Below are 67,444 nucleotides of genomic sequence, written 5' to 3'. Positions count from 1 at the left end.
TTTAAGGTTCAGATCAAGTGCACTGCAGTCCAGATAGCTTTTCTAAATTCTTGGCTAGAGAGATCACTCCCTTCTTGTAACTCCTGAAGCACTTTATCTGTACCTCTCATGTGTCACTCAAATTTGAGTAAAGCAGCTGGATATCTTACACAATGGCAGAGCCTTGAGGAAGGGCTTGGAGAACAGCTTTCCCGTAACACAGCCCAGCCAAGGACTGCTGGGAGACAACTGCTGACAGGCCCACCCCACGGGAGCAGCCGCAGCGAGGCCCCTCAGCACTCCAGCTGGCTAGGCCGCATCGGCGCCGTGAAAGGGTCTTTTGTTCTGAGGATTACTGGACTCCCATCAGCCCTTTCAGCCAGTCACGTACAGAGAGCGCTCCTGTCAGCAGTCTCATTTCTTTACAGGAAAGGAAGTGAAAAATCATTGTGTTGTGAGGTGGGGCTTGGCATCATGGATCCTGGGTTGTAAGAAGCTGCGTTTCTGAAAGCTTCTCTACTGACAAGTAGACATTGCTCAGTGGCTGGACTGCTGCTGACTTGGGCAGGAAGCTGAGCCAGCTTGTGGGTCAGCCTCTGAGGAGGAGGTTGTGAGGGAGATTCATACACTAGGGTCCAGGGAGAGATGGAAGAGACCAGAAGATGAGGCCACTGCATGAAGTAGACTCAACCACAGGGGAGGTGAGATTAGCTGAGGAAGGGCACTTGTCAGGCCAAAGGTGTGGTTTCTGCTGCCTATGGTGAGCCCAGCCAGGGGTAAGCAAATGTGCTTACCGGAAAAGGTCCATGTTTGGAGTGGAACAGGCCAGCCCCAGGCAGAAGCCCTGCCTTTGTCTTTGTTAATCGTAATATTTAAAAACCCAGGAGTGACTGGGAATAGATATTTCTCCCTGTAAGGAATATATGCAGTAGTGTTAACATTTATCAAACTGATCGAATCATGAAAATTATCTGGTAAGGTTTTAAAAAAATACAATTTTCCAGACTCCATCTCAGACCAATCAGAATCATTAAAGAAAAGGCTGGTCTGGAATTCAGAATTTTTTTCCAAGCTTCTCAGGGGATTCTTACTATCAGGCCAGTTTAGGATGCCCTGTTGTGCCTGGAAGGCCCATAAGGGGAATCAGAGCTCTGAATTTGGATCTGGGCTTTAATGCTCACCCATGGAGAGGTCTTGTGTGAGCAGTAACATAACTTCCATGAACCTCAGTTTCCTCAAATGAAAAAGGGGCCTCCCTTTCCTCCCTATCTCACTGGCTTTTGTGAGGCTCCAGTGCCTTTATATGTCTGACGTGGAGTTCAACCTGTTTCCCTCAAACTGTCAATAAAATAAATCACACATATATTACAAACATTTCCCATTGATTTGTAGCACATTTCGGAAGAAAATTACAGGATGACAGAGGAAGCTTTGTCTCATTCCTCCTGTTCAGCATACGTTGGGCAAGGGACTTATGTTTCTTCGAGGGCAGTTCGGGTTATCATCGCTGCTTTCACTGCTTCCTTGGGGGTTATGAAACATGCCAGATCAGCCCCAGACTCCAAGGACACTAGTTGTGTGTGTTTCCCTCTGAGTTTGGTTAGTGAGCAGACTAAGGGATGCAGAAAGAAGTGGGACCATGTGGTAGTCAGTTACGTTTCTTCTGGAAGGAAGAAGGGAAGATACTGATCAGGAAATTCGAGCATGTTTATTAAACCTTTTTTCTTATTATGTTCACTATTAATAAATCAGTGTACAAGAGGAAAGCAGATTATCTGTAATCCTGTTGCCCAGAGCTAAATACTTTTTATATTTGGTATACATGTTTCCATAGATACCACTCACAGACATACATATTTATATAAACATATACACATATTCACATATAAACAGACACATAACTGTATACAAGTATTAAAAGTATAAAAAAGTAAAATTGGGATAAAAAACCCTATTTGTTTTTCAGCTAATATACATGATAGCTTTCCAAATGAATACAGACTCATAACATTATTTTTAATGGCAGACTGCTAACACTTAACTGTCATAATTTACTTAACCAATCCATATTAGTGAGCACCTGGAATGTTTTCCAAATACTTGCTAACGTAAGTACTGCCTTGTACATGTATCTTTGCTTACTTATCCAAATATTTCCTTAGGAAAAATCCCTAGAAATTGAATTGCTGAGTCAAAGATTATGCACATTTAAAAAAGACTTCTGATATAAATTCAAGCGATTTTTCAGAAAACTTGTATCAATTGATGTTCACAGCTTCTATGTGCCAGTCCCTACCCTCAAGGAAACCACAGTCTAACTCTTTATACTTCAGGATATTAACCCTCTATCTCGTATATTTGGAAATGTATATATATATATATATATATATATAATATAAATATATATATATTTCTGGTTTCGAGTGCTCTTGTTCTCTGATTGGATTGGGTAAATTCTGGATGTTTACTTAAATTTCGTAGTGTACCTCATGGTCTGAAAGGAGATTAAAAACTGTCCTCTCACTTTTGATCAAACATAAGTAGGAGGCTATGGCTACTGTTACTACTTACAGATATGGTCACGTAATTTCATATATTCAAGTTTAATTTGTATTGGTTGGCTGGACCATTCATTCATTTATTCATTTTATCAAACACTTATTGAGTGTCCTAGAATTTTCTAGGTGTTAGATATGTACTTTAAAGTCAGACATGACTCCATCTCTGAGGAAGCTGATAATCTAGTTGAGAAGACAGGTAAATCCACAATTATAGTGCAATAGTGTGGTCAGTGCTACGGTATCAGGATACATAGACTGCTCGGAGAACACAGAATAAGGAAATACCTGAGATGGGGAGGCACTTGGGCCATTTTGAAACTTTAGTAGGTGTTTGGTGAATATAGGCATGATAAGGGCATTCTGTGCAAAAGGAACAGAGGCACAATACCCCTTGACACATTTAGGAAATAATGCAGTGTTTTTCTTTGGATCAAAGAGTATTGGAGAGTAACTGGAGGGAAGCTAGAGATTAAGTTGGGGCCAGGATAAAATGGGCCTTTTGTGGGCTAAGATGATCATGTTGAATTTTACCTTGAAAGTTTTGGGAGGAAAGAGGAAGAAGAGTAGAATTGCAGAGGGAAGGGGGTTTTACTTGCAGTGCTTTTTTTTTTTTTTCCTGGAGAGAGAATTTTAGATTTAGAGTTGCAAAAATACAAGTTCCCACATGCCCTTTAGCCAGCTTTTGTTTCTGTTAAGCTTACCTAACCATAAAACATTTATCTGAACTAGGACATTAACTTCGGTACAAATACTGTTGATTAAATAACAGAGCTTTAAATGCTGTTTCACCAATTTTTCTACTCATGTTCCTCGTCTGCTCCAGAATCCAATCTGGGATCCTGAGTTGTCTTCAGTTGTTACATTGTCTTAGTCTGTGTTAGTTCCTCAGTCTTTTCCTTGTCTCTCATTGTTACAGAACCAAACTCGGGTAAGCTTGTCTTCGTGCAGTAAAGCCAATCCACCAACACCAGGCTGTGGTGAAGGGAACTGCGGCTTTTATTGCAGGTACCCAGCAAGGAGTCCAGGGCAGCTAGTACTCAAAACACCTGTATTCTCTGATGGGGTTCAGCAAAGCATTTCTAAAGGCAAGGTGGGGGGGGGGTGTCCCAGGTTTTGTAATCAGCTCGTGCACAATTCTCTGGCTGGTTAATGGTGATGTAACAGGGTGGTGTCACAGAAATTAACATTATCTGTGCTTAGATATCAGTAGGTCTTAGGGGGCTGTGTGCTCATGATCATCAAGTTGTTAATTTCTTCCATTTGGTGGTGGTTTTAGCAGCTGTAAAACTCAGGAAATGTGCATCAGATACTATTATCTAGGTGCTTCAGAGAGGAGCTAAAGCAGAGAATACGGGGGAGAGGTCTGACCCAGGTCCCATAGGGTCCTGCTTGGTTACATCATGACCTTGATGCTTTGGAGGAATACTAGTCAATTATTTTGTAATGTGTTCCTCAGTTTGGATTTGTCTGTTGTTTTCTCATGATTAGACTGAGATTATACATTACTGGGAAGGATAACTCAGAAATGACATGCCCTTCTCAGTGTGTCCTATCAGGGTGAAGAGTGATTTTTTTATTGATATCTGATAATATTAACCTTGACCACTTGGCTAAGGCAGTGCCTGCCAGGAGTCTCCACCATAAAATGAATAATTTTGCCTTTGTAATTACAAAATATCTTTGGAGTGTCAACCAAAAATCTGGAAGAACATGTTTTTGGTGACTTGGATACATCTGAGAAATAATATCATTATTATAATTATAGTAATAATTATATATTACTATTCTTAAGGGACTGCTTTCTGAGCTGCTCATTAAAGCCCTAAGCATTCTTGACAAGCAAATCAGTAATAATTCAGACGTTATTGCTCAATGAAGAGACTAACCTAACCTCATCCTGTGACAGATATTGTGACATTGCCCATGTGCACTTACCCTACCCAGCCAAGTTGCTTAGATCTTTAAGCCCTACCCTCCCTTCCCCTCTTTCTGAAATGTCTCTTTCCTTTCAGCACACGTTTTCTCAAGTCTCTTCCACATTAAAAAAAAAATATATATATATAAAATACACATATATATATATATCTAAATAAAATCCCTCAAAACTCTCCTTTGACCTCGATACTGTCTCCTTAACCACCACCCTTTCCATGTATTTCCTTCACAGTCAAGCTTCCAGAATATGTGATTTATACTCTATGTCCACTTTCTGTAATTAGCCCAGCCCGTGGATTCTGGCTTTTCTCCATCAAACAATTAACATTAGTCTTACTTGAGTCAACACAACCCTTCATTTGGCGCTTTTCAGTAATTACCTTAATTTACTTCCTGCAGCATTTAACAGTGTTGAACATGGACTCATTCCTGAAATGCTCTCGTCTTTCTTGGCTACATGAGCAACACTCTCTCTTGGTTTTCTTTCTATCTCTCTGGTTGCTTCTCCTTTATTTTTCAAGTTTGTTTTAAATCTGCCTGTGTCTGAATGATGCAAGAGTCATACTTGCAATGACTAGAGGGAGAGACAGTACATATACAGGGGAGAACCTGCAAACACTGCCTTAGGCTTGAGGTTAACATCCCTAGAGATGTCGTGTGGTAGCAGGTACCCCTGGTATGCTGTGATGACAAGGGGGCTTTCCCTGTGGTATTCTTTCAAAAAAAACCCGTAACTCAGGTCAAGAGGGGTTGACCAAGACGGTGGGCTAAGTCCTGAGCACCCCTCCTCCCACATGCACACCAAATGTTCAGCTACATGTGGAGCAGTTCCCTCTGAAAGGGATCCAGAGGCTGGCTGAATGATTTCTGCACGTCAGAGAAATGAGAAAATACCCACATCAAGGTAGGCAGGAAAGGCTGAGACACACTCCTACCAGAAACCCACTCCTGACACAGCACCATACAATCGGGAGGGAAACCTCAACTCCTAGCGTTTCCTTAAGGAGAAAAGGGTTTGGGCCTCACATCTACCACCCCCAAATTTGAGACTCCCACTGAAGGGACAGGCTCTCAAAACACCTAGCTCTGAAAGCCAGTGGCGCTTGTTTTCACAAGACCCACAAGACTGTACCAAAACAAGAAGCAATTCTTAAAGAGAGGGTGAGCATTCACAAAGGCTGTCCCCGCAGGGCTCAGTACAGAGGGAGCAGGCAAGATAGCCTTTCTGCCAGTCTTCCCCTGAAAGAGGCCTGTCTGCATGCTTTAAAAGCTGCTGCCTGAGGGCCCGCCTTCTAATTTAGTAGGTGCTTGGGCTGGCTGTGATCCTCCCTAGAGAGCAGGGAAGCTGGAGGACCCCTCTCCCACCTTCTCCTTCCAACCTGCTCCTGGTCACCAGTTTCTCCATGGAAGGAACTCGTGCACATGTCTGTGCCCCAGCTTTTATGGTTGCTGCAGAAAGGATGGGCTGGATCACCTGCCTCTGATCGCCACAGGGGCTTCCATTCCCAGGTTGGAAATAAATGAAAGGTGATAAATGTAATTGCTAGGAAAGTCTTCAGGATGTCTGGGGTAAGGTTTAACTGGTAGGTGACAGTATGCTGCATGAATGCGTTGGACAGGCTTAACAGGTCAGAAGTAAATGATGGGTTTTAGCTTATAAAGCATATTTTGCATGTATGGTCAGTTCTTTAATTAATCCTTGCAGTGACTCTGTGAGATACTATTATGTAATATTTATATTTTCCATATGAGCAGGCCGAGGTGCAACAGCTTATGCAGGCTCACACCGAGGACCAGAATTTGCTCAAAATGTTGCTATTTTCAGCTGTGCCGATTACTGAAAAAAATTGGGGAGTGTTGTTTGTTCATTTTGCTAAAAATGAACCCTCTCTGACTTGTATAGAGGAAATTTATCATTCCGCTCTTTGGAGTGTTGTGACTTCTCTTCATTTTTAAAGTTTATTTGTTTAACCTTGTAGGTTTGGCTAAACCAAGATGTGTGACAAGAAATGCTGGTGGATCCCAGATCTTAATTTGTGTTTTGACAATGCAGTTCTGAGTAGGACTTGATTGAGCTGATCAAATTTCCTAAGTGTTCTAAAAGAGCTGCATGGAAACAGAGATGTGAGAGTCCATTTTGGTTGAGCCCCATGCTGTTTGATGATATATTTACTTTACTCATCTTCCTTAGGACATTCTGGTTCTTTTTTCCTTTGGTTAAATCTCTCAGAGTAACAACTCCTATATAAGAAGTGTTTGGCACTTTAAGAGGCAAATATGACAAATCTTAGACTTGTGGTGTCTCTTGAAAATTTCCGGTAGTCCAAATGACCAAGTTTCTTTATATGATTTGGATGAGAACTATCAGCTTCTCCAGGTAATATTTATTTTTTATAAACAAAGTGCTAGTTAGAGGATTAGAGCTTTTGCATTTATTAAATCCATTACACATCTTTATGATAAAATTTTTAGTTTTTAAATTATTTAGTTACTTCATATAGTAGAATTTAATAATCTAAATTCTACAGTGTAAACTCATGCAAAAATTTCCCCTTTCCTGGATTTAGGAAATATTATTTGGATGACTTTTATCACAGCAAGTATTTTTGGTCTCTTGTGTGTAGCAGTTAAGCGCACCATGATGATGGTCCCTGTACCCAGGCCAACATGAGAGGCAAAATGTGTAGAAAAATAATACAAAACAGTATAGGTTACGTGTCTGATGAGAGGTACTGATAGCAAGAACTACTGAAATTTAGAGAAGAGAGAGCTTAGGATGCATCAAGAGCAGTCAGGAGAAATGCAGCAGGAAACAAAACAAAACAAAACAAAACGAGACTTAAAGATTGAAGGGTCTTAAAAACAGCCTAATGGAGGATTAAGTAAGTGAACTGGAGGAAAGAATAACTAACTCCATGCTGATGGAGAGTATGAACATCTCGTGAATTTATGGCCCATCTTCCAGGAGGGGGCATTTTTGAAAAAATTACTCTTGTGAGGAGAGTGAGAGAAGAGGGAGCATAGATGTGGAAGTGTAGGGGAGCGTACATGTAGACTGCCTGTGGGCAGCCCTGTCGCATCTCTGTGGTCCTTCCCCTGTCATCCCCTGGATGGATAGATGTGCTTCGTATCTGTCCTTCGTGATCTCTTACCTCATCTTGAGGAATTTGCTCTTTAGGCCCAGTTGAGGAAAGCCTCTTTGGATTGTGTGAGACCCAGACAGACAGACAGACATACAGACAACCAGGGAAGATGTTCTTTTTATTATGCAGTGAGGTCTTGCACTTGTAACAATGACTTATACAGGTATAGTATAAATTGTTCTCTGAACCAGTAAACTAAGGGAGGATTATAGCAGGATGAATCCCTCATTTGTTATGTGTTCATTGTTGAAGGGTTACATTGCTTTACAAAAATGGAATGATTCTCAGAGGATATAAAATTATCTGAACTCACAGGGATTAAGAGGTATTTGATTTGTGGCCGAGCTCTGAATGAAAGTTTATCTTTTACATGGTACAATGTAAACGAAAACTGATTCTTCAAACAATTATTGCTTGGAGTGTAATTTCTATTCCAATTATCCAGAAATTCAAAGTCCCTTTTGAAATTAATAGCATTGTGGTGTTTGATGTTATTTTGTCTTGAAAAATTCAAAGGCTTTTTTCACAGTTTTATTTTGCTAAATATAATTACTCTAATACTCCTATATTCATATTTACTTGATAATATGCATTAGAATTTTATATAATGTGCATTTAAAATATCTGAACTATTTAAATAATGATCTTAAAAGGTAAAATTGACTTCGTATCATTGAGTGAGGTCAATAGATACGCTGTTATACTTTCACTTCGTATTAAGTCAGCCTGGATTTTATGATGTTAGATCGGTCAGATAGGAGAATTCCAAGGATACAAGCGACAATAAGATAATAAGAATAAACATATCATTAATAATCAAGAAATTTTTGGAAGTAGTTTCTCAAGTAAGCTGCTTAACCTGTTATGGAGATGAATTAAATTGGATGCATGTAGTGATAGGCTGCAAATCTCACAGCATATCTCAGAACATATTCATATATTATTTTAACAAATATTCCAGTTAATTACCTGTTTTTCTAAGCCAAAGGAAATTCTATAAATTGAAGTACATTAATGAAAGAACGATTAAGAACACCTAGCCGTCAAATAAGTGTAACATTAAAATATGAGTTGGTGTAGTTTTCCAAGATTTAAAAATGATTTTAATGAAATTTTAATAAGTGCCCAAGTGAAGAGAAGAAAACACTTCTGGTTTTTGATTTATCTGAGATTCAGCAGGAATGAAAATTATTTAAAGTTTAATTCAATCAAACCTTAGCAAAGTTCTTTGCCTGGATAAAATGAGAACTAGTAATAAACATAAAATTAAAGAACAGTTACTTAAACTACCCTTGAGTGAGCCATGGTTATTTTATTTAATAGGAAACGTTTTATCTTTTCCCTTTTATCTCTTTCTTGAAGGAATGCCAGAAACCATTCAGGAATGTTCACTGAAATAAAATGAGAAATCAGCAAAAAGGGATAAGGAAACAGAGCAATAAGAAAAAATGCCTGATCTTCAATGTGCAAATCTATGGGAAAAATAATATTTTTTATTTTGCCAGGCATTTGTTGAGGTTCAAATATGTAGCAGAATAAAGGTCTTTCCTTGAGAAAGAGGTCACTCACATCTTATGACGTATCATAATAAACTTTTCATTCATAGTGCATTTTTCTTTATTAAATTAAAAAATTTATTTTTTAAAATAAAAATTGTACATATTTAAGGTATAATACAATGTTATATATGCATCGTGAAGTAATTATTATCCTTAAGCTAGTTAACATATCCATCTTCTCACATAGTTACCTTTTTTTTTTTGTGGTGAGAGCACCTGAGTTCTACTCTCAGCAGATTTCCAAGTATAATATGGTATTATTAACTATAGTCACCATGCTGTACTTTACATCTCTAGAATTTACCCATTCTGTATACCTGCGACTTCGTACTCTTTGACGAACATCTCTCCATTTCTCTCATCTCCCTGAGACTGGTAACAACCATTTTACTCTCTGCTTCTATGAATTTGACTTCTTTTAGATTCTGCATATAGGTGAGGTCATGCAGTATTTTTCTTTCCGTGTCTGCCTTCTTCACTTAGCATAATATACTCAAGGTTCATCCATATTGTTACAAATGGAAGGATTTCCATCTTTATTGCGGCTGAATAATATTCCATTTTATGTGTATATCTCATTTTCTTTATCCATTCACCCATTGATGGGCACCTAGGTTGTTTCTGTATCTTGGCTATTATGCATAATGCTGCAGTAAACATGGGAGTGCAGGTATCTCCTCGAGGTACTGATTTCCTTTGTAGTGTTTGGCACAACTGTTATTAAACATTTATTTGTGTATGTGTTTTGCTGAGATCTAAGCTCCGTGAGAGAAAAAACTGAATCTCTGGTGCTTTACTTAGTTTCTGTGACTCAGCATAGTGGCTGATACAGCAAATAGTCATTGCATGAATGAATGATGCAAATAAAATGAAAAACTGAACCCATAGGGAAAGTTTCAAGAGGAAGTTCGATTATTTTAGTTATTAATAAAAAGCTAATTAAGTCATTTTTGTGGAGATAAACAAAGACCACCCATGTGAGAATAAACAGAAGCTCTTCACTCAGAACTCACAATAGATCGAGGATGTCAGCCACCATCACTGGCGTTTCGCAGACTCAGAGGAGGTAAGGGAATAGGAAAGCTTTACAGTGGGAAAAAAGGAAGGCTTCAGGCTATTACAAGGTATTGAATATAGTTCCCTGTCTATATAGTGGGACCTTGCTGTTTTATATATAGTAGTTAGTATCTGAAAATCCTGAACTCCTAATTTATCCCTCCACCCCTCCTTTGGCATGTTCCACTTGTATATTCAATCTCTCAATTTAGTGTTCCTCAAATATGTGACAGTTTGAGAGCGTCATTAGATTTTTTCCCTCTAAGTTTTATCTCCGGTACCAGATATATGGTGGGTGCTTAGTAAGTATTTGTGGGATGGTGAGGAATGGGAAGAGAAGACAGCTGAAGTCATTTCTCTGCTGCATACCAAGGCTTCAATATGCAGTGCAATAGCCTCTAGACACATGTAGCTGGTGAGCACCTGAAATGTAGCAAGTCTGAATTGAGATGTGCTTTAAATGTAAAATACACAGTGAATGTCCAAGCCTTCATATGAATGAAAGAGTGCAAAGTATCTCATTAACAATTTTTAAAATATTTATTAAATGTTCAAATGATAATATTTAGGTACATTAGTTCAAAAATATATCATTTAAATTAATTTTGCAGTTTCTTTTTATCTTTTTAAAGTATGGCCGCTATGAAAATCTAAGAGTGCATATGTGGCTTGGATTATATTTCTACTGGACAGCGCTGACCAAGGTAACCGTTTTGGCACAGAAGTTTCCTCTTCATTAAAATAGGGCAAATAATTTCCATAGCATGTCCCTTTTATGTTGCCTCGATATAAAAGTATTTGAAAAGGCTGGAAACAAATTTGCATTCATTTATTCGTTCATCAAAATATGTGATGGGTTTACTATGTCCCAGACATTAAACTAGACAGTCCTAAATAATTCCCAGTCCTTGCCTTTGCCAAGTTGTGGAGAGAAAGACTTAAAGGACAGTTTGTTTGGTAGGCATACAAAACTACTTAAACCCAAGAAAATTTCATGGAAAAATGCTCTTGCAGCCTATTTCTCATAGTTATGTATCTATAAGGTTGCAATTCACTTCTCTAGAAAAAGAAAAACCAGCACCAAAAATACCTGAAAATTCACCTTAGAAAGATCTTTGCTTAACATTTTCATGAACCAAGACCTATTTCAGTTCTGATTTTTTTCCCACTTAGAAGCTGAATGACCTTGATAAGCCCCTGAACCCTGTGGGAGTCACAGTCTCCTCCTCCCATAAACTGGATTTATCTCCTGAGATTACTCTGAGACTCAAACAAGATAATATGTGTGAAAAACTAATATAAATATGAAGGATAACTATAGTTATTATTAGAAACAGTTATGACCATTAGGTTAGAATGAGGGTGCTGGGGAAAGAGCAATCTGGGGGCCCACAAAACAAGTTTTAGCTTATATGGATTCTAATAGAACTAGAGGGAGCCAAACGAAAAAGCATAAACGTGCAAAACATAACACAAGATATTGAGACCTAAGCCTTCACACGCTTCTAAATCATTTCCAAAAGTTGCCTTCAAGATTAAAATGAACCAGTGGATAACAGAAAGCTCTCAGGAGGAAACTGCTTTAGGGCTGCATTTTTGATTAAAGGTGTGGCCGAAGGCCTTATTTTTTTTGAGAATCTAAATGAAAAAAAAATTAGTGCTCCCTGTTAATTCTGGGAGTCTTTTGATAAATTTTGGTTCTGTCTCTTCATCTAGACATATAAAGATAATAACATCCTTGGCTATAACACTAGATTACAGAAGGATAGATGTAAGTGACTAATCCAGGGCTGTGTAAAGGGAATAGCTTCCTTCTCGATCTCCATAGTCCAGTATGGTAGCTAAGTGTAGCCACTGAACGCTTGACATGTGGCTGGTCTGAATTGCAACATGTAGTAAGTATAAAATACATAGCAGATTTTGAAGATTTAGTATGAAAAAGAAGAATGCAAAATACTTCATTAGTAATTTTTATACTGTCTGCATGTTGAAATAATATTTTTGGATATATTAAGTAAAATCTAGTATCAAAATGAATTCTGCTTTTATTGTGGCTTCTGGAAAGTTTAAAATTACACACGTACCTGACATTTGTGGCTCACAGTATATTTCTGTTGGATAGCATTTCCCAAGACCCTTCCCAGAGCATTTCTAAAAGCTCAAGTTCTTGTCTGGATGGATTTTGGAATCCTTTTCCTCTCCCCACATCCATCCTTCCCTCTCCTTTCTGCTAGCAGGCACGAACCAGGCAGAGATCTAGGTTAGTCACCTGAAAAATGAGGCCCTAAAAGTTTCTTTCCTTTTGTTCTTGTAGGTTTTCTTCATTCTTTTCTTTTCCTAGTTGACGAGGAGAACAAATTTGGCCAGAAATGACTTAGGCAGAGTTCCTGTAAAAATTTCTTCAGTTAACAAAGGGTTGGAAGCCATGAGATGATTTCCCTTTGCCAGTCAGCGGATTTCAGCTTGGTTGGAGGTGGTCTGTCTCTGCTCGCATGTGCGGGGAACACAATTTGTTAGTACTTTCCCTGGGCGAATTTTCTATTCTACCAGACATTCCACTGAAGTACCTCATCTAACTAGATCTGCACCAAGAGGGGAGTCTTATGACAGAATTAGATTTAAACACGTTTTGTCCGAAACTCCTTTACTAGGAAAAAGCAATGAAAGTAAAAGAGGAGCAGAGATTTATGGTGTCATGTTTAAAAGTCAACAGAAGGAAGAAAGACAGTCAACATTATTTAGAATTCCTGCAAATGACATTCTCAGTTTACAGGGTTTTGTGCACACACTGTGCCAGGAATGGTGGTAGGCACTGATCATACAGACAAAAATTCCTTCCCTCATTCAGCTTATATTCTAAGGTGAGGAGACAAGCAATAAACAAAGTGTTAAAGTGTAATTGTTAAGAGGGTCATATGATGACTCTCCTGCAGTTATAAAATGGACACGTGTCAAAAACTGTATTCACCTCATTCATTAACAATGGGACAAATAAGATGTTAAAACAACTTTAAAGATCGTTGTAGAAGTTAGGTATCTATAGCCAATGTAAGGACAAGTTTGCTGGCTTAGATACAAAACTGGTTAATGACCAACAGGGACGTACATCATAAACTTTGGTTTTATCTGTCCCACTAGACTAGAAGTTATTTGCATCTTTACTAGTCAAAAATCTACAAGTTAGCCTCTGCTAACAGATTTTGCTTCTTTGCAAGTTTTGGATAATTTCCTGACACAAGTAACTAAGAAAAATAATATAGTCGTTTGGATGGTGGTAATTGCTTTAGGGAAAAATAAAGCAGATAAACAGATGAGGGGGCAAATATGTGTCTGTGCTCATCTTTAAATCAGGAGACCAGAGAAGACCTCTCTGAGAAATTGACTTTTGAATAAAGATCTGAAGGAAATGAGAAAGTAATTAAGTATATCTGGTGGAAAAAAAGATACCAAGGTAGATGGAATAGTGAGTATAACATTCCTGAGATGGGAATGTGATTGATATGATCTTCAGGCATCAAGGAGGCCAATGTGGATGGAGTGGAGTGAGTGTCTGGGGAAGACATAGGAGTTAATATCAGAGAATTTATGGTAGATGGTGGGCCATATCCCACAGAGCCTTGTAAACCACTGTAGTGACTTTGAGTTTCTCTTTGAGGGAGATGGGGAAACAGAGTCGTTGAGCAGAGGGGTGATGTGATGCGACTTCAATGTTAATAAAATTACTCTGGCTGCCATATTGAGAATAGACCAAGAGAAGTTAAGAGTGAAAGCAGGACAGCCAGTGTGAAATGATGGTGTCTTGAACCATGGTGGTGGTGTGGCACTGTGAGAAGTGAGATTGAATTTTAGATGTATTTTGAAGGAAGAGCCAAAAAATTTTGCTGGTGGATCGTATATGAAGTGCAAGTGAAATTGAGGCATCAGAGATGATGTCAAGGTTCTTAGTCTGAGCACATGAAGGATTGCCACTAACTGTCAAATTGTCATGGGAAGCAGTGTCCTTAGCTGAGATCCATATAAGGATTCTGAGAAGAAAAACTAACCGGTGATCTTTCTTTCTTTCTTTCTTCCTTCCTTCCTTCCTTCCTTCCTTCCTTCCTTCCTTCCTTCCTTCCTTCCTTCCTTCCTTTCTTTCTTTCCTTTCTTTCTTTCTTTCTTTCTTTCTTTCCTTTCTTTCTTTTCTTTTCTTTCCTTATTCTGTCTGAGGAACATAGATGTAGATTAACAAATTCTGTTAAGCCAGAGTCTTGAAGAGAACTTGTTTTCATTTTTGTTTGTTCTTCATTTTTGTGTTTTTTTGTCTTGCCTAGCCATCTTTCAAAAGCCCAAATGAACAAAGGTCAAATATCAAAGAGCTGGTATCCTCTTAGGCTCAGAGGAGGAGTATGGGAAGGAAGAATTCAAAAGTACATGGTTCTTTATGTACATCACTACATAAGGGACTTATATTAAAAAATAGTATATATTCATTATAAGTAAGGAAAGTAATGCAGAGTTGGATTTCTGGAAAAAAAAGAATCTTCCTCACTCCCACTCTATTGAGTAAACTGTTATCTACTGCATATTCTTCTATACCTTTCTCCATGCTTATATAAATGCTTGTGTAAAATTTTCAAACATCTGTACATTATAAATGAAATAGTATTCCAGATTTTAAGCAGAATAACTTTTTTTTTTTTAGTTTTCACTTAATATATCATGGACATCCTTCCCAGGCCACAAGGCTGGACAGAGTCAATACACGCCCATGGCCAGTGGAGAGCTGGAGCCATCTCCTACTCGCTCCTGAGACCTGTCAGTGTGTCTTCCCAGCTCTGCACTCAGTGGCATCACACTGGCAGACTGAATTGACCATGGTGGGAATATTTTCACCTTTTAAATTGTCTAACGTTACAAATCAGACCCCCTCTTCCATGAGTCAGTTGTTAAACACATCCTATTACACCTGACCAAGGTGGCCTTAATGTTCCTCTCAGCTGATGAACTGTTAGAGAAAATTTTAGATGAACTTCCTGACTATAGGTCCCTGACCTCCTTTTTTTTTCTCAGAACATTTACTTTAGAGAATTTTCAATTATAAATTCTTTTTCTGTGTCTTTGAGATGTTCTCCCAGCCTCTTGCTAGTTGCACAACCCAGGTCTATCTTTCTCAGAGACCTGGGATCCATCCCTTTGAATTGTAATCATCAAGGAAGACAGAGCCTACCCCAATCTCTGAGGGAGGGCAGGAGCTTAACTTGTGTTACCACCAATTAGCAAACACAGCCTAATCACACTGGCCACTCTCCCCTCATTTCTGTAGGAATCTCAGTCCTGTACCCCTTCTTGGGCCTTCACTTTGATCCACCCTGAGGCCATTAAAACCCAAGATGATGTCTTCACAGAAGCTGTGACTTCAGTGCCTGTTTTTAACTTTGGTCTAGAGTCTCATTCCTGTAAAGTAGGACTCTTAAAAAAGAAAGATTTTTAGGAGAAAGAAAACTTTATCATCTTACTGTACTAGAGAATGAGAGAAAAAAACTGAAGAGTCAACTTGGACCTTCTCATTTGTCCTTTTAGATCCCGTCGGTTCTTTAGAACCCATCTCTAGTCCTCTCCCCACCCCCTAGTGTTTTTCTGGGCTACCCCACTCCCGGCACATCTGCTCTCCTCTGACTCTTACAGCACTTGGTTCTTTGATTTCCTCAGGAGTAGGGACTACAGTGGCTCCTCACTGTTCCTGAGCTCTATGTTTGCAAATTTACCTACTCTCCAAAATCAATACTTGCAGCAATTTTGCAGCCATCGTGGACACGAGCACAGTGGTGACAGTTTGAAAAATTTGAGTCTCTCGTCATGCATGCTTATAGCTGAGACCGAACAAGGAGACACTTGCCCTCCCTATTTCATCTCATGGTCTGTTTTGCGCCATGCTCTTTTTTTGCTTTTTGTTGGTGATTACATTGTTTAAAGTGACCCTCAAGTGCAATGCTAAAGTGCTATCTAGTGTTCTTAAGCTCAAGAAAGCTGTGATATGATTTATGGGAAAATATATGTGTTAGACAAACTTTGTTTAGGTATGAGTTATAGTGTTGTTGGCTACAAGTTGTGTTAATGAATCAACAGTATATATCAAGTAAGACATCTTTTAGCAGAAACACATAAAACAAGGTTAGGTATCAGTCGGTTGAAAATGTGATCAAAGGCTTGCAGAAACCTAACCCTTTATTTCTCCTAGCAGCAGTGATCCAGTATTTGCTAATTCAGTGTTAGCAGTGACTTTATTAAACATAGCTACTGTGAATAACAGTAACTAACTATATGTTTTTATATCTTCAGGGCCTGAAGAATGTAAATCTCAGTGTATGTTTATTTAGGGGAATAGTCAGTAGCTACTAGATATTTGTCAAGTCAATGAAACCTAAGGATGTGGGACAAGGTGCAGAACAGGGAAGGGACCTGTTAGGCCACAGCTTGGGGATCTGTCTGTTGGCCGGGGCAATCCCTGTATATTGGGGAGGCCCTGTGCAACCAATCAGGTGGATCCTCCCTAGTGAGGCAAGAATCCAACCCTGAGCCCAGCACGGGCCCTAGGTGGTCAGGTGGAAATGAGTCTGGATTGAAGGCACTGAGCTCCTGGCTGGGCTCTGCCACTACTGAAGTGTGTAACTTGGGGACAATAATTCGACCTCACTCTACCTCAGTTTTCTTACAAGCAAAATGAGGCAGTTGGGCTAGGTTACTGTTTAAGACCCAGTGAACGTGGAATGTGAATAGAGGGAGCTGACACTTCCTGGGATGCAATAAAAGCTTAAATCCCACATCATACTCTTTCCATGATGCCCAAATTCAGAAATACAAATAAGCACAGATGTTTCCGTGTGTGAATAATTCTGCCTTCACCTGAACGCCGCCTTGTTCCGACAATCTTGTTGACAAGTTCTGCAGAACGTGTGTTCTGATCATACCTTTTGACACAAGAGAGAACCGCTTCTGCAGACCTCTTGGCAAGGTGTGCGTGGTGCTTTCAGTCGTATTCAGCTTGAAGTTTGTAGTTCAGGTCAAATGAAATATTTTCAAAGCTCAGTATGTAGTCCCAAAACAGCAATAAATCACTCAGAAAGTTATGTGCTCATTTGCACATGGCTTCAAATTACTGAGTTAGCCAGCTGAGGGCACATATTATGTTTTTTCAGCATATGATTTTTTTATTTCTGGTGTTCTGATCATCCAGTAATTAGTGGATACAGATGAAATTACAAGCTGCTGCCATGGCCTCAGATGGTCAGGTTTTCAGGATGCCAACTCCCAGCTCCTCTGGAGTTGACATAAATATTATGGAAGCAAAAAATTATAGTCATTTGCAGGGAAATCATGTGTTTAATTGCCAAGCGAAGCAGAGGAAAAATAGCAGAAGCACACATCATGTATCAGTTAATGTGAGCGCATTATTGCATGTTGCGAAGGGGTCTAAAAGGACTTTTCAATAGCAAAATGAAAACAAAACTATTCTAAAAAATGCCATCTGTGAAGCCTCCAGATATGTCTGACTGGCTCATTTCCTTTCCAAAATAGTCCCTGTGTTCCAAAAGCTGCTAATAATGAATAGAAATAACCGTGGAGTAAAAATGGACCATAGCTGATGGAGGGAGACTTAATGTTAAGGATTTAGTTGCTATTGAAATCAACGTGGAAAGGAATGTTCTGCAGATACAGTTTGTGTAGATATTTCAATGTTCGCTGCAGATGGCACTTTAACACAACATAAGACTCCTCAGATTCTACATCCAGGCAGATTATTTTGATAATTAATTTCAAATTCAGAATTTACTTGTAAAATTTATGTGTAAAAATATTATTTATATAAAATTTTACTGATTTTTTTTCCTATTTCCTCTTTTTGTTATTTGGTATAGACTTGTCATCATGGGAAAGATAATTGATATCTATGTAAGATTTTATAGGGGGCCCAAAATTTATCTACTTGGAAATAATGTTATTATATTTCTCTTTTGGGTCGACAACCCAAACCTATGAATATGTCACATGTTTTTATTCCTCTTTAAATTACATATAAAATTGGAGACTTCATCTATTATTCTAAAAGCAAAGATAAAAATCTCTTATAGGTTCTACCACTGCCAAGTGATCAGCACAGTACAGTGGTCAAGGTCACCAATCCTGGAGTCAGATGCTCTGGTTTTAATTTCTGTTCTGCCACTAACCAACATGTGACCTTGGGCAAGTTTTACATTTATATATATCTCATCCATAAAATAGAGATAATACTGGTATCTTCATCCATAAAATATCTTCATCCATAAAATAAAGATGATACTGGTACCCACCTCATCGGTGTTGAGAATTACATGAGACCATATGTGTGAAGCAGTTAGTCTGATCTCTGGAATACGTGAAGTGCTGAAGAAGTGCAAGTTCTCCCTATTGTTTAAGTAGCAGCTGGAAATACATCCACTCAGAAGCTAGATGGTGACATTCTCAGTTATGTAACAATTTTTAGGCAAGATGATAAAAAGAGTTATAATGTTATAAGGGTCTATTATTGCCATGAACCCATTATTTTATCTTATTTAATCTCCACAATAAATCTAGGATGTAGATTTCATCAGTTTTTGTAGATGAGGAAACTGAGATTAATTGAGGCTAACAATCATGCCTTTCGAAACAAGATAATAACTAGTGCTTAATGAATGATGGCTATGTGCCAGGCACTGATCAATCACTTTAAATTGTAGTCTCTCACTTCTCATAGCATTCTAGGAGGTAAGTATTCTTAATATCAGTATTTGCATAGGAAGGAACATAGGCCCAGGGGAATTAAGTAACTTGTACAAAAACACATAATTTGTACATTGTAATTAAGTAACTTGTTCAAAAACACATAAAGTGTCAGAAGTCAGATTTCATTCTATCAGTTTAACTTCAGAATCCTTATTTTCAACCACTATGCTGAAAGAAAAAAAAAAGCCATGTAAAAAAGTTACTTGTAATAAGTAATGAAAAAAAAAATGACAGACGTGGGCAAATATACATAAAAATAATTTACAGTGGAAGAAATAACAAGTGACCAATGGTTCCATATGATATTGCTATTGCCAATTTCTCTTGAAAAAAAGACACAAATTAAAATTACAATTATATATGATTTTTCACCTCTTAGATTTGCAAAATATGAAAAGATTAATATTGCCACTGGTACAAATTTCTATAGAGGTCAATTCAGTGCGACCTATAAAAAATGAGAAATGCACATACCCTTTGATCTGGCAGTTTAACTTAGAGAAATATATTTTAAATAAATTGTCACACACACACATATATATTTGTGCAAAGATGATCGTTGTATTATTATTTATAATAGTGAAAAATCGAAAACAACCAAAGTGTATCAACAGGGGAATGCACTTGATAAACTAGTTTTCTCATGCTGTTAGGAATATGATGTAGCCACTCAAAATACAGGAATTAAGTGGATCTATATGAAAAGTTATATAAAAAAGTCTGTGACATTCTGTTCAAGGTAGAAATCAAGTTGCATTGTGTTATATATTTGGTATAATTAATTTTTTGGCAAAAATATATTCATTTACCTTCTATATCTTTATTTTTATAGAAGGAAGACTGGAAGAAAATACAATAGTAACAGTTATTTCTTAGGAGAATTCATGGATGGAAATTTATAACGAGAAAGATTTTGATTTCACTTTATCACACTTTGGTATTTAATATATATAATAGTAAGCAGATCCCATCAAAATGTAATAATAAAGTAAACGTATAATGTAAAAATAAAACAAAAAAGAAAAGAGAAAGTAAGAACTATGCCAGAGTTACAGAGCTAATAATGGCAGAACTATTAACCAGGCCAAGTTCTGTGTGACTCCAAAGTCATTTGTCTTCTCCACTGTTCCATTCTCTAGGATAATGTAGAGCATTATTGAACATTACTCCTGCTTTTCTTTATATTATATATAGTTATAATTTGCTTTCCTAGGGAGTTTTATGTTACAACTTGTTGTGAAGGAGATGAGGCTTTATTTTCTGGCTTATTTTTATTTCTAGATTCATATCAGATATTGACCAGGAATGGGACAGTGTAAAGCTTTTTAATGAAGGCTGAAGGATTTCTAATCCTTTCTTATGTACACTCAGGTAATGACAAGTTTATAGACCCTCAGAATGTACTCACCTGTACTTTGCCTCAGTGTATGAATGATAAATTGAGGTAATAATTCTTACGATGACTTCATCATAAAGATAGTAGTATAAGAGAATATCAAAATGGGAGTATCAGATAAGACCGTGAGCTGAAGGATATTGGATGTTATGGGTTGAATTATTCCCCTGCCCCAATCACATGTTGAAGTCCTAACCTCAGGACCTCATAATGTGGCATATATCACAATGGAATATTATTCAGCCATAAAAAAGAAGGAAATCTTAACTACCTGTAGGACCTTGAGGGTATTACACTAAGTGAAAAAAGTCAGACAGAGAAAGACAAATACTGCATGATCTCGCTTACATGTGGAATCTTCAACAAAACAAAACAAAACAAAAACACCAAAAGAAACTCCTGAGCTCATAGTTACAGAGAACAGATTAGTAGTTGCCAGAGGCAGTGGGGAGGGAATGGCTAAAATGGGTGAAGGTGGTCAAAAGGTACAAACTTCCAGTTATAAAATAAGTCTTGGGGATGTAATGTCCAGCGTGGTAAATATAGTAAATAATAGTGTGTTGCATATCTGGAAGTTCCTAAGAGTAGATCTTAAAAGTTCTCAACACAAGAAAAAATTTTGTAGCTATGTATGGTGATATATGTTAACTAAACTTACTGTGGTGATCATTTTGCAGTATATACAGTTATTGAATCATTATGTTGTACACCCAAAGCTTATATAATGTTATATATCAATTATACCTGAACAGAAAAAGAAAAGATGCAAATAAATAAAATGTAGATTGACAAGGTGATACAACTATGTGAAAAAGAGAGGCGAAGAAAAGAATAAAGGAAAATTATGAGCAACTCCAAATGAATAGCCTAGATGAATGGACATGTTTCTTGAGAAATAGAAAATGGCAAAATTGGCTCAAAGAGAAAGGGAAGACATGACTAGCCCACTCTTGTTATAGAAATTGACAATGTAATCAAAGACCTCTCCTCCAAGAAGGCTTAGATTGAGATAGTTTTATCAGACTTCAAGGAATAGAGCTTTACAATTGTAGTAAATTTATTCCAATAAATAGAAAAAGTAGAAAACCTACCCAACTCATTTCATTGGAACCTTGAATCTCAAATTGGGTAAGGATGATCTCTGCAAAACGAATTGTTTGCCAATCTCACTTACAAAAATAGATGCTAAAACCCTAAATAAAACATTGGCTAAATGAACTCTATAGTGTATTAAAAATAATATATCATGATAAGGTTAAGTTTATTCCAGGAATGTAAGGGTGCTTCAATATCTGGCATTGTATTTAATTCATATTAGTTGGCTAAAGGGAAAAATAACCTATAGTTATAGCAATAGATGAAGAAGTAGTACTAGATGGAATTCACTATCTATTTTTATTCAAAAGTGGCTCTCATAAAACCAGAAATATAAGGTGTAGGCAGGCACTTTTTTGCCCTATCTAAATCTCTGCAGTACTGTTTCTGTACATGCCAGTAGCATCTTAGTGTATGCACCTGAGGCTCTACCTGAGGGCTACCTCTGGTTACTGGAGTATGATTAGTATGTGTGGGGCAGGCTGGACATGCTGGGGAGAATACGGTTCCAATAGTAGCCCTCAGTAAATGATGGACAGGCTTTGATGAATAAATACTCCAGCATTCTCATCCCATGTTTTGGCAGAGGACAACTCTGAGGTGTATCATATGCCCGTGATTGGTAAACTTTTTTTCGGTAAAAGGGCAGATAGTAAATATTTCAGGCTTTGTGGGCAATGTGATTCCTGTTGCAACTATTCAACTCTGCTCTTGTAGTACAAATAAAAAGTTGAGTGTGGCTGAGTTTTTTTTTTCATAAATAAAAATCTTTTATTTATAAAAACAATTTGTAGTTGGTTTTTTCCCTTGGATGTAGTTTGAAAAGCCCTTTTCCACATAGTTTCCCAGGAGTTCTCAGCAGTATTGAGCCCCGGGTGCCTGCAATATATAGTAACTTGCTCATTTACACACTGTATTTAATTTCGCCCTTTCTGACCTCACTTTCTCACACTTTCTTGGTGCTTCCTGGGATAACTTCCTACATAGACTACTTGTCAAGTTCTTATCTCAGTGTCTCTGTTGGGGAAGCCCACACTAGGACAGTTGATATCAGAAGTGACCATAGGAAGCAGAGCCTCAGTATGGGATTCTGGAAACGAGGATAACAGCAAGGACCTGAAACTCCATGTGACCCCACTGCTGTCCTAAGTGTGGTGGTGACGGCCCCCAGCACTCTGCAGTGTCATAATTTCTAGGACTCTCACCCCTACTGGATTGTAATGGGGTGCAGGTAGAGAAGGATACACTGAGTTATGTAAACTCTTGGCCTTGAAATAGATGAAGATGATGATAATTTGAAGGCATATGCAACTGGTTAGCTGTTATTAAAAGTCATAGAAGCCCTAAAGGAAGAAAATAATAGACTCAAGAAAGCCAAGTATCAATTTGGGGTACTCTGGGAAAATCAGAAGACTGTGTTTTAACAGACACTCATTTCCTGAACACAAAATACAGACTGTGCTGAAAATCTGGTCCCAATAGTAACCTTCAGACAGTGATCTGATCTCAGTCAGATTTGATTTTGAGAGTGGCAGAGTTACAATGGATGCTGAATTCACTGCCCTGAAAAAAATTTCCTATTGAAGGTCAAGAATCTAAAAGGGATGGGACTCTTAGACTGGGAATGGATTATTCTGAGGACGTACTTAAAAACTTCAAGTCCCAGATTTCACTGAGTCTCCTGGACTGGCTTGCCACAGGAAGCAGTCTTCCAATTCCTAAAGGCCTTTCTGAAGTAATGGTCTTGTAAGATGATGCCTTTCCTCCACAAGATCAGTTTCCACCCTCTCGCACTGCTTGTAGGTAAATAACCAATGTCAAGTCTCGGCATGGCCAGATTGAGCAACTGTTGTCCCTGTATCAGAGAAAAGGGGTTACTCATATGAAGAGCTGGGGGTGCCTGGCTAGTAGGTAGCAGCAGAACGGAATGGAACCCGAGGGTGTTGGACTAGGGAGGGCAGGCTGTGAAGTTGAAGATGATGGATGTGAGGACAGTCTCTAATGAGTCAGGATTTAACATCTTGTCAGCAGTACCTGCAGCCAGTCCTATTACCCTGCTGGAATGTCTCCTTGAGAAAACTGAAACATTATCAAGGCTTTGTAAAATTTGTTCACTGAGCCCCGTAGTGTATCATAAATACCACATTTCCTTTATAAAAATTTGCTCTAGTTTCTTATGATAGCAAAAAATAAGGACAACATATAGTATAATATAGATGTTCATCCAACGCAGAAATAGTTTAATAAAATATTTGTATGGACAGTACTGGAAAGTTACTTGTTTTATTGTTTAAAGGTGAAATAAGCACGTTGTTTTCTGGTCCTCCTTACCTTTCTCTCCCTGACCTCATGAGCATGCAAAAATGTCTGGGAGGGTGTCTATGAAACTGTTCTCACTGGTTATTAAAAGTAGGAACTGAATTAAAAGTAGAAAAAGATGACTTTCAATCTCTGTTCTTCAGTAAACAAATGAAAGTGAAGAAAATTTGGTGAAATCATTTTGGTTGTTGTTTTTTCCCATTTCCAAATTTTGTATAACAAATACATATTCTTTTCATAGTAAAAAGAAAAACAGAACTATTGATAACACTACTGAGATCAATGCTTTTGTATTTCACATGCTCTTAATATAATTGTAATATGTGGTATCTTCTTGAGGGCAGTTTGGCGTTACTGTTACTTTCATTTTGATTAACTTTAATAGAGAAATACTTGCCACAGCTGAATGTTGAACACAGACTAACAGTCATAACTGGGAAGATTCAGGACTAATTCAGGACCAATTTTGATTGAATTGCTTTTCCTTTTCCAAGTAGAAATTGTTAAACAAGAGACTCACATCTTCATTAACTTGAGAAATAAAAATGTTACTGAACTTGGTTTTAGGAGTCTTAAGTTTAAGATTCTGAAATTTGCTCATAAATATAATGCAAAATAGTTAATGTTTAAGTCAGTTGTATTTAGGACAAAACCATTTTTCTCAAAGCAATATTTATCTTGGTGAAGAAAAACTGCAGTCTCTACAACCATGATTCACGAGTTTGGTCATTCTCTTGTAGGTGATTTCTGATATAGGCCTCAGTGGAAGAATGTTGATTGCTCCTCCTCTCACAATCTTCCTTCCCATGCCTTCTGTTCAAGACTCAAAAGTGAGAAATTTCAACTTTTCTTCTGATTCCAAAGTTCAGATTGAAGACTGAAAGAGAGGGGTCACACTTTAGAGAAAAGCTTCATTTCTCAGTCCCTTGTAAAGCTATGGAATTGTTGGCTTCAGGTCCATGCTTGCTGATACCTTGAAATGTTTTGGGATTGCCATTGTAAATTTGGAATCATGCATTTCCAACTGTGACGTATCAGAAAAAAAAAATCCTGAATCAAAACACTGTCGCCCTAATGCTTTGAGTATTCTCAGCAATTAAGTCTAGCAGTGTATCTAGGTGATCCAGCAAACTGTTTTAGGAAAACAGCTCCCCTCTGGAAACACAGCTTAACTGGGGTCCATTTGGCCTTTGTTTCTCACAAAAGCCATCATTTCGTAGCTGGGTTCTGGTGAGGTTAAGAGCAAGTAAAGAGAGAACGATGAAAGCCTTCTCAAATTCAGCAGTTGTCAAACTTGCTGCTCATTGAAATCACCTGGGAGTTAAAAATACACTGATTCTCTGAGTACCACCTCCAGAGATATTTGTATACCTGGGGTGGGAGGCAGCACCAGCAGTGGAGGTTTTAAAAGCTCTCCAGGTGATTCTAATATGCAGCCAAGGCTGAGACCCATGCTGGCTTACAGGACTGATATAATTAAGATACATTCTACAGTATCTTTTAAATTGACAATTTGAATTCCAGAGACATAGACAACTTGGTGCTTGAGTGTCATTCTGATCCCTTCTTAGGCTCACTGGTTTTCTAGGGTCATTTTAAGGCCTTCATATCCCAGAGACTTTCATGCTATTGGTGTTTCCACCCTACCTCACATTACATTAAAATACAGCCGCATCCCACATTTGCTATAACTGATACATAATTACATGAGTCAAATTGTAGTTTGAATAGTTAGTTTAAAAAATGTTGTGGTCATCTGGGTTCTTTGTGGCCAGGTCTCAAACATTACTGTAAATCCTTGTAGTTTCTTGGCATCGATGAATAACAGAGCCAAAGCCCTTAGTACGTCTCCCTAAGAGCACAGGTGGAGAACAGAGAAGTGAATCTTGCCTACCTGCACTGCCCCCACGCAGCACAATGTATTTGCGCCGAGTCTGAATCTTTGAGCAGGTCCCCAGCCTAGCGTCAGGTACTGGGCACATTCAGAGCCCTAAGCTATCAGACTTAGCTGGTGGCAACATGGATGAAGATAATAGCCTTGCCTTTGCCAGCTCACTTGTGGACACCAGAGTTCTTTGCTGCAAAGCTGGCCCAGCAGCTATTTACAGAACTCTGTAACATGCCTGGGCAGGGCCAGTAACTGGCTCTCATCGCTTGCCAGTCAGTGATGACAGTACAACTTCCATCAAAACAGCGGTGAGGCACATCGCCCAGCATCCAGCCCTGGTCAGTCAGTCAGGGCAGACCACTGGCCAAGAAAGCACCATCTGAGGGTACAGCCCGTACAAACCTGTACCTGATCATCATTTAAACCTACTTTTAACCATGCAGATGTGCTGGAGAACAGACAATTTACTGGAAAATACAAAACCCCAAAGTTAACAAGTTTATGAAGAGATACTCAAAATCATGAGTAAACAGAGAAAAAGGCAAATTAAAAATATAAGGTAACCCTTCATACCAGAGATTCCCAGTCCTGGCTGTGCTTTAGAATCACCTGAAATATTTGGGGAAGAAACTCCAATACCCAGGCCCTACCATAAGAGACCCAGACCTAAATGTTCTGGGCGGGGTTTGGGCATTGGTTTTATTTACAAGTTCCCGAGATGTTTCCCCAAATATTGCATAGCCAGAATGAAAGGCCGATTTCACTGGCAATAAGTACAAAGCTGGTCCGTGCTGGCGAGGGTGAGAGTGGTTCTAGAGAGCATCTGGCACGGCTTGGACAAATTAAGTACATGCAGACCTCTGCCTCAGCAGTTCTACTCCTAGGGACATTTTCATGTCAAAGAAAATTTTTCTTGGCTCCATCAAGGGACTCATACAAGGTATTTTTTGCAACATTATTTGTAGTGACCAGAAGTTGGAGACAACCTGAATGACCACCCGGGTGAGCAGATATTTCGATGGAGTGGCTGCACGAAGAGCAGTTAAATTAATGTTCCGAGTGCGCTGTTAATGGGTCTTAAAAGCATAGCAAAAACAGGAAGAATCTAAAACAATCAAACTCATTTTGCAAAACCACTCATAAAAAAACACATTAAACATATAAGGTGGAGGAGAATGGGATCAAGATGTAGAGATGAAGGTGAATAAAATGAGAGCCATGCAGAGACCGATGGTGATGTTATGTTGTGAACTGATAAGTAAGATTAACCCAACCCTCTGCACCTACATTAAAATAAAATAAAGTCAAATAAAATAGAAATGTAGGGACAGCAGGGAGGTGTAAGGAAAGCGAAGGCACTGAGAAGGGAGCGCACAAGGAGATCCGACTGTACAGTCCAGTTTCAGGTTCAATGCTGGATGCACATTTGGAAGGAGACGAGAAGCAAGAGTGAGCAGTTCAAGTCAGCATTCATTTGTGCATAACTGAAAACCTGACCCCGGCTCGGAGGTGGAATTTAGGTGGAAGGAAATGCAGAGAAGCTGAGGCTTTCGGGGAAGTCCGTGTTGGGCTGGTCTCCGTGTACTGAGGAGATGGGCTTGAATGGCTGAAAGATACGTGCTGTAGGAGAAGGGGGGTCATGAGAAACACAGGTGAACAGTTGAGACCACTGGGCTTCGAAAGCTAGACAGGAGGAGTCAGAACTCCATCTACCAGGAAATGGACAGCTGTTATTGAAGTCGGACCACGACAAAGATCAGGAAGGAACATACTAGGTAACTGGGGATAGAGAGACTGTCAGCAGGGAGGCGCTGGGGGCTGCTGCGGGAGACACTGGGTTTTTACAGGATCTGGAGAACCGGCTAGATTGAAAAGATTGTAAAAATTGTTGCCAGTGTTTCAGGAATTTGTGACATTATTTTAATATGAAAATATTATGCTATTTTAAAATATGAGGCAGCATGGTGTCGTGGTTAAAAGAATGGACTCTGAAGTCAGACTGCTTAGGTATATAATTTGGTTCCACCTCTTCCTAGTTGTGTGACCCCCAACCTGCTCCTTAACTTCTCTGTGCCTCAGAAATGGTGCCTTGGCTGTAAAATCAGGAAGATACCTGCTAGGATTGTTCTGAGAATTAAATGAGCTAATGTTCATAAGGTGCTTAGAGCAATTGCCTAGGACTTACTAAGTTCTATTTAAGTGTTTGTTAAATGTAAGTAAAGAATTCTCCTTTCCTAGGTTTGGGATGCAGATGCCTTTTCTTCCTACTTAATGGCTTCTCTGATGGAGAGATGTCAATCTCTTAGCATCATGGGATAGGGATGGCTTTGTGGTCTCCATTTTGGATCCAGGGGCTGGAAGCCACTAAGAGACTGAGTCTTATTCCAGAACTGACAAGCTGAACACCCAAACTTGTGGTAACTCTGGATTTTCATCTCTCCACAGCTCCTCCCTTAATCCCTGGAGCAAGACTTTTTGTGTGGCTGACCTGGATTTTATGCCAACTGCACACACCCAGAGAAAGTGTGAAGCTCTGCCCACTGAGACACAAGACATCTCTGGTCAGTGGGGACTGGGAGACCCCTGATGGCTCCATGGGTGGCATGGAATTTGAGTGAGGCAGCACCTGTACAGGGCCTGGCACACAGAGAAGGGAAGGCATGACCTGGGGTCATTCAACACTGAGCCTGGTGAGGAACACTTTCTAATTTTAATTGTATTAATTTTCACATGTTACTTAAGCCTAACTGGTTGTCAAAAATGAGAGAGAGGGAAAAATCCTCCATTATACTTTCTGTCCTTGTGGACATTAGATGTTTATACTTTCCTTTCATCTTTGTGTAATTTCCTAATTTTTTTAGCTAAGAGAGAATGGTGGGGGGAAAAAGGGTTTCCCTATCATTCTTTTTCTTGAGGAGCTCAAATTTTGGAGGGAAGGAGAGATGGGAATATAGCTACAAGTCGCTGATTTGAGAGCCATTTAGAGGCAAGGCTGAAGGGACAGAGCAAGCAGATGGCAGGGGAGGCTGTGTTGGAGGCCATGTGGGTCAGCTGCACCTAAGGGGTGGCAATCAGCCCAAATTTTGAAATAAGAATAGTTTCAGAAAACTGAGGCTCAGTTTCTCCCTGGTTGTGTGACTTTGGGCAAGTTACTTACACTTCAGAAGCTCAGTTTTCTTTTGAGTGAAATGGGGTCACAAGTACCGCCTGCTTGTGGATGTAGTCATGAGGATTAGAAGGTAAAATGCTTATGAAGTGCTCAACATGGGCCTGGCATAGAATGAAGCTTAGTAAATACTTGCTGGATGTGTGAATAAATGAATGGATTAGAGTGCGTTGGTGCAAAGTCCTGAAAGGTCATGGCAAAGCAGGCAGTACGGCGTCACTGCCTAATTGTTGTCTAGTTAGTTGACTCCTACCCAGTACCTTTAATTTAAAGATACAAATCATGATTTAAGAATGTGTGTAAATCAAACCATTATGCTACACCTTAAACATACACAGTGTTGTGTATCAATTATATCTTAATAAAACTGGAAGAAAAAAGAAATGCAAATTTTAAAAATGGGCAAAGGATTTGAATAAGCATTTCTCTGCAGAAGACATACAAAGGGTCAACAAGCACATGGAAAAGTGCTCAACATCACTAGTTATCAAGGAAATATAAATGAAACACAGTGAGCTATTACCTCATCTCTGTTAGAATGGCTGTTATCAAAGACAAGCAATGACAGAAGGCTGGCAAGGATGTGGAGAAAAGGGAACCCTGATGAACCGTTGTAGGAATGTAAAGTGGTTACAGCCATTATGGAAAACAGTATAGAAAATCCTCCAAAAATCTTAAAATTAAAAATAGAACAGCTGTATGCTCCAGCAGTTTTACTTCTACGTGTATGCCCTAAGGAAATAAGATCACTATCTCAAAGAGATATCTGCAGTCCTGTATTCACTGCAGCCTTATTCACCATAGCTAAGATATAGAAACAACAAATGCCCATCGATGGGTGAATGGATGAAGAAGATTGTATGTGTGTGTATATATATATACACAATAGAATATTCAGCCATTAAAAAAGAGGGAAATCCTGCCATTTGTAACAACATGGGTAGGCCTTGCAGACATTATGCAAAATGAAATAAATCAGACGGAGAAAGGCACATACTGTCTGATTTCACTTATATGTAGAATGTAAAGATTTCAAACTCATGGAAACAGAGTAGAATGGTGGTTGCCAGGGGCTGAGGGTAGAAGAAATGGAGAGATGTTGGTCAAAGGGTAAAAACTTTCAGTTATAAGATGCATAAGTTTTGGGGACCTTGTGTACAGCATAGTGACTCTAGTTAATAATATTGTATTGTATGCTTGGAAGATGCTGTGCAAGTAGACCTTCAGCGTTCTCACCACCACCACCCCAATAACACCACCACCAAAATAGTAATTATGGGAGGTGAAGAATGTGTTAACTAACCTTTTTGTGGTAAACATTTCACAATATATACATGTGTCAAATCATCGCATTGTATACCTTAAATGTATACAATATTATATGTCAATTTTATCTCAATAAAGTTGGGAAAAAAGAGACACACACACAAAAGATTATTTTTTTCATTGAACAGTTATTAAGTTCTTGTCCTGGGCACTGTACCAGATGATGGATTGAAAACTAAACTTACCCCCATGAATTGTTTGAAGACTAAAATACGACATTTGTAAAAATAACAGTAGAATTCTTTTATATTTATATATGAAAATCACAAGGAAAACCTGACCTTCATCTCTTCACTTAAGGGTAAAAATTAAAGAATGCTAAAATTGTTTGTTGTCCTGTATTCAAGTGCTTTTTTATTTTATGAATAAACATTGGGATCTTTTGCCTTAATCAGTTTTGGTGCAAGTTTAGGTGCTGTAGTCAGTGAGCCTCAGTCAATTCTGGAAGATGTTGAGTGTGAGCTGCAGAACTCCTAGTTGCTTTAAAGGCATGAGCTATTAAGGAAAGAGTTACTCACTGAGAGAGAATAACTTTCAATAAAGTTACCCTTAGAGGTTCTGCTAAGAAATGGACCATGAACGACCCAGCCACAGACATATATGGGGAGACCTGAGTCTCAGGATCAGATTGCTGGTGTTCAAGTTCCAAATCTACAACCTAGTTGCTGTGTACCTTAAGTAAATTATTCAGCCTCTCTGAAGTTCAGTTTTCTTTTTGTCTCTTTCTGTCTTTTTAACCTGTAAAATACATCGCAGGCAAGTGGAACTCTTCTGTGTGTGTGTTTTTTCGGTAAGTCCTTATTAGGGGCTCACCATGGGCAAAGCACTGTGCCAGGTGCTAGGGAATATAGCGATGATAACAACTGCAGTCTCTGTCCTTGTGGAAATTTAAGTCTAACAGGGACAATAGATACTAAACAAATAAAAACACTATCTAGGTATCTAGCTAGCTAGCTAGCTAGCTACCAACAATGGTGAGTACTAAGAAAGAGCACAGTGCTGGGAAGATTCTAAAAGCAGAGGAATAAATTTAAATTGGACATGAGATTTAAACTGAAACCCGAAGGGTGGTGTATTTGTTTTCTATGGCTGCTGTAAGAAATACCCAAAACTTTGTGGTTTAAAAAAGCACAAATCCTACAGTTCAGAAGGTCAGAATTCCAGCGTGGGTCTCCCGTGGGTTAAAATCGAGATATTCTGGAGGCCTTAGGGGAGAACTGGTTTTCTTGCTTTACCCAGCTTCTAGTCTACCCACATTCCTTGGCTTGTGGCCCCCTTCCTCCTCTTCAGAGCCACCAGAATTGTATTTATCTGACCATTATTTCCATTGTCACATCTCTTTCTTTGATTAACTTCTGTCTTTTGCTTCTGGTTTTGAAGACCCTGTGATTACATTGAACTCACTTGGATAATCTCCCTATTTTAAGGTTAGCTGATTATAGCCACCTCAGTTGCATCCATAACCTTAATCCCTCTTTGCTCATGTAACCTAACATATCCATGGGAATTAGGATGTGGACATTTTTGGTTGGTCATTATTTTGTCTGCCACGGATCGGTAGAAATGAGCCTGGGGAAGGGGGTTAGGGGTGGCGGATGACTTTCCAAGGAGGACACAGGTGGACAGAGATCTTGAGACAGTCTTCCATTAAATTAATGAAAAAGAAGAACATGTTTGAAGGGTGGAGAAAGTGGGGAATAGTGATGCAAGCAAAGTAGATGGAGCTAGCCTTTGCAGGGCCTTTTTTGCCATGTTAAAGATTTGTGATTTTTTCCTACATGCGATGGGAATCCTTTGGGATATTGATCGAGGTACGGCATGATGTGGTTGGCATTTAAGGATCACGCTATGGCCTTGGAGGAGAGTAGACTGGAGAAACTAAAGATGAGGCTACCGTAATTACCAGAGAAAGATATTTTTGAGAGTGTTTAATACAGAGCCTGGCAATCAGTAAGAAGTCTTGTGTCTGTAGTTTTACACGACCAGGCTGTTCTTCAGCATCTTCCTGACAACACATTATTTTTCCCCCACTCTACTTTCTCAGATGCTCTCTTCTTTCATGATGCCCACCTTCACTTCTTTTTGCCAACCTCCAGTACCCTTTAAGATCTGGCTCACACCTCCAAGAAGCCTTCAGCGACTGGCATTATTCCACATCAGTAACTGCTTTTGCTTTAATGTGTATTTTGAAAAACATCACTCTCTGCATATTTACTGTCAGTTTTGCCACATTCCTCCTAATTGAGTCGACTCCAGCATTACACAGCAGCTTCTGTCCTGCCCGAATTCTAGAGTCACCATGATTGAGACAGACCAGATTGTTAAAGCCCAGTTTTGAACATTAGGACCTTACATTACATGCTATGCCCTGATATGTACTATTTCAGCCTTAGTATGAGGTATAATGACCCGTTGCTGACCACCTGAAGCCCTGTTTCAGTCAGGACAGGCTAGATTTTGCTGTAGTAACAAATAACCCGGGTATTACAATGGCTCATAACAACAAAGGTTTATATTTTGGTCACACTGTTTGCCTATTACTGGTCATCGATGGGCTCTGCTCCATTTATCGTCTGAAACTCAGGCTAATGGAACCTGGCCTCTTTGCAAAACATTGCCATTGGTCATGGCTTATGACTGGTCTCAACATTAAATGCTCCATCCTCGAAGTGATACACCTCTCTTCTACTGACAACTCTGGCTAGAATAAACCTGACTTCAAGGAGGTGGAGAAGAAACAGAGGAGGACAGAAAGTGCAATTCTATCATGTATTGGGAGGGCTTGAATAACTGGTATTACTTTCATTGTGGCCTGGGGACCAGTGCTCATCCCAACGTTTAATGGTACTCCACATCTGAGAACCAGATTATGATAGTGGAGTTTACAAGTCCAAGTCCTTTTTCTATTACTCATTCTGTAGGCCTGAGATCCTCCTGGGTCTCCTTTCTGAGGTCCTATTCTGGTAATTAGCATGTTTTCCTGGGTTCCCAAATAGGGCTGGAAGCCTTGTCTTTCTTTTTCAGTCCCCATCCCTTAGGATACAGGAGTCTCATTTATCCAGGTGTTAGAGTTCTGCTAACTGTAGGCAGATCATTTTATAGATGGCATTGAATGCTCAAACTCTGATCATTCTACAACTGAATTGCACCTGTTCGGAAGCCCTGACATTTTTGTTTGGATTGTCTTATGCTGATCATTTGCCCAAACCCCAAACAGAGATCCAGTCTGCAAAGCTTTTAAGTCTCGCTTTCTGCCCAGAAATTTCTAAGCTTGTAATATAATTTGGGTCTAAATTCCAGCATCTTTTCCCTAGTAGTCAAGTCTTCTCCAGGCATTAAAGATGCTTCTTTCTTGCTGCTCGTAAACAACCATGCTGCCTTGATATATCCTGAGGCATGTCTAGTTGTTTTTGATTTTTTTCCTAAACATTTTTTCCTCTCCTCCATTTCCCAATTTTTCTTAGCATCTAATGTAGCACAGTGAATATAGTAAGTATTTAATAACCACTTCTTGGGTGAATGAACACAGAGCTGCAGACTTACCTTGAAACCCATGAAGCTTGCTGAATGCTTTAGTATTCCATCAGGAAAATGGGGTAATGATACTTAATTCAGGAAGGTATTAGGCGGATTAGATATGTTCAGTGTGGTATGTGCTGGAAGAGGCACCCATCACAAGACATTTCAGTAATATTAATGACAAGATGTGGCTGAGTCAGACACCAGCCAGGGTGTAGAGGAGCACCCATTTAGTGTGCCCGAGTGACATTCGTCAACAAGGGATGGAATTTTTGTTTTCTTACCTCTCATCCGTATCTGAACTGTGTTCCTGTATCCTTCTCTTGATGTGAAGGAAAAATAACCTCTCAATTGATTTGTTTTTGTTTTTTCTTTGAGGGGGGAAGGACAAGAGAGGTGGATTCTTGAATAAATGTGCAGATAGTTTTAGTTTTTTCACGCTCTCACTTTGGTCACTTTTATTTTGCATAGTCATTGCACTGGTTTGATTTTGACTTAATACCAAAAAACTTCTTTCATAATTTCTGTGCATTTTGAATGATTATCTTATCAAGTTTAAATTAATAGGAAATACAGATCTAAATACTATAATGAAGCCTTTGAAATCTGCTATCTGTCTGTCTGGTTATCATTTTAATCACTCAGCACAACATTATGAACTACAGTAATGTCCTGGCCTAAAAGAATTGTTAAAGATGGCAGAGCTAGGGCTGTCATATGAGTTGTCACCGCACTGAAAGACCAAAGCAGAAATACAAAGGTGTTTTCATTAGTATCAGATCACGATGAAATCAGTCATGGAAAATATTTGAAATGGGTAACTTGATCAATAAATTAATTTTATTGTTATCTTTAAGATTACAGTGTGGTTCATTTCATAATAGATGACATTTTAGCAGGCTTTGCATTCTTTTGGCTGAAAAAATTGCCAGTTGTTAAAGGACTGTCAACCACTCTCAATTAATACAGACTTCCAAATTCTTTCGGCTTAAAATTCTGCAGATATCAAAGACCTTATTTTCTAGGAGATATTCAGCATACCAATAAGAGTTACCTGTATTTCTTTGCATGTTGTAGTAATCCAGGTGTGCTCTATTCTAGCTGCTGCCCTTATGATGTGAGCACAAAAAGTGTTCTTTGAAAAACTAAGAAAATTCCAGTTTTATACTGAAAATTTAAGTGCACAGCAATTTACTTGTTCATTCTTACTTTGGCTCTTATAACACTTCATGAGTTAATGATAGGGAGGGTAGAACTTTGATATTATTTTGTCAGTGACCTAATGATGCACCCTGTGGAATTTTGCCTACTCAGTGGTACGGAAATCCAGTGCAGAATTTAAATATGTGTGTCTTAGTACCACAACGCCATACTAGATTTTTTTAAAAGCTCAAGTGAAATATATATTCTATTCAAATATATGTTCACTAGATACATTAAATCGATTTTTAAATTCATTGACTTACCAGGTGGTCATGATTAGTACTAGTGAAACTCCTAACTTGCCTGGGTTCCCTGTAGTTAAGTGACCATATGTCCTGGTTTATATGGGATAGTGTTGTCGCTGTAAAATTAAATTATTAATACTGCTCCCTTTTGCTCTCAGAAATACTTTGACTTGGAGTGATAAAATATATGATCACTCTACTTTCATTGTCACAAAAGCCATAGTTCCATTGCTTTAGTTTCATTATGGAGAGGCAAAGCATTGTCTCTTCCTCCTCCTTAGAACGAATCCCTTCTCTAACTTTTTCATGCCTTTTGTGTTCTGTAGATCCCAAGGCCATTTTACTTTGCTCCCGTGGATTCCAATGGAAACTTTAGCTAAAGAGTGCATTTATAAGAGCACTTTAGAAATGATCAAAATACGTTCTAATACATAATCAGTATACGTTTTACTCTACTCCAGGAAAGCTGAAATCTTGGCTCATTCACCATTGAGCACTCAGCATCTTGCACAATGCTTGGGTATAGTAGATGCAATAGTACTTATTGAAGGAATACACAATTTGAAAACTTAACCTATTTTTTAGTGTAAGAAAATTGAAGTTTCTTTACACACACAATTTTCTTCCCTAAAGGTATGAAAACACTCCATGAGCACCTTTGGAATCATTATCTAGTAAAATATTTCTCAAATATTGTTTGAATAAGGATTACTTGGCATTTAGCTGAAGAGTCAGGCCCTCAGACCCTGCCCCTGACAGTCTGGTTCAGTAAGTCTCAGGTGGCATATAACAGGCGTCATATCTAGGATCCTTTCCAAATCCAAGTCTTTGAAATCTTTGTTTCACTTTGTTTTCAAAAGGACATTTGCTTGACTTCCTACTAGGCTATCCATCTTTCTACAGAGTCACTATTAATAAGCTAATTATAGAGATGATATTAGGCTGAAAGGAAACTGGGTTCCATCATGCTACTGGTTTTGTCACTTCTCTTCTTTGGATACAAATTTCCTCGACCTTAAAACGACAAGGCTGAACTACAAGATCTCCCGGACCTCGTGCAGCTCCATGATCAGGTGATTCTTATCTTTGAAACCTGATAGGTATCTGGCCAGTTAAAAAGTGCTCTATGAGACATTTTCAACTAAAAAGCATAAGTACTTCGTCTTTGTTGCTTCATTTGTAATAAATTATCTATGGACAAATTACTACAGAAGAGATAGTTTCAGACTTTTAGGTTATTTAAGCACTATTCTTCATAAACAACTTTCGACACAAATTTTATTTGAGATTTTCTGGATACATGTATTGGGAACTGATTGAGCATTTTTTATTTGAGGTTAACAATGATTTCTTAACTTTTGCCAACTGACTTTTAGATCCCGCCGAAGATATTTCTGCAGGTAAGAAAAAAGTCCTTTAGTTTTGAGTATAATTTGCAGAAGTTAGAAAAGGCTCACCTGCCCACGTATCCTGTTACTAAATTGCAAGCAGAATCAGAAGTAATCTTCTGGGTAACTATTGCCAAATACAAACAACCAAATTATATTATTTTTTCCCAGAAGTATAAATCAAGTTAGATGAACAGTTTCCAGAAGCAGAGAGAGAGAATAGACTGGAAAAGTTTTAAAGCTGAGGAGGAACTCGAGAAGGTCAAGATTTAATGAGGAGAGGGTCATGATTGCCAGTAAGTTGTTGCCAATAGAGGGGAAAGAGGTTCATGTCTGGTTAGTAAAGGAGCAACAACAACATTCACTTATTTCAGAATTCTATCTTGGGCTGTTTCTGAGATCACAAGGAAGAGTTCTGTGAAATGATGTGATAGGAGAGAGAAAAGGAAGATGGTATGATTGCAGTGTCTTTCTACTAGGCGGGCTGCGTGGTGGCATAGTATTGGGGTGTAATCACAGAGGTGGGATTGATTTTCTTGTTTCCTTATGTAATTGCTTAACACCCCACTTCTTCCTTTAAGGTGGAGCTCATCTAAAGAATAATTATTTATTTAGCCTAATCCACACTAGCACTGATGTCTCATAGTAGATGCTAATCAACTCTATTATTCCTCAAGGTTGCAGGTTTATAAAGGGCAATGAACAGGCTGAAAAATGTTTCTGGAGGTAAACTTGTGATACCAGCACCTCAAGAATGGACAGAAAACGTGGGAAATACATAGTGAATATTGAACACTCTGGAAACCAGCCGGTGAGTATTGGTGGCAGCACTGTGGTATGTTCAGATAGGTCAGAGTCTTGTTTTCAATAATTATACAACTCTTAATATTTTTTTGTTACAAAATGATTCTTCCATGGAAGACAATTTTTGGCTATTCTATTACTACTTGTTAATTAGAAAACCTGTATTTTTTCTGTATATCAATATATGCAAAATTGAGAAATTCATTTTAATACTCACTGATCTATTAGCAGACTTGGGTAATAATTTAATAACCTGTTCAAATAATTCTCTACAGTTATAACTGAAGTATAAGACAACAAATCTACACTTGGCTTGATTAACAAATTATGTTCTTAAAATGTGATATATAAATGTGTTAATTACCTGGGTTTTTAGTAGAATGTGTGGATTTGTCAGAGCTCAAAGATCTCATGTATCTTTGAAAGTTAGAAGACAATCTTGTATGTGAAGTCTAGGCCTAGGAAGCAAATTATCTAGCAAATTCTCTGGATTAGTCTCTACTTAACTACATCTGAATTTCTTTTTTGGTAGAGAATTGTATTCAAGTGAAATATTAGAGTTCAATTATATATAGTATTATTTGACTATTGCTTATGTTTTTAGAAGAAACAATTTACTATTTAGTGCTGTGTTTTGGGATTGCCTTTTATGTAACTGTTCATATCTGACTAGAGCCCTTGATACTAGAAATAGAAATGGAAATTTGTTGAATAAAATCAGTGTAAGTTTGAATGGACAATTACATTTTGTGAGGAAAATTATTTTTGTCCCCCTACACTAACAAGGAAGTTATGAGGCAAAGAAAGCCTTCTCTTGATTCTAGATCAACACCCCTTCCCCTAAAGATGTTCTTCCTGGTTCTTCTGGTCTTACAACCATGTCTTTATGTTTTCACAGTGTCACGATACTCAGATAAAAAGGTCCCTTTAGTAAGGAATTGGTCATCTTGAAAATTTCCCTAGACAGTGCTGGGAGTTTTCAAATAAAGGGCATGTATTTTCATCATTGACTGTTTCACTTTACATCTGGGTATTTGGACATAATGGCAGAGAAAAAAAATTTTTTTCCCATTGAGGGCCATTTTTACCAATGGATTAAGTATCAGTTGAAGGCTAAATAAAACAGAAAAATTTAGGAGTTTGTTTTTCCCTCTTAGGAAACATGAAATGGTAAATTAATCTCTTTTAAGTTATGAGCAGAGAATTTAAAATTTTATTTCATGAACATAGCTAATGCATATTAGATGTATATCATGGAAATTATTGGTTTCTACCAAGAGGTAATTAACTATAATTCATAGCTCCCCAACTGCTCAAAATTTTAACTTTAGAGACTTAACTGCTCTCAGTGTAGTCACCCACCATCTTCCTTCTCTTAAATATTTTTGATTCTGGTAAGTTGATCTGGCTAGTGAATTTTTATTTAATTACAAAAGTTCAAAAATATTCAAGTTCATCAGCTACAAGCAACTGAATAGCTGAAGAATAGTGATAGTAATAATACCCCCAAACACAAAGCTTTTATAAAATATAAATCTTCGTGATTTTCTCAAAGTTAGAAACAGATGGAAGTTTGTTAAAGTACCTGTGTGTATCATATCTTCTCTTATTAGGTATCACTACATAGTTATTCTGTTTATTTCTTTGGCATGATTTTGTAACTTTAGAAACACAGACCTTGACTAATTTTTTTATGCCCAAGTGTCTTCCTTCTTGACTATATATGATTATACTCCCTTTTATCTTTAGTTATAGTTGCTCGATGGCCAGTGTCTGCACACATACTTAGCTTTATTACTATAATAGAAATTATAGATTAATTGAACTAGTAATGTCAATGGCATTTTCAAAAACCATTTAGGAGTGGATATTTAATCAATACGATTGAGAGTACAGTTAAATAATACTCGTGCTGTCCCATGAGAAAAAATTTAGATACTTCTATAATATTTTTCAGCTGTAACAAATTACATTCCCCTAAGTATGTAACACAGATTACGCTCCTTCTTTTTCTTAAAACTGTATCTGGAGTTATTTTTCTTTTAACTGTGCCTCAAGAAAACCTAACCACCAAAATCTTTCTTAACTGAATCCACCCTTTTAATTCATTTACTTTAAAAAATTCAACATGTATTTGAAAGATTTAAAGAATAATATAATAATAATAAACTTGGTACAAGCACCAAGTTGAAGAAATAAACCATTACAGATATAGATGAAATCTTTGTTTTTTAATTTTTTTGTTGAATATATTTGACATATAACATCGTGTAAATTTAAGGTGTGCAATGTGCTCCTTTGATATTATTACATATTCTAGTATGATTGCCACTATAGTGATATTTATCACATTACATAATTATAATACAAGAAGGTTGTCTATACCCATTATACTGTTCCTTAGTTGTGAAATCTTTTGTTTATATCTTCCCAACACCCCTCCCTTTCTCCTCTGTGCTACCCATCTCATAAAGACTATGGTGAATATGATTGTGCTCAAACATTTTCCAGCTTCTAATCTTTTTGCACGTATTTTGTCAAATTCAAACAAGTCTTTTGTGCTTCACCAATGAAGCATAAGATCTGTAAGAGTAGAAAAATCAAATAGAAACTAGAAAATGCATGTTGGGAGGTTGCCAAATGACTTGTCTTCCATAGTTCTTTCATGGACTGCCTAGTTCTGTCAAAAAAGAGGATGGCATTAATAATATTAAGGCCATAGATCTCGTTCTGATATGAGGAATTTTAGTTAGTAGAGTGTGGACAGATGGATACTGGTCTTATTAGACTTAGAAACCCTGGCACTAGAACCTGAATAATGTAAATTTGTTGTTGTTTTGAAAAACTTTAAAAAATATTTAGACTTATAGAAAATTGTGAACACAGTACAGAGAGTTTCCATGCACCTGGGATGCAATTTCCTCTTTTTTTTTTTCAATTTGACTGAGATATAATTGACATATATCACTGTATAAGTTTAAGGTGTACAGCACAATGATTTGACTTAAATACATTATTAAGTAATTACCACAATAAGTTTAGTGAAATTCCATCATTTCATATAGAAACAAAATTAAAGAAATAGAAGACATTTTTTCTGATGAGAACTCTTAGGATTTACTTTAACTTTCATATGTAACATACATCAGTGTTAATTATGTTTGTCATGTTGTGCATTACATCCCTAGTACTTATTTATTTTATAACTGAAAGTTTGTGCCTTTTGACTGCCTTCATCCAGTTCCCCCTCCCCTCAATGGACCCCACCTCTGATAACCACAAATCTGATCTCTATTTCTATGAGTTTGTTTGTTTGTTCTTGAAGTATAATTGGCCGATAGTAACACTGTATTAGTTCCTGTTACACAACATAGTGTTTTGGTATTTTTGTACATTTCAAAATGATCACCATAGTAAGTCTAGTTACAATCTGTCACCATATAAAGATATTACATAGTTATTGGCCATATTCCCCACACTGTACATTTCATACCTGTGACTCATTTATTTTGCAACTGGATGTTGGTACCTCTTAACCTCCCTCACCTCTTTTCCTCACCCGTTTCCCCTGTTACTAACATTTAACATTAATATGGTACATTTGTTACAATTAATGAACCAATGTTGATACATTATTATTAGTAAAAGTGCATACTTTATTCAGACCTTCTTAGTTTTTACTTACTGCACCTTTTCTGTTCCAGGATCACACTGCAGATACCAAATTACGTTTAGCAATCATGACTCCTTGGGCTTCTCTTGGCTGTGACAGGTTCTCAGACTTTCCTTATTTTGGATGACCTTGATAGTTTTGAAGAGTACTGGTCAGATATTTTGTAGGATTTCCACCAATTGGAATTTGTCTGATTTTTCTTCCCCTGATGATTAGGCTGGGGCTGTGGTTTTTGCTTTAGGGACGACCATGGAAGCAAAATGCCGTTCTCATCACATCAGGTCAATGATACCCGTTATTAACATGACTTATCATTGTTGATGTTGACTCTGGGGACCTGGCTGAAGAAGTAGTTGACAGGATTCTTAAAGTTGTTCTCCACACTCCCCCTTCCCAAACTGTGTTCTTTGAAAGTTGCTGTGCTCAGCCCACACTTAAGAAAGTGGGGAGTTATGTTCCTTAAGGGTATAGTGTCTATGTCAATCATTTGGAGTTCTTCTGCATAAGAGATTTGTCTCTTCTCCTTCATTTATTTATTTGTTCAATGATTTATATGAATATGAACTCCCAGATATTTGTCTTGTATTTTGGGTTATAATCCAGTACTACTGTAAGTTTCTTGCTCAAATTGTTATAGCATTGGCCTTTGAGAACTCTTTCAGTTAGTTCTTGTGTCTTTTATTATTATTATTATTATTATCATTATCATTATCATTATCATTATTATTAGTTTGGTGAAGCATGGAAGACTTCCTTAATCTCTGGTGCGACAAGATGCCCTAGGCTTATCTTGTATATTTCTCCCAGCCCTAGAATCAGCCATTTCTCCAAGGACCCCTGGTTCCTTTTATCAGAAACCAAGATCTAGGTGCTTGTTGCTGCTAGTGTGTTGTTGCTTCTAGGTCCTCTCAGCTGACACAGCAAGGAAATATATGTGTGTATATTATATATATATTTCTCTAAATATTTCTGTATGTAATCATCTGCATTTATATTAAGCTAAACGTGAGTTTATACTGATAACTCCAACTTTTTTTGATTTTTTTGTATATTTACCTTGTATTCAGTGACCTCGTTAATTCACTTTCTCATTCTAACATTCTGTTTGTAGATTCTTCTGGATTTTCTATAAACACAAGCATTGCATTATTCTTTTTATTCTGGATTTTAGAACTTTCTTTTTGTTTTCCTGACAATACACTGGCTAAGACCTCTGATGTAATGTTGAATGGAAGTGGGAAAGTGAACATCTTATGTTGGCCCTGAATTCAGGGGGAAAGCATGAAATATTTCACCATTAATTATGATGTTAGCTTTAGGTTTTATGGAATTACCTTTTATCAGATTGTAGATTCTGTTACTAGTTTGCTCAGAAGTTTCTATCACAGATGGTTGTTGAATTTTGCTAAAACTCTTTCTGCATTTTTGATATATTCACACATTTTTTCTCCTTTATTTTTGTTACTGTGGTAAATTATATTAGCTGTTTTGAATATTAAATTAACTTTCATTTCAAGTTAGCTTAGGTTTTGGGTAGACCTCATTTGGTCATGATTTTTTAACCTTTTTATATATTCTTGGATTTAATTGACCATGTATTTTGTTTAGAATGTTTGTACCTATGTTCTTGATGGGTTGACATTCCAAGGTTTCAAGGTCAACTCTTTAGCTTTCTATGCCAGGCAGCCTCAAAATATGGCAAAGTCCTTAGGGGAAACCAGTCTTGTGTTTGTGATCAGTTCCTTTCTTCCAGCAGGATTTTATCTCCTAATCACTATGATACTGCTGGAGACTTTACTCTGCCTTTCCATCCTGGTCTCCAGCCTCCTGAGCTATCCCAGAACATTACAAAGGCCTTGCAATTGGGCCTTTTCTATTTTCCAGTCCATTATACCAGACTCACATGAACACCAGAAGTTTTGTTGACTGTTTTGGTTTGTCAGAACCTCAGCTTATGCTTAGAATCAACCAATTCCCCCAGAAAAGAAAATGTTCTTTGATTGTTAGGTTACTTTGGAAAAGCTCTTTCTTTTTTTGAATTAAAAAAAATCTGATTTTCACTTCTCTCAAAGCTCTTCAATTTTATTTATTTATTGATTGATTGATTGATTGATTGATTACAGTGGAAGAAGTGGACTATTGCAGTTTGCTCTATCCAGAATCTCACTTTACCTCTTTAGATTTGGTTTTCTCATTATGAGTAAGACCCCAAAGGGTTGTCCTTAACAAGCCTTAAGGTCTCTAGAGTTTTCATTGTGGGACTTGTTATTTTTTCATTTAATTTACTATATTTTTTCCAGAACGAATTTTATTATTCCATACTAGCTGAGGCATACAAATTTATGGTCATGTAGAATTACACAGAAGTATGTCACTTTTTTAATTGAATGATTCTTTAAATTCTATAGTGCTTTACAATTTTCAAAAGTTTCACCCACATGATTTCATACAATCCCATAATAACCCTTTTCCCCCCTACTCCTCTGCTGCTCCTCCCCCTTCCCTCTACCCACTGGTAACCAATAATTTGTTCTCTTTATCTATAAGTTTGTTCCTTTTTTGTTTTATTCACTATTTTGTTGTATTTTTTTGGATTCCACATATAAGTGATACACAGTATTTGTATTTCTCTCTCTGACTTATTTCACTTAGCATAATGCCCTTCAAGTCCATCCATGTTGCTGCAAATGGCAAAAATTCTTTTTTATGGCTGAGTAGTATTCCATCATGTATTCTTCCACATGTTCTTTATCCACTCATCTGTTAATGGACACTTAGGTTGATTCCATACCTTGGCAATTGTAAATAATACTGCTATGAACATTGGGGTGCAATTTCTTTTGAATTGGTTTTTGGTTTTTTTTCAGATATGTACCCAGGAGTGGAATTGCTAGGTCATGTAGTAGTTCTATTTTTAGTTTTTTGAGACACCTCCAACTTTTTTCCAAGTGGCTGCAAAAATTTACATTTCCCCCAACAGTGTATGAGGGTTCCCTTTTCTCCATATCCTACTGTGGAATTTTTTAAAATGTGATCTTCCTTCATCAACTTGCCACATAATGATATTTAACAAATCCATTAAGTATGATGAAGATAAAAAATGATGTCTGAATTTTAACATCAATAATTATATAAAATAATTAAGTGTAACCTGATCTAATTAGATTTTCTTATTTTGAGAAGAAATATAATAAATGTATTTATTTATTCCTTAGTCTGGTTTCAAATGATCTTGTTTGATCAAATATGCCATAATATGTCACGATTTGATTTATATTTGTCAGTAGTGTATTGCTTTAGACATAAAAGACAATAGCTTCTTATTTTTCCCCCATTCTTTTCTGAATACAGCCGTTCATGAACCTTACAAAGTATGAAGCTCACAGTTCAGCATGTGGGTTGAAAACATCAGTTGATGTAACTGGTGATGCTGGTACCAATTTAACTGATGTCTGCACCAACACAGGGACACTTGGACACTCAAACTTTCCAAACAGAGAATTCCAACAAAGTCAGGTAATGTTTGGGGCAACACCGTTTCTTTGGGTTATAATGTAATCCACATGGAAATGCACTTGATCTAATATTTTAGAGGAAAAACATTCAATTAATTAGCATTGTTCTTTTGAAAATCTATAGCATCTTTTGAACATGTCAAGTCACTGAGAGGGAATGCAGAACAGGTAGATTTATGGGATTCTTCATTTAAGATGAAAAGAAGAAACATGCAGAGTTTAGGGAAAACATATAAAGGTTAAAAAAAAAGCTTAGTTTTGTGCCCCCTTTGTTTGGAGGACTGAGTAGGTGATGACAGCAAATTCGTTGACAGTGAGTGACACTGTAGCCCTTGCTCAGTGGAGGGTGAAGTCATGTGTTAAAGCCTGAGGCCATAGTCTGTGGGTGATCTGCCTCACTCTCCTTCCTTTCTTGCTTCTGAGGCTCACTGTGGGCCTTCCAGCAGCCTCCTATTTCTGACCTCACCCGTTTTCAGCCTTGACTCAGAAACTATGTAGTGTCACCTGGATTTGGTGCCCAGAAGCAGATTTCCTATATTCTTCACCATTTTTCTTGTTATTCTGTTTTCTTCATCCTGAGATCTGATCTCTGAGTCTTCCTCTCATTCAGCCCCCATCCCCGGCTCCAAGGTGGAAACTTGATTTTGACTGATTGCTGGCGATGCTTGGCATACTGGGTGCTGCTGGCTCTGGACTACAGCCCTGCTGTGATTAATCGTGCTGTGGGGACAGTTTGGAAAGACTTCAATAAAACGAGAGAGGAAAAACTCTTTAGGACAAAAGACACTGCAGAAGAAGGCTTTTGATGGGGATTATTTAGAGAATATGTCTCTGATGACCTCAAACAAACCAGGCCGATCAGAGAGCTGAAAATTATTTTAGACACCTTTACTCAGCCACAGATGGAAAACACTGTGGCCTAGGAAGTTTAGATTGTTGGCAAGAATTCACACAGCTAGTTACTGGCAGTAACAGCACTGAGCACAGATCTGAGGTCAGGCTAAGATGAGTTTCTGTTAATCTCTTGTTAAAAATTGTTTAAAAATGAGGGTGATCTGCCTCTGAGATGTGTGTACCATCCTTCCTCTCCTCCGCTCTTAGCTTCCTTTCTAAGGCCTAGATGACTTGGAGCAGAGGGCGCCATTAGTCTTTGGACTCTCTTACTTGGTGCCCCGAATCCCTTAGCCTTTGTACCCAATGCCCTTGACCTGCTCCTCATTGCCTAGTGGGTGTCGCTCTCAAAACCAAATTGAGGTTTATTGTCCAAGACAGTGTCCCATATTTTGGGACATTGAAGAGCTACCCTACATGCTCCAAAGACATATGCACTGTTTGTTTCCTTTAGTGATCGTTTTCAGTCACCAGACAAGGGATAAGAATGAGCTAATTAGTGAAATCATGTGAAATTAGTGAAATGTTCTTTGGGCACTAAGTAAGTAGTGCTAGGAAAATGTTATCCATACCGTTTCTTATTTACTATTTATAGTAGCCTTATGAAATGGGTGATATTATTCATACCAGGGAACAGAGGCTTTCCAGGACAATGCACATTTTCAAATGCCATCATCTATCTAGTAAAAGATGGGTTTAAAATTTAAACCTGAATCTGTCAGACTCCGATGCCTATGCCCTTAATTATGACAATGCACTGCCTTCTGCAAAAATCTAATTTGGAGGAAGTTTCTGGCAAGTTAAAAATTAGGGAAGTTAAGAAACTTGCTCAGAAGATTAATGGTATGAAATTCAAGACTATCTGATCTCAAGGCTTACATGTTTTATACTATGCAATGTTTCCTTTACAATAACAAATTATACATACATACATACATATATATATGTATATATATGTGTGTGTGTATATATATATATATGAGATAGATGGACAGAGAGAGAGAGAGAGAGAGAGAGATTGCCAAGTAATGTTACTGACATTAATCCCTATTCTAACTTTATCACATAGATTTTTATGGATGTATCTTACCCATACAGTGAAAACAGCTGGAGGCAGCAGAAGCTGGATTTCAACAAATGTTTTCAACTCCAAATTTCATGCTGCCAAATACTATAGTAACCTGTTGGAAAAGTTAGCTAGAATATTTGTTAAGCCATTAATTAATGCATTTAAAATGGGAGACTCCAAAGCAGACACATTTCTGATACGTGAGAGGCCAAAAAGGGAAGAAAGTTTAATCAGATGATCTTTTGGGTCCCTCAAATCGCTGTATGCAGCAGTAAGTCACACAGTGGATAATTCTTTCGATGCTGTGAGGAAGAAAGGGTTTCTAAGATAACATTTATTGTTTATTTTAGTTTTAAATACAGACATACAGAAAGAAAGCAGAGAGATCAGTGGAAATTTCTTTATTCCAATACAAGAACCAAGACTTTCGTAAATGAAAACTTAAATTTGAGCCAATATTACAGGCCATTAAGATACACTTTATGTTTATACATTTTTTCACTAAAGTAATCTGTATATAAAAGGATGATCAATGGCATGAATTTTTCTTGCAATATTTAGTTTTAACTTCAGTGTTTATATGAATCCTTTCCAGGTGACACGGAATTTCTTCAGTGACTGGTCTCTGTGGAAAATATTCCTGGTTTCTCTCTTAGCTTGTGTAATAACAACAGCAATTGGAGTTCTCATAGTGTGTCTGGTGTATAGTGGGAGAAATAATAACACCACCATTGTTATCCATCTTCCTCAAAAACATGGGACACCCTCATCGACAACTGAAACAGCTTCATCTGCTAGTTCCCAAACTACAGTTCCCACTACTACAGTAGGTTCCACAACCACAACGTCTTTTCCAACTACCATCTCTACAACCACTGCTAGCTCTTCAACAGAACCTACCGGCTTAACAACCACTGATTCAACAGAAACTACAACAGCAGCAGCAACCAATTCATCTGACCTGACAACAACAGTGGCCACAGAGGCTCCAACCACAGCCGCCCCCACTGCTGCTCCTACTGAATCCACGGCCACGGCATCACCCACCTCTCCAGCAGAACCAGTTACCACTGCAGATGCCAGTACTGGTACCGCTGAGGCTCCAACCACAGCCGCCCCCACTGCTGCTCCTACTGAATCCACGGCCACGGCATCGCCCACCTCTGCAGCGGAACCAGCTACCACAATAGCTGCCAGCCCTACTACTTAATCTACAACGTCAACAACCACCACTCCTTCTTCTACCACTTCTACTGAACCTACAACCACCACAGTTGCTTTCACTTCAACTGAACCAACTATCACAACAACTGCCAGCACTACCACTTAAGGGTACAGTCACATCAGCCAGTACCATCCCTTCTACAACTTCTGCTGAACCTACAGCCACGGCCGCAGTTACCCCTTCTTCTGAATCCCACCCACACAACTGTTAGCTCCATCTTTTAACCTGAACCTGCCACCATAACTCCAGTCGTCTTCCCTCAGCTGGAGACGTTACCACAATTGCAAGTGCTGTTTCAGTTGCACCCAGCACCATGACTACCGGGTTCTTATGGCCTGAATCTCTGACGGCCGTAACATTTTCTGGTCTACCATTGTAATATTACGGTACCAGTTCAACTCCACAATGGTTCCACAGTGGTAAAGCCTCCCACTCAGCTGAAGCTACAACTACATAAATTACTCAGCAACTTCAAGTCTGAATTATTTTCATTTCAAATGAACCTACAATATCAGTTTAACAGAATCTCCAGACACTACTGTGCGCTCTTCAACTGAATTTGCGCTACCACGTTAGCTACCTTCAACTCAGTGACTGGATCTGGTCTGTTCTCTGACATAAATAAAACATCATCTTCAACCCCCTTTCCTCCAGTAAAAATAAAGGTGACACAGATGCTACCAGCTCAGCTGACTTTCTAATCACAGCACCCTAATGACCTCAGCTGAAATGATAATTTCCATACCTGGTAATAGAAACATAATGATACCTGTTAATAGAAAATGCACCCACAACTAAGTAATTTATTGTCACAATGCAGTTAGCAATTCCACTCTGCCTTCGCATGAATCCATTGCCACAACAACATTCCGTCAACAATACATGCTGCTACAATAACTTCTACTGAAATTTTGCAGTAGGGACCAACCACCACATCAATCAGTCCTACAGTCATACTACCATTTCTACACCTCGTCATTTCTACACTGCCACCATTTCTACTGCACATGGTACTACAACATACAAACCTCACTAAACCCTCCAGTACCCTATCAACTGATTCTGTAAGCACTGTAACTTCTGCTGATACATTGTTTAAAGCTATCTATTACTTATTAGTCTGAACCAAATGCTGCCTCTATGTATGCTAATCCAGTAATCACAATATCACACCTACTTGACAGAAATGGCAAAGTCATAATGACCCCTTCCGTTGCAACCATTGTTAGGATGCTTGCAAGGTAAATCCTAACATCCATTATCATCACTCCCACACCAGAGGTCAATAACCGCCAATGTACAACTCTAACAATTGCCAAAATAACCACTTCGAAAACAAGGTTACTTAACCAGTCCAACTATCATTCAAGTGATAATGAATTTCATCCCCAAAACAAGATTTAGATTTAACAATACCGTGTTAGCCCTGACCATTTAATGAGGAGAGTCTCTATTTTGTGAGGTTTTAGATAATACAATTGTCATATAAAGTAAATCCAATCTATTTTCACATTGGAAAACTGTTTTATAATTGAATAAAAAGTTACCAAGTGTGAATTTAGTCTTTTATTTTTCCAAAGACCTAGTCTTTAATACACAAATTCCATATGCACAGGGAAAATACATTCTATATTATAAGAGTATGTTAAACACATTTATGTATTATCACATTTTCTTTTTAGATTGTGCCAAAATTACTTCCGTTTCATTTTCTCTTTAAATCATTTTGATGTACAAGTAATATTTTAAATGTGTTATCACTATTTTCAATTAGGGATTTTGTTGTCTACTACTTTTTTTGCAGTAATCTTATAAAGGCATTCAATTAAATAATTTGAGTAAATAATAATAATCATATTTGAATAAATAAATAATAATTTACTTATGCCTGCTATCTGCTGAAATACCAGAGAAAATTCCTCCCACATTGCTAACCTTACAGTAATTATATGCAATTAATATAATAAAACTTTATTAAAACCCTTTAATTCTATTTTTCCTTCCTCCATTTTTTTCTCAATTAGTGGTACTTTGTATTGTTTATTAAATTTATCACTCACTGAACTTTTCTTTTTTTTGTTAAAGAAAATGTAACTTTTACCATTTTCCAGTTCTACATCTCTGCTTTGAATCAGGATGGGAAATGTTCTGGAGTAGATCCATTGCGTAAATAAATACAAGTTTGCTTTGTAAAGGATAGAAGATTTTCCCAGTTTAATCCTTTGTAGGTGCTCAATAGATATTCATCTAATAAGTGCATAGATTCATCATAGCAGTGATATATTAGGTAAGCTTCCTGAAGGCAAGGACGTGGCCTCTGTGTTTACCCAGTGTGTGTATTCAGCACCTAGCAGGTAATAAATATTTGTTCAATAAACAAAAATAGCAAACATTATAAGAATTTACTATTAAATGAAGACAGTTTTAGAATTGAAATTATACTGTTCAACACCTTTTAATAGACTTTTTAATGTTAACCTATTAGTATTATTTTTCTAAAATTTTTTTAGTTGAAGTACAGCATATGTGCAGAAAATACACAAATCATGTTGCAGCTCAATGAATTATCACCAAGTGAACACACCCATACCCAAATCAAGAAACAGAACCTGCCCAGTACTTCAGAAGCCTGCCTTGTATCCACACCTGCCTCCTTTTTCCTTCCCCCAAAGTAAACACTGTTCTGATTTCTAACACCACGGACCATGCTGTCTGATTGAGAATGGCATCGGTATAGTATGTACTCATTTGTGTCTGACTTGTTTGGCTCAGCTTTTTATTTGTGAGATTCATACATGTTTTGTAACTTTTCTCCAAGGATGAGTGATAAGTATATATGGGTGTTCAGTGTAAAATCCTTTACATGCCTTTATATATTTGAAGTATTTCCTAATTTTCCAAAAACAGCACAGCTAGGGCATAGCAAATGTTGTCTACGTGAGTGCAGAACGAAGTCAGCAGGGGCGAACTTATTTAAGATCTTACAGGTTATGCTAATTTTAGTGATTTTCCTTTCCCAAGAGGAAATGCCATTGGGGAATTTTGAGCAAGGAAGTGACATGTCTGCTTTAATTTTAGATGGAGCAATGTAAATGCTTTGTGGAAAAGAGACTGGAGGATTGAAAATGTAGAAATAGAAAAATTAGGAGATTTCTGCGATGCGTTTTGTTTGGTAAGAGGAGACAGTGGGTTGAGCGAACGCACTTAGTACTGAGCCTGACACACAGTAAGTGATAAATACTGTGAACACTGCTTTTATTCGATAATGTCGAAAGATACACAGTCATTCCTCTTTTACTCAGATCAGACCCACCCCAAACAGTATTTCTTTCAAGTACAATGACCATATTATTTTCTTGAAGTCTCATCTCTTCCAGATTTAAGTTTTAATGTTATGGTCTCTTCTCTCTCACTTTGTGTGTTTAATCTCTTTTCTCTGCATTCTTAGAACACCTCTCTGTATTCCTGGACCAATTCTGTGTCACTTTCTTTAGCCAAAGGGCCTCCTCTGCATTTGTCTTAGCTGCTTTCCTCTCCTGCAGAGCCCTTCTGCCTCCCCTCTCCCATCCCGTGTGCATCACGGCTTTTAAGAGCTGATTCAGAACTTACCTCCTCCAAGCTATGACCAGCTCCTTCACTCAAAAATGATTTCCTTTGCTTTCTTTATACTTTGTAAACTATCACTCCAAATATGTTTACTTTGAGCCCCATTTCCTGTCCTTTCTGAGCGTCTCTCTAGTCCTCACAACTAAGTCCACCAAACCCTTCAACCTGGCTTACCCCAGTTTCTGCCCTAGTCCCAGAACTGACTATATCAGAGAAAAAAAATTATTTAGCTGCACCAGCCCCTGATCTTCTGGTGGTGGACAGGAAGGCTTCATATAGTCATCTTCTGCCACCGTCAACCCAGATGAGGGGAGTATCAAATCCCAAGCTCTGGACGCTGTGACAACCGCCTTCTGCACTGACCGCTGTGCTCTGAACCTTCCTCGCTGCAGCCCTGAGCAGGGGTTTGACCTTTGCTTACACGCCCTTCTCTGTGAGCTAGTTTGTAGCCTCTGATAAATTGAGGGTCCCTTTTGAGTTGCTGGTGAGTATTTAGTCGATTCCTTCTTATTTCCCAGTAGGACTTGCAGTTCTACCTTGTTCTTTTAAGGCTCCATTCCTGAAGACTGTCTCTCCCAGGAACCTCAGCTCCGGGGGCTAGGACCCTGCTGACTCCTGGCCGACTCTGACAGAACTGCAAACCTGCAGAGCTCTCCACGGATTCCTGATTCCTGTCCTCGGTGCGTGTGTTGGGAGAATAAACTTCTTCAGTGCGGACAATTGAGTGCTGCTGATCTGCTTGAATCCAGGTCCAAGATAGCGACGTTTGCATGGATAGAAGCCTGGCAGTCTTGACTGGATTTGCTAAGCCTTTTCTGTTATTTAGAAATAGGCTCCTGCATCTGCTGCCTCTGTGGATGGTCTGTTTCCAGCCATGAACATGACTGTCTTGTGGTCTAATCTTGTTAACATCCAGGCCTCCCTGATGCACCTCGAGGTAAGTCACCAGCGTCTTTATTCTTTTCAATATTTTGTTTGATCCCTTTGATTGACTTCTAAATATCTTTTACGCCACTCCATCTACCTCCCTGCTAATAATCTTTTTGTCTAACAGCTTTATTGAGATGTAATTCACATCATAAGATTTACCCATTTAAAATGTACAGTTACCCTCTCCCCATTATTCTTAACAAAAGTGAACAAAATTTGTAGAATGACCTTAATTAAATGATTGTTGGATGAATGGGGCAACCTCAGTTTCACACACTAAACTTAGCTTAAGACTCGGTAAGCGTTTCTTTAAGATTTTATGTCTTATCAAGAACATGAGGATAATAACAATTAATTCTTGAGAGGTTATGAAGATTAAATTATGGCTGGAGAAGTACACCCACTTATAAAGCCACATCTCTTCATAGTAAACGTAATAGTCCTGGAAAGGGCTTAACATCCAGTTAAGACCTATTTAGGGGGGTGCAGTGACATTTTATAACAACAGATGGTGCTATGGTGCTGCTCTGCTCTTCTTTCTCCCTTTCTTTCCTTTTCTCTCCTTTCCTTTCTTCCTTCCTTTTCTCTTTTCTTTCTTTCAACATTTTACTCATTAAAAATAATAATAGGAAATTTTTAATCTACTTTTTGTGTTTTAGAAAGTAGATTAAAAAATCCTTGAATAGTGAGGGACGTGGTTGTGGTGCCAAAGCAACTCAGACCTATTTAAGAGAAGAATTTGATTTATTTCATGTAACTTTCTAGAAAACAGAACCAAGGTGAACAGGTTGAGGTCACTGAGATGAAGTCTTTGACTCAGCAACATAAAAAAGAATGATCTAGCAGGTGAATCAACCCAGAAAGGAGTACTGAACCCCAGAAAACAGCTGAACTCTCGGTCACAGCACGTGACACGGAGAGTCTGGAGTAAGAGTTCATTTCACTCACTGGAATTTGACCTGAATGTTTAGGATCCTTTTAACTCAAACATAATTACATATTTTATAGGGAATCCTAACTTAACTGTGAAATATATCTAGGTGTAGAATGTATGACTATGAAGATAGTTGGAAACATGACCACAGGAGTCACCATTTTCACAAAACCTGCGATATAAAAAGCATCCCCAATGTTGGGCAAAGTGGCAGTCTTGGATTTACCCATGCAATCTTTGCACCTGAATGTTAATCCAGGTGTGTTCTACTCCGTCTTGTTGAGTAATGCTGTGTACCTCCATATAAAGCGTTCCTTGACAAAGTAGAGATCCGATGAATTTCACAGTAACATATTTTCTTCAGTGCTTAGCAATTTAGTCTTGCACCTCTAATTAACTAGGCATTTTGAAAGTGGAACACTCCAGTTATTGCACAAAGTATCAGAAATTATTTATTCTTCTGTAGGCTACCAAAATAAAGAGTAGATGCAAATGAATGCTTGTGAAATTTTATCTAGTGCTCCAGGGCCAAATTAAGATAGTATCTCCCTAACATCATATGATAGTGTGTTACTAAGGATGCAATTCAGCGGTTAATAGAATTCTAGGTGCTACTGTCTCTCTTCATTGTTAAGAATTTAGAGGTTCAGGTTTCTTCCAGCTGGCTGCTCTGTGGTTCATAGGATATTGCCCTAAACTCTGTGTTACAGGATGGCTTACACACTGATCTGCATTGGAACAAAAGGGAAGGGAGAGGGGAAAGGAAGGGCATATCCATTGCTGCTAAGTACACAACCCCACAATTGTACATGTACCTTCCTTTCTCATGCCATGGGCAAGGATTTAGTCAGATGGCCACACCTTGCTACGTGGGCAGTTAGGCAGGGTAGCGTTTATCGTTGGCAGGCAAGTACCCAGCTAAGAATGACAGGGTTTACTTTCTATGAAAGTGAAGGAGAGAGTAATTATTAGCACTAACGAGTATTGTGTCAAACATGTAGCCAGTCTGGAAAACAAGCCCCGTTTGTAGTCATTTCAAGTGCAACTGATGCTGGTGCTATTATCTGTGTTCAATACTATGGAAACATTTCATTCACGTGAACAAGCCTACAGGTCCGAGAGTCATTTCTTGGCAGGCATTGTGTTACAATGCTTTTTGAAACAAATCTCTGCCCCACCTTCTCCCCTCTTCCATAACTTTTTAATTGCCTATTTATTTCAGAAGCTGAGGCGATGACATTTTGTTTTAGTTAATTCCAACTAGAACTCTTACGCTAAAAATGGTGAATACATTTATAAGAAGGCTTTTGAAAGGGTTAAACTACACAAACACACACACCCTTCTCTCTCTTTGTATAGTTTCAAGAGGGTAGAAAGATTGTTTGCTTAGCTTCTAGCATAATGCCTGGCATCTGTTGAATGAATAGAGATTAGCCACATAGTTTGAAAATTTAGGGTTTTTTTTTCATACACACAAAATATTTCTTCCTAAATATTTCAGGGGATTCCATCACTTTTCTTTAAATTTTTCTAAGACAGTGGTTCTCAGACTTTGGTGTACGTAAGAGTCATCTAAGTAGAGTACCTCCACCCCCCAACCAGAATTAGCCAGACATGAGGCTCAGGAATAAGCATTCCCAAGAAATCTTCCCGTCTCTTTCCAACTCTGGGACTTGATTTGTTTGTCTTTTTTTTTTTTGATTTCAAAAGGAGATTTAATGGATTCTCTAATGGACTATCTACCTTTCTTCATCCTAGGCTGGGACAATGGATGGTTACTAGCCTGAAAGACAGCAGAGTTTCTGACCACGATTATTAAACTGGCTGTCTCATTTCTCCTCTCGGGGCCTTGATTTTTCTGTTTGCAGTTTGGCAGGGTGGGAATAGGTGGTCTATGTGTTATCGGTAAACTGAGGTGTATTAAATTGGATGGCTCTTTAGCTAGTCAATTAGTGCTGCTGACACACCTATCAGAACAGGACATTATTTTTGAATTAGTTTTTGATTACCCACTGTACGAGTCAAAAAAAACTTACGTTACTCAGATACCATTCTTCACTGAGAACTTTCTGGGCCACTTTTGGGAAGGTATCTCTAAATATATGTGTTGGACACTCATTGTTAACTTTTAAATTGGCAGTTATTTCTGAACTCCATCCTATTGCCATTTAGATTTTGCTGAGTCACAGGGACATTTTTCTACCTGTGTAAAGCAGAGACTGCCTCAGCAGTTAAATAGGAAGGTGTTGGAAAACCTTGTTTAATCATTTCCTTTAATTATTAAAATATTTTTAAAATATTTAAAATTAAACTTAAAATACATTAGTAATTACTTATATCTCAGATTTGCTAGCTCTTAGAGTTGGGGCTCTGAGTAAGTGGACTCAGGTTAGACACATTTTTATGGAAGCTGAAGGAGGAGGACTGGAAAGTTTTAGAGGACGGGAGGAGAGCCTGAAAATGCCGAGGTCTAGTGAGCGGAGAGCTGTGCATCCTTAAGAGGAGATACCAACAATGAGAGAGATGGCCATGCTTCGTTGGAAAGAAAGCAGTGGCAATTATCACCTGCTCCAGAATTTTATGATGGCGATGCCCCAAAGTCAGAATGAAGGGTAAATGAGGAATGTTGCTGAAAGTTAAGAGACTGCACCATGACCTATAATTTGAGAATTTTTTTTTCTGTTTGGGGAGCAAAGAGGGAACTCACAATAGCTCCCAGAGGCAAGATTGGTTTTCTGTTTCTTGTATTAATTACTACCTTACTTTTTCCTCTAAGGTGGATCCCATATTGGGGACTGATGGCTGATTGCTTAATTTAGTTCATACCTGCACTGATGCATCATAGTTGATAAAGTGGTTACATCAATCAACTCAATTATTTCTCAAGATTCCATTTATAAAGGGCAATGTTTAAACTGAAAATTGTTCTTGGAGTTAAGTGTGTGGTAGTCAATGTTCAAGGATGGAGAAAGAGCATGGAAAATATACAGTGAATATTGAATCCTCTGGAGAACAGCCTGTGAGTATTTATTTTTCCATTTTGATAGCTTGCTTATGTGAGTCGTATATTCAGTCTTTATTGAAAATTCTAGTAAGTTTTATAATCTTCAAAGAAAGGAGTGACTACTTCTAGTTATTGTGGAAATCTCAACTTACTAACTTTTCAACCACTCATCGTCAATCACAAATCTTGTATTTTTATTCATATAGTATGGACTCCATGCATAGTTTACAACTATTTCAAATATTTATTAATCTCCAACAGGTGCAATTTTCTGTCAACATGATTTAATCAAAAATTTAAATAATGTTCTATAGGTATAATTCAAAATAATTTTGTAATTTAGGCTTTAATCTCTTCAACTTGAACTGATTTTAAAAGTTTGAAGTCCAGATTTTAGTGTATAATAGACTTTATTTCTGGCACAAATTTTACACCTGTCAGAACTCAAAAATTTCCCAAATCCTTGAAAATCAGGAGCTAATGCTGGGTACAGTCCCTAGATCTAAGAAGGATCCTCTCTAAAAAATTCTGTTTTATTTATGTGCAATTTGTTAAGATACTTGTGTAGTTTTTTTTTACAGTGTTAACCATTTGCTAGGTAATAGTTATAATAGCATTTTGTTTGTTTGTTTTTGGTAAACAAGTAAATCTAATCAAATTCGCCTTGATATTAAAAAAACATAAAACTATACGGAATAATACAAGTGCAGTTTGAAATAAATAGTACAAAGGGGAAAAAAGCATGAAGTAAGACATTTCTGCACTGGGGAGACAGATCAAAGAAGAAAGTCATGCTGCTTAATAAAAATTAGCTGAATGACTAATTTTTGAGGAAGATACTTCTGCCTCAAAAGCAAGAGAGTTTTTTCCTTTTGGTCGTAGGAAATGTGACCCCTGACCTCACACAAAAAATACTATCTTCAGTGATTTTTCTACTTTACTGTGATGCCAAAATACTCCAGCTAAAATTAGAAGAAAATTCCCTTTATGGAGCTACCCATTAGCTAATGTTATGTTTTCTCTAGAAAATGTGAAAGTTACAAATGTTTTCAAATGTTATGTGAAATAAGAGTTAGAATATATTTTTGTCTCTTTTTGACTAGATGCTTGAATACAGTTATGGGAAGATAGTTTTTCCTTTGAGGGAATGCTTAGCCAATGGAAACAAATATCAGCTGAAGAGTATAGGCAAAAAAAAGTACATAAAGACAGTTTAGGTGGTTTTGTTTTTCCTCTTAGGGGAAATATGACATCTTATATTAACCTTTTTAAAGATATAAACAGAGAACATAAAACTTTACTCACTAGGCATGGCTTAATCGCACCTTCGTTTTATTTTGTGGCCCATTACTAGTGAACACCGATGAGCTAATTTATGTTATATCCAGTGCTGCGAGAGCTGAAATTTAAAAATTTAGATCCAAGGCGACATAACACACACAGATTACTTTCATGTTTTAAGCATTTATGATTAAAGCCACAACCGATAGCTAGGTCTGACCCCAGGGTCACAGATGCTCCATCTTGGAGTAGACACCAACCATCATCTTCCTTTGAAAGGGCTGGGTTTCCAACAAGGCAAGAAGCCTGGATAACTGGCCTGATGAGTCAGTTTTATTCTGCTTATAAAGCTTATTCACATAGTCTAAGCGAATCAGCCCTGGCAAACTAAGAAATAATTGAAGACTAAGCAATGACGTGCACACAAGGGAATCCTGATTTCCTCAAAGTTTTTGAATGACTAACAGATGGAAGTTTGTTGGAAATGCTATGATATATCAGCCCTGCCCTTATTCGGTGACAATATGTAACTGCTATCTTCATTTATTTCAAGTTGTATTATACTATATGAACACTGACATTGACTAATTGTCCATAATTTGTATACCATGTTTTCTTTATTTAATTACAGTCATATTTGCCTTTATTCTTAGTGATGATCATCCATTGGGTTAGTGTTTACACACAAAACTAGTTTTAATATAACTGATTATTATGTGATCAGCAAGGCAGTAGATGTAAAGAAACTTTCCCCCTGAATTTCTTATAAACTTCCCGACTTTAACAGTGTGTCTCAGGTTTCTCCTTTTTTTAACCTGTTTTGAAGAAGCCTATCCCCTGAAGACTTCCTTCATTGACCCCTCCCTTTTATATTATTTTAAAAATTATTTATGAACTATTTCAGACATTCAAGTATAAAGAGCAAGTAAATTATCATATCATGCATTAAACACCCAGCTTGAGAAATAAAGCATTATGAAAGATGTCATTTCCATTCTCTTAAGCACTTTTCTGCTCAGATTTTAGCCACAACCCTCAATTTGGCTAAACTCAGATTTCTTCACCTCCCTTGTTATCACTTTACTCATAACAATGCTTTATTGTTTTTGTATTTACATAATCTTATGTATTGTAGGCAGAGCTCCTTGAGGTGAGATGGAGACCAAGAAATACACGTTGACAAGACTACAGAATACTTGGTCTTCCTTAGCTCTGTCTTGGACTCAGACTCTTGCATTCTGCTAAATGGAGCGTTGAGTTACTGTTAACACAGGGCATGTCTTTGCATGGAGGCTTTAAAGTGGTGGTTTTAATTGTGGGGACTCAGGCTCAGAAGGAGAAAGTTGAATTGCTAGCACTTTCTACCTTGTGTTATTCAGGGCATGTATCTGCACCACTGTTGTTCTTGGTATTCTTGTTTCTAAAATAAACTGGCAGAGGATGCTTTTGATAAGTGGTCACTTCCCTTTTAGTTCTGATGATCTGTAAACATTTATTTTGGTATCGCATAGAAGCTCTGTGGTGGCGTATCTTCACAGGATGCACCAATATATGCTTGAAACATGGGGATATTTAATAAGAAGTATCATATTATGATGATAACTGATGCTGTATAGTCTTGACCCCAAAACATTATTAAATTATTTAAAAATAATTCAAGATAATGACCTGACCACAGTTAATTATTTTGGGAGAAACTATTATTTGAAAAATGTATTTATTCACTAAATAAAATAAAACATTTAACTTATTCGGTATGAAAGTCTTGTTTTAAATACTGATCTTCTACTAACAGTCTCATGACATGTCAGAAGCTGGTTTAGAATTTTCAGAATAATTTAACTTCAAAATTCAACATGGTGGCTTCCTTTTCTTTCAATTTGTCTCGTTGTATTATTCCTGTAGACATTCCAGAATCCAGATGGCCATGAAGTTCACAGTTCAGCATGTCAGTTTCCACCATCAATGGATGTCACTGGTGAGGCTTGTACCAGTGTCACTGCTGCCTGCATCAGTCCAGGAAGACAGTTCCCATATGGAGAGGTATTGTTTGTAATAACACTGCTTGCTTCTTCAGTGTTACCCCCATGGCAGTACTCCTGGTTCAGTACTTACTGATATATATATATATATATATCAGGCTATATCTATCTATCTATCTATCCCCATTGCCCTATCTGTCTGTCTGTCTGTCTGTCTATCTATCTATCTATCTAGATCTATAAAGGGGGGAGTAGAATGGTATAAATGGTTTATATATACACATGGAATAGATAGATAGGGAATGGGCGTGTGAACTATGCTCAGGGGGCACAATGGAGGTGGATATTCAGTGCTCCAGGACTCAAGGGCTCTGCTCCGCGGGAACGTGCCTCCCTTTCTGACCCTGTTCCAGCCTGAGTCTGAGTCGGCCTGGATGCCCTTCCTTTAGTTCTCTGAACTCTGCCTTCTTAGGAAAAATTTAAACCAAAACAAAATTAAAGAGTATAAAAATAACCAATACTTGAATCACCCAGGTTCAACAAATATCAGCATTTTCCTAGTCACACCTCATCAGTATGCATTAAGTCATTTCACCTGCAAATGGCTCAGCATACTTCTCTGCCTGATAAGGACATTTTTAGTAACATAGCTACCTTCTGGTTTTCACAATAAAATTAATAGTAATTCCTTAATATCATTTAATATTTACTCCATGTTCACATTGCCCATGTTTCGAAATTATAATCATTTAGTTTTAATAAGGATCCAAATAAAGTCTACATATTGCTTGGATTGTTGTGTATCTACATCTCTTTAGCCTAAAACAGTTTGCCCCCACCCCACTCCTTTCTCAGATGTCACTGATTTGTTGAAGAAACTAGGTCATTTGCCATATAGAATGTCCTATATTCAGGATTGGATTGGCTGCTTCTTCATGATAGTTTTTGACTTGTTCCTTTATTCTCTGTATGTCCTGCAAACGAGAGGCAAGAACAATTTAGAGGTGATGCCGTGTGCATCTCACTGCGTAAGATCATGTATTACATGAAGTGTGGTTTTCCTACTTTTTATGATGCTAAGACTGTTTATAGATTCAGGTGGTACCAAGCCGATACCTCTATCATATTTCTCTTCAACTATTTCACCTAATGGCTTTAAAATCTATTAATAATCTTTGCCGAGATCTACTTTTCCCATTTTGGGATGGTAAATGGTGATTTTTCTAATTTTGTATTTCCTTCTATGTTATAGCTCAAGTTCTTTGGCAAAGATGAACCAATTGAATTGAAGGAAATCCAGTTCTCAGAGAAAATACAGCATAAATATTTTACTTTTTATTTCGTGTATTAATTTTGAAAGAAATGAACTAGTTGGTACCCTAGCATCCTCCAGTGGTGATCAATGAGTATTTCTTCAGAATCAGTTTGGTCACTAGTTTTTTGATGCTTGAATTTTCCTTTCAGGCTATTTGGGAGCCCTTTCAGGTTGGCGCTTGTGTCTTCTTGAGAAAGCCTGGTTAGGCTTTGACAGATTCCTTGTTTTTTAGCATAATAAGATGTCTGGGAATATGGCTTTTCCACTCTCCCTGACACAAGACTTAGAATTAGCTATTCCTAAAATGTTATGATAAATCACAGAGAAAAAAATGTGACAATGAGTGTGTATATGTCCATGTATGACTGAAAAATTGTACTGAACACTGGAATTTGACACAACACTGTAAAATGATTATGAATCAATAAAAATGTAAAAAAAAAAAAAGAATTAGCTATTCCTCCATGGATGCCAGTGTCTTTTAGTCAAGAATGTTAGAAACCACAATATGTCTTTGGCTCTCCTGGTTCTGATCTTAGTGTTTTAAACCTTTACTTAGAAGCCTCACTTGGTTTCCCAGTGCTTTCCCTCTTGATTTGTTGTCTAGACCCAGATATCCTATATTTCTGATCTCTTGTTATGGTTACTATAGTTACTTCCTCTCATAGCATAATTTCTAAGCCCTTAACCCTGGCAGAAAATGGACAGTTCTTGATGGATGACACACGTAATAGTTGGGCTGGGTTATTCTGGCTCAGAGTCTACCTCTGCTCTGCTTCTTGCTACTGGGGAAGGTACTCTTTTGGAGGATCTGAGCCCTGGTCCTTAAAACAAAATAGTGAAGTGTCAACTTTGGCAGAGCTGAGACAACGTGTGAGGAGGGGGTGATCTTAAAGAGAAGCAGTAAGAGGATTTTCTCCTTGTTTGCAAAGGTAAAATAAAGCATTTCAGCTTGAGAGCTGGGAGTGATTTTAGATTCCATTTTAATCCCATCCAGTCTCTTCATTTATTGACTGAAAAAATATTCTTCAGGAAGGTTGAAACTCTTGCTAAAATTTATACAACTACTAATTGGCAGAGATAGGACTAATGTTAGGCAAATTAAGAATCTTATACTAGATCTCAAAATTTTGAGGCTTACACCCAAGAATGCTCGGTAGAAAAGCCTGTTCTTTCTCCACTATCATCTTGCCTGTCCACTAAACAGCAACAAAAATGTTTCGTTGCAGCACCATTATAATCATCAGTGTCGGCACGATCACAAGCATCTTACAGCATTTACTAAGCGCCAGAAGTGATAAAGCACTTTACCTGTACTATCTCATTTAAGCCCCACAACCACCCCATGAGACAGGTTCCATTATTATTCCTATTTTATTTATGAAGACTCTGAGGAACAGAGTTGCAGGTAACTTATCCTCGGCCACACACTGTAAGTGGCAGAACCAGATTGAAACCAAAGTTGTTTCTGGCTCCAGACCCTGTGCCATCCAACCACCACGTACTCAGCCTCTCACTTGGACAGCACTGTATAGTTTACAGAGCAGCTTCACCTCCATTAATCTTTATGCCGGTACTCTAAGTCATGTGTTGCTATTACTTGCGTTCTACAGACGAGGACTTGAGCTCACAGAGGATAAGCCATTTTCCAAGTGAAAATAGCGGTAGCTTACAGAAGTTGGTCTGCCTGAAAAATTTCATGCTGACAAATAGTGTCTGAGCTGAAGATTATAGAAGCAATAATTAAAATGCACGTTGATGGAAGGTTTCTAGGAAGCCTGGTTATTGGGAAGAATTTTGGGTATTAACAGAAAGGAGGGAATTCTAACCAGGAGAATTTGAGGGGTCCTTATTTATACTGTGCAGTCAGCAACCTACCTGCATACTCATCTTTATTTGGGGATTTTGGGTGATAACTGTGTACATGCTTCTTTCCTCCTGTGATAAGGAAAGCACAGAACCAATCCTTTCCCAGGACGAAAATGTAGAAATTTAACTTAATATTTTTTATGAAAAGATAATGAGTAAGAATGACATCTATACATTTCTCTGATGAAAAAAATTACAAATAAGTGACAAATTGCAAAAATACAAATACAGATTACAAAGAAGTGACAATGATCTTTATTTTTTTGGAATGTTTGGTTTCAGTCTTACTATTTTTATTTAAATCCTTTTTAGGTGACACAAAATATATCCAGTGACTGGTCTCTGTGGAGAATTTTCCTTTTTTGTCTCTTAGCCTGTGTAATAACAACAGCGGTTGGAGTACTCATAGTGTGTGTGCCTGGCCAGTAAAGGGGGAAGTAACACCACCCCCATTATTATCCATGTACCTCTGGATGATGGGGGACATATAATAAACACCCCTGGAACAACCTCACTGCCTACTTTTCAACCTGCAGTCACCAGCACAACTACTATAATCACAGCCAAGGGTCCTACAAGCACCACAGCAGGCAGCTCCACTACTTCAGCTGAACCTATTACCATAAAGCAGCCCACTACCACCATGTCCCCTGAACCTGCCAGCACAACCACCACAACCTCCACTTCACCTGAAGTCACCATCATAATGCAAACAACCACAGGCATTTCAGCTGAACCACCCACTCTGATGGATGCTGCCACCACTCTGACTGAATCGACCACTTCAGCTGAGGGTAACGCCACCACAACGGTTATAACCTTGTCAACAGAAATTACACCTAGCACGACTCCAGCAGACCTTACAACAAGAACCACTTCAACAGAACAGACAGCTCCTGTGCCCACAATTGAACCTGCCACAACAGCCATCCTGACTTCTAATAAATCTGTAACTGTTACCTCTTCAATTGATCCTGGAACCCATTTGACTACAGATCCTTCAACCGAACTTACGAGCACAACAGAAGCGATCACTTCTACTGAACCTGAAAATGCAACAATTTCTACTGAACCTTCTACTATGACAAATGTAACAACCTCTTCAGCTGAAATTATAACAAATGCAGTCGATACCACCCCACTCACTGAAGCCGAAAGCACTACAGTTTCTACTGAACCTACTATACTTGGAGATAGAATGACCACTTCAGCCGAGCCTCAAACTTCCACTTCTACTCAACCCTCCACCACGGTACCAGCTACCCTTGAACTGAACCTGAACCTCCCACCAATTGCATTGAGCCTACAACCAAAAAAGCCACTCCCGATTAAACTGAATTTCCAAATACCACTAAATGTACAGATACGAAAGCAAGAACTAAAACTTCATTCATAAACGCTCAGAATTTTTTCAGCGGCTGCTATTAAAATAACAGTGGCACTTCAACAGAATTTATAACACTTCAGATGACTCTCTAACCCTGTGGCTTCAAGCACTTAAACTGAAGCTACATCCTCAAGGGGAACCAGTAGTTCGGATGACTTTACAAGCACTGCTATCCTACTACCAGGACTGCCACCCCCACTTTATCTCAGCTCTCCAGCCAGTACTTGAAGTAAACCTATAATTTGTATAACTTTGAATTTGCAACCACATCAGCCACTGCTGCTTATTCAATGAAACTCATCTCTCTCACAAGACAGCCACCTCAATATCACACATTCACTCTGCCCCACATTTCCACTAACCCTAGTTAATTCAGGTGACAATAACTAACATCCAGGTAACAGAAGCTACAACTACCATGGCTACCATCGCTTTTAATGAACCAACAACCACATTTGGCCACCGTTACTATTTTAGCTTAATCTAAAAGCACCATATGTTCTATGCAATTTACTACCACAAAGACACTATAATAATTTCACCTGAAGCTATGACCACCATTACTTCCACTAAACCTACAGCCATCACAAAACCAATGCAACAGCTGAACCGATAGCTACCACAAGAAACGATGCTGTAGATTTGTCTGAAGTGGTGGGAGTAGCTGTGATTATTGTGGGATCAAATGATGCGATATTTTTCAGCTGAGGCTAAAATCACCACAACTAATTGACTACCATAACTGTTTCTGGCACCACTTAAAAAACCAAATGAAACAAAATAACTTTGCAGCAACAGAATGATCTCCTCATAGCAAAAAAGTTTTATTATTATCCCTAATTATCTCATTATCTAATCCCCACTACCATCTCTCATATTAAATTTATATCTGTAATTATTGTAGGTGATTCTCTAACCAACAACAATACTTCATTGGAAGTTTATCATCATCTTAAGGACAAAACCCAACCATTTAGCCTATGACCAATCCATCACTATAATTACATAAAGCCCACATTGTCTTCCACACTTATTAAATCATCACTTTACAAGAACTGAACTTTTAATTTAAAAAGTTTATCACTTTTCCTAAAAATTTCAGATCATGTAATTTGCATAAAAGTGAACATAATTTGTTATTGAAAAAGCCTTATCTATGAAATGCATGATTAAATCTCATAGTAAAATTACTATTAATATCTGTTGATAAATACCAATGTGTTTAAAGGATGGATGTGAAATATAAAAGTACAATAAGTAAACTTACATAGAATAATTTTAATTATTATATTTTGTTTCTTATGTATGCAATACAAAAATGTGGTTATTTTCCCTCATCTGTTTTATCTTTAGCATATTGGCTGCTTGTAATATTACCATAAATTAGTTTTTGCTATTTCAAATGGAAGCGTTAATTAAATACTGAAGAAGCTTCCAAGGAAGAAAATAAATGTGCAAGATAATTAATAAATTATTAATTTGGACTTTGTTTACAATTTCTGTTAGTTGGTAAGATTTAAATTGATGCTTAGAACGACCAGGCTCCACTGGAAATTACTGGAGCAGAATCAATGAGGGAGCCAGAGTATGTATTTTACAAATCAATAGACATGGAAAAATTATTTTAAAAAACTAATTGAGACTGCTTTAGTCTAGTCAGGCTTCTATAACATAATACCATAGACTGAGTGACTTATAAACAACAGAAACTTATTTCTCATAGTTTGGAGGCTGGGAAGTTCAAGAACAGGGTGCCAGCAGATTTAGTACCTAGTGAGGGTTTCCAGCTGCCTTTTCTCTGTGGCTTCCCACAATGGTAGGGGCAAGGCAGCTCTCCGAGGACTCTTTTATGAGGGCCCTAACCCTATTCGGGAGGGCTTCATCCTCATAACCTAGTTGCCTCTCAAAGGCCTGCCTCTAAATTTTATGATACTGAGGGTTAGGATTTAACATATAAACCTGGGGGACACAAATATTCAGTCTATCACACAAACATACTACAAAAGAAGTTAGCTCTATTCGGACCTGTAAAGAATGGACTGCTATTTATTATATGTTTACATTCTGGCAGGGGTGAAGAAGGAATATATTGCTTACCAAACAGGAAAAAAAGGATGTTTGTTTAAGGGAAAAAATTTTAAATAAATATTTCAATATTAACCATATTAATTAGAAAAAAAATTTAAGTTGTTGCAATAGGAATATTATTTTTACCATAGTATCCCAGTTACCATAAATTCTACATACTTAAAAATTATATAATTGTATTTGAATACTTTAATTTGGATTATCCTTCGACAAATTGAAATTTCCTTCTCTTCAAGTTATTTCAGTTAAACACACACACACACACACACACACAAACACACACACATACACGCTTACTTTTAAAAATGATAGTAAAATTTTTCCAGCTTGAGATATAGTAGATGCTCACTAAATGTCTGTTGCATAAATACCTACTACCTACATAAATATATAAACTGATAAATGTTAATTGACTCATATATTAGTTTCCTATTGCTGCCAAATTACCAAAAAAATTAAGGGCTTAAAACAGTGCAGTTTTACTATCTTTAAAATAACATACAGACAATAAAATTTATCTCTAGGGGAGTCTACTTCATTATCTTAATGAGAATCTAGAGGATGCCTGCATCCCTTGGCTCATGGCCCTTTCTTTGAGTCTCTTCAACCTCTGCTTTTGTCATCACATCTCTCTCTCTCATACTGATCCTCTTGTCTCTCTCTTATAAGTAACCTTGTACTTACATTTGGTTCATCTTGATAACTCAAGATGATATCCCCATCTCAGGATTTTTAACTTAATCCCATTTGTATAGTCTCTTTTGCCATGTAAGATAACATAGGGATTAAGATGTATGTATTAAAGGGGCGGCATTATTCAGACTAACATTGTCCATTTGCTGTCCCCCTCCAAAATATCTATCCCACATGTAAAATGCATTCCCTCCTTCCCAAGCTCCCAGTCTCAACTCATTACAGCATCAACTCGAGTCCAAAATATTATCTAAGCTTCATGAGCCTGAAAGTCACCAATTTCATCATTTAAATCATCTTAAAATTAGGTATGGTTGGAACTCTGGATATAATCCTTTCTGGGACAAAATAGCTTTTCATCTGTGGACCTGTGAAACTAGAAAACAAGTTATCTGCTTCCAAAGCACAATGGTGAGACAGGCGTAAGAGAACATATATAGACAGTCCCATTCAAACAGGGAGAAAATGAAAGATAAAAGTAGCCACTGGTTCCAAGAAATTCAGAGATCCAGACAGAAAAGCAACGTTAGGTTTCAAGGCCCGGGAATAGCTCTCTGGATTGAAGCTCTGTCTTCTGGGTCTGCTGTTTCACCGTTTTACTTGAACATTCTTCCTGTTT

The 67,444-nt window shown here is 37.8% G+C and overlaps 1 protein-coding gene across 1 annotated transcript; it reads left to right on the top strand.

Annotated features, from left to right (window-relative positions):
• Positions 1–24,623: 24,623 nt before the first annotated feature.
• On the top strand, positions 24,624–48,416 carry LOC116286083 (uncharacterized). The gene is made up of 5 exons (XM_031692437.2): positions 24,624–24,654; positions 28,158–28,402; positions 37,237–37,370; positions 44,388–44,552; positions 47,107–48,416. The coding sequence occupies exons 3-5, from the start codon at positions 37,314–37,316 to the stop codon at positions 47,719–47,721; spliced, it is 837 nt and encodes a 278-aa protein (XP_031548297.2). The 5' UTR covers positions 24,624–24,654; positions 28,158–28,402; positions 37,237–37,313; the 3' UTR covers positions 47,722–48,416.
• The last annotated feature ends 19,028 nt before the right edge of the window (positions 48,417–67,444 follow it).

This window comes from Vicugna pacos, chromosome 30 (assembly GCF_048564905.1).
Source record: "Vicugna pacos chromosome 30, VicPac4, whole genome shotgun sequence".
NCBI lineage: Eukaryota > Metazoa > Chordata > Mammalia > Artiodactyla > Camelidae > Vicugna > Vicugna pacos.
The sequence above is the reverse complement of the archived record's forward strand: the minus strand, read 5'-3'. Positions and strand labels throughout refer to the sequence as shown.

Excerpts from the sequence above, each read along its gene's own strand:
- LOC116286083 (XM_031692437.2), top strand. The coding sequence starts at position 37,314 with ATGGACAGAAAACGTGGGAAATACATAGTGAATATTGAACACTCTGGA. Across the intron at positions 37,371-44,387 it reads AACACTCTGGAAACCAGCCG|CCGTTCATGAACCTTACAAA; the intron begins GTGAGTATTGGT and ends TTCTGAATACAG. Across the intron at positions 44,553-47,106 it reads GAGAATTCCAACAAAGTCAG|GTGACACGGAATTTCTTCAG; the intron begins GTAATGTTTGGG and ends AATCCTTTCCAG.